Source organism: Monodon monoceros, unplaced genomic scaffold (genome assembly GCF_005190385.1).
Source record: "Monodon monoceros isolate NGI ecotype Baffin Bay Population unplaced genomic scaffold, NGI_Narwhal_1 Super_Scaffold_18, whole genome shotgun sequence".
Classification (NCBI taxonomy): Eukaryota; Metazoa; Chordata; class Mammalia; order Artiodactyla; family Monodontidae; genus Monodon; species Monodon monoceros.
Genome location: NW_021703774.1, coordinates 10059491 through 10131579, shown reverse-complemented (window position 1 = coordinate 10131579; position 72089 = coordinate 10059491).

Genomic DNA, 72089 nt, shown 5'->3' with positions numbered 1-72089 from the left:
GTAAAATGACAAATATGCCTTTATGTATTATATGCAGATAAGATTTAATATTAAGATAAAGATTACATTTTTCCATGTTACATATTGAGTAATTTTATTTTAACTATATTTTGGTTACTCATTACGTTTCTCTCTTGATCTTGGACTGCTCTGGTATGATAAATCAAGAATTGATTATACTTGTTTTAACATAAGTAAACTGAATTACATTGAGCCCCAGAGAGCCTTCCCTCTGATCTTAGATCATGAAGGGATAGAGTCACATAAACAGAACAGAGTATATAAATCTAAGAGCATAGACATGATATGTTTAGACGTGCTAAAGCAAAGATTATTAATTTAATTTAAGTTTGTTTTCCCAAGACTATATTATCCAGACTTCTCAGTATACAAAGATGCTAATACTGAGGCCAAAGCACCAATATGGGTATTTGGATATTTATTTTATATTCAGAATTCAATAGAAAATTAGGGAAATAAATTTTTAGCACACTTGAAACACAATTTTTAAACAAAATTCATGGAAAACAATCATTTTAAAATAAATGTTAGATGCACAGTGGGGAAGACAGTCATCCTTGCATGGCTGCGTGAGAGTGCGCTTTGGGTCAGGCACATTTCCCTATATGGGGATAAAGAGCTCTCACAGCCTGTGCTGAGTAGCTCAGCTTCCTTGGGAATATCTTTCCCTGCCTAGACGATGTGCTCCTCTTTGTTTTGCTTCACTCCTGTATATCGTATGGCACAACCACACAACTACATCTGTTCCCGGTGAGGAGGGAACTGGGTCCTTCTCTTGCAGCTCCAGAAGGTGCTGCCCACCTCCCTGCCTTGGCTGCCGGCAAGACCCTATGGTTCTGAGCTGATTTTGCTCTGTCTTCTCTATGAAGATAAAGTGTTGTACCATCCAGTGCCTGTGTGAGTCATGTCTTTCTTGTTGACCCCTCACACCTACAAACCATGCAGTGGGGCAACTTCCTGGGACTGCGGCTCCTGGTGGCAGGCACTGTTTTGTTCTTTGTTATCCTCCATGCATGGGACTCTTCCCCCGGAAGTTGGAAACGGGTGTCACTTGCTCAAAAATGAATATATTTCATCTACTATAGATCATTAGCAAAAATTATTAAAAAGTGTTGCAAATAATTGAAATATTTCATTAAAACAAACTAAACATGATTATGAAATTTGAGAGTGGAATCATATTATCTGATCTATTAAAATTTTTAAAACATAAAGAAAAATTCCTATACTCTGATAGTAATACATATTTATTATAGTCTTAAAAATAACACATAGCCTAAGAAGTTGTTCCTAGCCATTTCTGATGGCTGTGTTGGTGAACAACTGATACAATCCAGCTCAATATAATTTTTCCCCTTAAAATATTTAGAATCAGGGTATAGGATTAAAAGCAGTTGAGTAAGTTGGTAGAGATGCCTGGAGAACTAGAACATGAAAACCTGGGGAATGAGATCTCTCTCTTGCAGCATCTATGATGGCAGAATGTGGGAACAAATCAACAGCCAGAAAAAGGACAAGCATGATACAAATATACAGAAGAGATGACAGACTGTGTGGCATCAGAGAAGGAAATGGCAATGGCTTCTGCCTTTGTTCTAACCGCTTTCCAGTAACTATTTTCAACAACTGCTGAGGTCAGGCTGAACTTTCTGTCCCTGTGCCCCATGTGATGTCTTGTTATTCCTAATAGTAACAGTAATAATAATAATAATTATTACTATTATTATTGTAATAATAGAATTGTTTGGGGGTAAAATTTAGTAAGTCTACAGCAAAATCTTCCCAGGGCCTTCCGGTGTTCACCCAAGTTTGGAAACTATCCACACAGAGATGCTTTATTAACAGTTTCTCAATACAAATTTCTTATAAGAAAGCAGATTTTATATTAGAAAACAATTTATTAGGAATGAAATCTAAAAAAGAGTGGATATATGTATACATATGACTGATTCACTTCGCTGTACAGCAGAAACTAACACAACATTGCAAAGCAACTATACTCCAATATAAATTAATTGAAAAAAAAAGGAAGAAAACTTATCCTCAAAAAGATAAGGTGTTAGTTATCCAGATTTAACCGTATTAAAGTAGGTTTCCAGAGGGCTGACATAAGCCTTAAATAATCCCCACTCATGTCTGGAGCCCTTTTGGGACCAATCTACCAGGGCTCATTTTTACCGTGTCTGAAGATCTGTAACAGGAAAGAATGTACACTACAGGAAAAGAGAGGAGAAATGAACAGTTGAGAGCCAGAAGTAATTGGTCAATCATAGAGTAAAAGGATTATTTTAGATACAGGAAGATAAAGGCTGCTAAATTTTTTTCTCTCACACCTCTCCACAGGACAGTAGTATTAAAAATTAACAACTAAAATTGCTATAACATATTAGGAGCACCAAACAACACTCTTTTGTTTATCTGCACAATGGGAAACAACACAAATAGATGTGAAAAGTTAGAGGCTTTATTTGCACATTGGAAGACCAAATGGAGAGATGGGAAATGTATTGCATGTCAAAGCTTCCCACTATGGTGCATGAGGAGTGGCAGAGATACCACCAAAAAGCCCTAGAAAGGACAGGAGGGAAACCATCCATTTCATTGGTAGGCAAGCAGTCAGGAGCACACGTGAAACACTTTTTTAGAAAATTTACATACCGATAATGAGCAATTAGAAAGGAAATGGATTATTTAAAATTCCTTCCATGGTAATAGAGCCAGATGAAGTGTTTCTCACTGGTACCACCAGCATGAACTACTTGAGAGAATTCACTTTAAAGTTCATTAACTGAGTTGTACTTCCAGCTTCATAATGTCTACGTGAAATCAGAGGCACTAATGGAATTATGGCTTTTGATGGAGTTATGACAGAAGTGCAAAATTATTATGGCACATATAGTATTCTGAGGAGGGCTAGAAATGTGACTCTCACGAGAGAATTCTCATGAGAGAATTCAGTGGATGCCCATGGGTTTAGAGAGTGTAACAGGAAGCTGGTAAAGTAGGCAGAGTTCTTGTCCTATGAAATTTACATCAAAACGAGTCAATTAGGGCTTCCCTGGTGGCGCAGTGGTTGAGAGTCCGCCTGCCGATTCAGGGGACACAGGTTCGTGCCCCGGTCTGGGAAAATCCCACATGACGCAGAGCGGCTGGGCCTGTGAGCCATGGCCGCTGAGCCTGCGCGTCCGGAGCCTGTGCTCCGCAATGGGAGAGGCCACAACAGTGAGAGGCCCGCGTACCGCAAAAAAAAAAACAACAAAAAACAAACAAACAAAAAACTAGTCAATTAAAAAATAACTAGTTTAATTTTTTATATTTTCAGTAAGTCCCACATTTAGTTTCACCTGCAAAGTGGATCTTTCCCTCTTTCTGGAAAACACATATGTGTATATATATATGTATATGCATATTTTCAAATACATATATTTCCATGCTTAAAAACCAATAATTTTCATATATTATGATGAAGTAATTCATATTTCCTCATCATTTGCCTAGACCTTAATTTAAATAAAATTATATATCAGAAGCACCCCCTCGTAATAAATACTGATGTGTTTTGTGTTTATGTTTAAACGATTCTACAATGTGTAGAAATGTATTATTATTAAGGGAAGATTAAGAAATATCCAAGTTATTCATTATTATTTAATAAAATGTTATTTAAATAGACTTTCAGAGGATGGTTATAAATATATATTAGTTATTTACAGAGCTATCGCAATCTAAATTCTTTTATACAGAATTATAAGAAAAAAATATGAAAGTTGCAGTCTGAGCAAACTTCTCTCTTAAAAAAGAATTCTTTTTGTCTCACTGGTGGTTCCAAAAGCACAGTACAAATAGAATAGCTACTCAGTTTCTAGTGAAAGTAAGCCATAGGTGTAATTTCAATTCCACTCTGAATTCAGTTAGATAGTAGCTTTTAAATGTTGCTATCTAAGGAAAGTTATAAAGAAGTTTAAAAATACTTCTGTGATTTAAGTTAGCTTTCAGCTCTAGCTTAAAGTAGAAAGACAAAAGAATTTGTGATATCCTCTAATCTTCAAATTCTACTTTATATTACCCAAACAAGTCATTTGTCAAAAGAACATTTAAGCTTTGTAGCACTAATGCTACTTAAGTGAGTCAACATGAGGAGCCCATCTTACTCTAGAAATCCAGGGATGTGGTTCAGCTCAAGTCCAAAGGCCTGAGAAGCAGGGTAGCTGATGGTATAAGTCCCAGCCCTAGAGCAGAAGACTGATGTCCCAGCTCTGTAGTCAGGCAGAGAGGGCAAGTTTTCCCTTCTTCTGCCTTTTTGTTCTGTTTGGGCATTCAACTGACTGGATGATGCTTCTCCACTCTGGGGAGAATCATCTGTTTCACTATGTCCAGTTCATTGATTCAAATACTAATCTCTTCCAGGTAACACTCAGAGACACACCCGGGAATAATGTTTAACCAGCTAATTGGATATCCTGTGGTTCAGTCAAGTTGACACATAAAATTAACCATCTTAGCCATGGTAACATTTCCCCAAATCATTCTTCCTATTGTTTAACTTTTCCCATGCCCAGGAAATTGTATACACAAATTGTTTATATCACAACTTAAGCCCATGCTTTCTCTTGTTATCTTCTTACTGAATTGAGGAACACCAACTTTCCATCTCATGTGTAATTAATCTTCATACACTCAAAGACCAGTATATCTCTTGGAATCTTTCTTGTTATGTATCAGAAGAGAGTTTGGCAAAGCTGTCACTTGTAGTAATGTGGAAAACAGGAAATATATCTAAGGAACTCAGTGATCTAGCTAAAAATATTTCCTTAGAGAAAATGAAAAAAACATCTGGCCTCTTCTCAATGAGAAGAATCTGAGAAGAGACAAAAGCTAATGATAAATCTGAGATGAGAAAGAGCAGCTAAAGAACAAACTGTTAAATATAAAGGAATTAGGGCGTGGTTAGTTTAAAATAAAACTGTTTCCCGGGCTTCCCTGGTGGCGCAGTGGTTGGGAGTCTGCCTGCCGATGCAGGGGACACGGGTTCATGCCCCGGTCCGGGAGGATCCCACATGCCACGGAGCGGCTGGGCCTGTGAGCCATGGCCGCTGAGCCTGTGCGTCCGGAGCCTGTTGCTCCACAGCGGGAGAGCCTGCAGCAGTGAGAAGACCGCGTACCGCAAAAAAACAAACAAACAAACTGATGTCTATGGTCAACTGCCAAAAATGTACAGGCAGACTTCAGAGATATTGTGGGTTCTGTCCCAGACCACCCCAATAAAATGAATATTGCAATAAATGAGTCACAAATTTTTTGGTTTCCCAGTGCACATAAAATTATGCTTATGCTATACTGTAATCTTTTAAGTGTGCAACAGGATTATGTCTTAAAAAATAATGTATATACCTTAAATAAAAATACTCCATTGCTAAAACTGCTAACCATCATCTGAGCCTTCAGCGAATCATAATTTTTTTACGTTAGTAGCAGCAAAGATCACTGATCACAGAGCACCATAACATAACGAAAATGTTTGAAATGTTGTGAGAATTACCAAAATGTGACACAGAGAAACAAAGTGAACAAATGCTGTTGAAAAAAATGAGGCCAATAGACTTGCTTGAGGCAGGGTTGCCACAAATCTCAATTTGTAAAAAATGTAGTATCTGCAAAGTGCAATAAAGAGAGGTGCAATAAAATGAGATGTGCCTGTAATTAAAGACAACTTCAGAAGATTTTGCCCCGCATCAAGTCTTTCCAGAGGTGTCATCAGATGTTGTGGAACTGACAAAAAACATTCTTCCTCTACCATTTTGTAATTGCTGTTCCAGAGAATCTAAATTATGGGGTAAAATTTTAATTAAAATTTTTTAAAGAAAAAAATTTAATGAAAACATCAGTGCTTCTCAAAATTGTGTATACATGTAAACCCCCTGTTAATCTTATTAAAATCCAGATTCTGACTTAGTACATGTGGACTAGGGTCTAAGAATCCAATTTCTTATCATCCTCTGGTGATGGACATGTTGCTGGTTCAATCCTGATACACAATGTGTAACAGAGTTACAAATTTCTCATCCAGATTTGTGCAAAAGCTTTAAACCCTGAAGAAGAGGATATGTGTGGCTCTCTTCTCAAGTCTCCCAAAGAAGGAAACACAGCACCATCTTAGATGCAAGGGAAACACGATTCAACTTATATGTATCTGATGAAGAAACAGAGGATAATAAAATTGATTATGCTCCATGAGGTCAGATTAAGTGAAAGTTGGAGTTGAAATGCTATGTTCATTCTGGAACAGTCAGCTACCCGACAAAAATAATACATTCTTATGAATGTATTCTAGAGTGTCGCCTCTAGGTGGTGTTAGTGCCAATTTTGGCATATCTCCAAAACAAAGAAATGAACTTTCTTTGAGATTCTATAATTCTTCAGGGGATCCCTGGTGGCCAAACAACATAAAATTTGTCAGTCCTTCTTTTGCAACTACCAGTTAAACAATTCTTCTCAATTTCTTTTCAACTTCTTTTAGAACATCATTCTGCCTCTCTTAAACAAAAAGTTGAAACCTATTCTATTCTAATAGCATATAGGAGCTAAAGCAGATTCTCCAGAGATAAACTAGTCCTAACTTGTACTTAGAGTGCTGTTTAGAAACATGGAATTTGCAGTTAAAAATTTTCAGTATCTACATAAGATTTCTGAATAACAAAAGAAACAAAAAAGAGCTAGCTAACACATAGCTGGCACAGGGTCACAAGATTTTCCAGTTATCTCTGGAAAAGATTTTGAAAAGCAGGCAACCAGCAGTGCTGATTAATTTAATTTGGTTATAATGTTAGGACATTTTCTTTAAAGAGTTACCCTGATGAAACACTTTGCACTTCTTTTCACTGCCCTGCTTTTCCTAAAGATTTGATATGAAGAACAGTACATAAAACATAAATGTGTTCTTGCAGTCACATCTGCTAAAATTCATTTTTAAAATATGCCAATTAAATATATCATAGATCTAAAGGAATCATTGTGCTTTTTCATCCCGTCACACTATGACCCCACAAGGAATAAGAAAAAGTTACATTTTTGGGTTATTCTGGTAATGCATATTTTGCAATCTGATAAATTTTATGGATCAAAAGGAAAGTAATATTGTGCATAGCTAATGCTCTAAGTAGCCAATGAAAAAGTTTACACATTTTGAAATTCCAATTAACAGACACCCTATACCTTCCCCATTAAAATACTGTTGCAATTCACTTATTTCATTTTATAACAATTGGATTTAAATATAATCTTTGAGAGGAAAGGGTAGAAGAGAATGATCATCATTAACTATGTAGTATTTCTAATAAAACACTGCAGGATACTTGCCTTGTTTTTAGTATAACTCTTTAGTGAACCTAACAATCCAAATGATCTAATTTTTACTTTTCACTTTTGAAATAAATGGATATTTCAAGCTGTCTAGAAAGAAAATAGAAGAATAAAATATGTAATCCCTCATGAATCAACAAATACATATAAATATCTTCATAAAAATGCATTGTATCTTTCTATTTACCATATTGATTTTTATTCATTAATGTATTTATTTATTCATGGGACAAATATTTATTGAGAAGCTATTATTTGTCAACCACTTCACTGTCTATGTCCACCAAGGAACAAACCATATATGATATATGCCTCTGTGGAATAAAGTAAACAAAACACAAATACATAATAAATCATGATCAGTGATATAATGAAAAAGAACTGAGAGCAACTGGGGAGAAGTCATCTTTAGTTTGGTTAATGAGGGAAAATCTTTCTGAACAGGTCATACTACCACTGAGACCTAAAGGATGAGAAGGATCCAGCCATTTGGAGGGAGATATATAAGCAGAGACAATTATACAACAAAGAACTAAAGAACTGTGTGGTTGTGAAAATAGTAGCCAAAGGTCAAACCATACTGGGTCTCTGTCTATATCAAAGCATAGGATTTCATTCTGGTGAATTTTGGATTCTGCTAAGCAGAGGAGTATAATAGTCTGACATACATAATTTTATATATGACTCAGACTTCTTTGTGTCGTGTTCTGAAGCAGGAAATAAAGTGAAGAGACCAGGGAGAGACAAACCTAATAGCCAACTAAGACTGGAGGGTTGTTTAGACAGGATCCTAGCAGTGGGCAAAAAGTGCAGATGAACATATTTAGCCTGGATAAGCTTTTAATCAAGGATTTTTTATTATAAAAGTTAGGACACATTACTTATGCTACATGAAGATGTTATTAGAAAGTGAAAGGGGGGTACCTTCAAGATGGCAGAGGAGTATAACATGAAGATAACCTTCCTCCCCGCAAATACATCAGAAATACATCTACACGTGGAACAACTACAGAACACCTACTGAACGCGGGCGGAAGACCTCAGACCTCCCAAAAGGCAAGAAACTCCCCACGTACCTGAGGAAGGCAAAAGAACAAAGGAAAAACAGAGACAAAAAAATAGGGACGGGACACGCACCAGTAGGAGCCGTGAAGGAGGAAAGGTTTCCACACACTAGGAAGCCCCTTCATGGGTGGAGACTGTGGGTGGCGGATGGGGGGAGCTCCGGAGACGCGGAGGACAGCGCAGCAACAGGGTTGCGGAGGGCAAAGCGGAGAGATTGCCGCACGGAGGATCGGTGCCGACTGGCACTCACCAGCCCGAGAGGCTTGTTTGCTCCCCCGCCGGGGCGGGTGGGGCTGGGAGCTGAGGCTCGGCTTCGGGCGGAGTGCCGGGAGAGAACTGGGGTTGGCAGCATGAACACAGCCTGCAGGGGGTTAGTGCACCACGGCTAGCCGGGAAGGAGTCCGGGGAAAAGTCTGGACCTGCCGAAGAGGCAAGAGACTTTTTCTTCCCTCTTTGTTTCCTGGTGCGTGAGGAGAGGGGATTAAGAGCACTGCTTAAAGGAGCTCCAAGATGGGTGCGAGCTGTGGCTAAAAGCGCAGAGCCCAGAGACAGGCATGAGATGCTAAGGCTGCTGCTGCCGCCACCAAGAAGCCTGCGTGCAAGCACAGGTCACTGTCCACACCTCCTCTCCTGGAGCGTGTGCATCCCGCCACCGCCAAGGTCCCGTGATCCAGGGACAACTTCCCCGGGAGAACGCATCGCGTGCCTCAGGCTGGTGCAACGTCACACTGGCCTCTGCCACAGCAGGCTCGCCCCGCATCCCGTACCCCTCCCTCCCCCCAGTCTGAGTGAGCCAGAGCCCCCTAATCAGCTGCTCCTTTAACACTGTTCTGTTAAAGAACACTGAAGGCAACCTACACGGGGCGGGCGGGGCGGTGGGGGGGGGCAAAACGAAAGCTGGACCCCAGAAGCTGTGCAAACAAAGAAAGGGAAATGTCTCTGTGCAGCCTCAGAAGCAGTGGATTAAATCCTGACAATCAACTTGAGGTACCCTGCATCTGTGGAATATCTGAATAGACAATTAACCCAAAATTGAGGTGGTGGACTTTGGGAGCAACTGTAGACTTGGGGTTTGCTTTCTGCAACTGACTTATTTCTGATATTTATGTGTATCTTGGTATAGTTTTTAGTGCTTCTTATCATTAGTGGATTTGTTTATTGGTTTGGTGACTCTTTTATTATTACATTTTTATTTTAATAGTTAAAAAATTTTTTTTAATTTAATATTTTATTTTATTTTTTTAATTGTTTTTTTTCTTTCTTTTTTTCTCTCTTTTATTCTGAGCCATGTGGCTGACAGGGTCTTGGTGCTCTGGCCTGGTGTCAGGCCAGAGGCTCTGAGGTGGGAAAACCAAGTTGAGGACAGTGGACAAGCAGAGATCTCCTGACCCCATGCAGTATCAATGGCGAGGCTCTCTCAGAGATCTCCATGTCAACGCTAAGAGGCAGCTCCAGTCAACGACCAGCAAGCTCCAGTGCTGGACGCCCCATGTCAAACAACTAGCAAGACAGGAACACAACCCCACCCATCAGCAGAGAGGCTGCCTAAAATCATACTAACTTCACAGACACCCCAAAACACACCACCTGACGGGGCCCTGCCCAACAGAAAGACAAGATCCAACTCCACCCACTAGAACACAGCAACCAGTCCCCTCAACCAGGAAGCCTACACAAGCCACAGAACCAACCTTACCCACTGGGGGTAGACATCTAAAACAATGGGAACTATGAAGTTAAGCAAAATGAGAAGACAGAGAAATCTTCAGGAGATGAAGGAGCAAGGTAAAAACCCACAAGACCAAACAAATGAAGAGGAAATAGGCAGTATACATGAAAAAGAATTCAGAGTAATGACAGTGAAGATGATCCAAAATCTTGGAAATAGAATAGAGAAAATACAAGAAACATTTAACAGGGAGCTAGAAAAACTAAAGAGCAAACAAACAATGATGAACAACACAATAAATGAAATTGAAAATTCTCTACAAGGAATCAATAGCAGAATAACTGAGGTAGAAGAACGGATAAGTGACTTGGAAGATAAAATAGTGGAAATGACTACCACAGAGCAAAATAAAGAAAAAAGAATGAAAAGAATTGAGGACAGTCTCAGAGACCTCTGAGACAATATTAAATGCACCAACATTCTAATTATAGGGGTCCAAAAAGAAGAGGAGAAAAAGAAAGTGTCTGAGAAAATATTTGAAAAGACTATAGTCAAATACTTCCCTAACATGGGAAAGGAAATAATCAAGTCCAGGAAGCACAGTGAGTCCCATACAGAATAAATCTAGGGAGAAACATGCCAAGACACATATTAACCAAACTATCAAAAATTAAATACAAAACAAAATGTTAGAAGCAGCAAAGGAAAAGCAATAAGTAACATACAAGGGAATACCCATAAGGTTAACACCTGATCTTTCAGCAAAAACTCTGCAAGCCAGAAGGGAGTGACAGAACATATTTAAAGTGATGAAAGGGAAGAACCTACAACCAAGATTACAATACCCAGCAAGGATCTCATTCAGATTTGACGGAGAAATTAAAACCTTTACAGACAAGCAAAAGTGAAGAGAATTCAGCACCACCAAAACCAGCTTTACAACAAATGCTAAAGGAAATTTTCTAGGCAGGAAACACAAGAGAAGGAAAATATCTACAAAAACAAACCCGAAACAATTAAGAAAATGGCAACAGGAACATACATATTGATAATCACCTTAAATGTAAATGAATTAAATGCTCCAACCAAAAGACATAGACTGGCTGGATGGATACAAAAACAAGACCAATATACATGCTGTCAATAAGAGACCCACTTCAGACCTGGGACACATACAGACTGAAAGTGAAGGGATGGGAAAAGATATTTCATGCAAATGGAAATCAAAGGAAATCTGGAGTATGAAATCTCATATCAGGCAAAACAGACTTTAAAATAAAGACTATTACAAGAGACAAGAACACTACACAATGATCAAGGGATCAATCCAAGAAGATATAACAATTGTAAATATTTATGCACCCACCAAAGGAGCACCTCAATACATAAGGCAAATGCAAATAGCCATAAAAGGGGAAATCGACAGTAACACAATCATAGTAGAGGACTTTAACACCTTACTTTCACCAATGGACAGATCATCCAAAATGAAAAGAAATAAGGAAACACAAGCTTTAAAAGACACATTAAACAAGATGGACTTAATTGATATTTATAGGACATTCCATCCAAAAACAACAGAATGCACTCTCTTCTCAAGTGCTCACGGAACATTTTCCAGGATAGATCATATCTTGGGTGAAAAATCAAGCCTTTGTAAATTAAGGAAAGTTGAAATTGTATCAAGTATCTTTTCCAAGCACAGTGCTATGAGACTAGATGTCAATTACAGGAAAAAATCTGTAAAAATTACAAACACATGGAGGCTAAACAATACGCTACCAAATAATCAAGAGACCACTGAAGAAATCAAAGAGGAAATCAAAAATTACCTAGAAACAAATGACAATGAAAACATGACAACCCCAAACCTATGGGATGCAGCAAAAGCAGTTCTAAGAGGGAAGTTTATAGCAATACAATCCTACCTCAAGAAACAAGAAACACCTCAAATAAACAACCTAATCTTACACCTAAAGCAGTTAGACAAAGAACAAAAAACCCCAAAGGTAGCAGAAGAAAAGAAATCATAAAGATCATATAAGAAATAAATGATAAAGAAATGAAGGAAACAATAGCAAAGATCAATAAAACTAAAAGCTGGGTCTTTGAGAAGATAAACAAAATAGATAAACCACTAGCCAGACTCACCAAAAAAAAAAGGGAGATGACTCAGATCAACAGAATTAGAAATGAAAAAGGAGAAGTAACAACTGACATTGCAGAAATACAAAGGATCATGAGGGATTACTACAGGCAACTATATGCCAATAAAATGGACAATCTGGAAGAAATGGACAAATTCTTAGAAAAGCACAACCTTCAGAGACTGAACCAGGAAGAAAAAGAAAATATAAACAGACCAATCACAAGCAAAAAAATTGAAACTGTGATGAAAAATCTTCCAACAAACAAGAGTCCAGGACCCGATGGCTTCACAGGCTTCACATTTAGAGAAGAGCTAACACCTATCCTTCTCAGACTCTTCCAAAATACAGCAGAGGGAGGAACACTCCCAAACTCATTCTACAAGGCCACCATCACCCTGATAGCAAAACCAGACAGAGATGTCACAGTAAAAGAAAACAACAGGACAATATCACTGATGGACAGAGATGCAAAAATCGTCAGCAAAATACTAGCAAACAGAATCCAACAGCACATTAAAAGGATCATACACCATGATCATGTGGGGTTTATCCCAGGAATGTAAGAATTCTTCAATATATGGAAATCAATCCATCTGATAAACCATATTAACAAATTGAAAGAGAAAAACCATATGATCATCTCAATAGATGCAGAAAAAGCTTTCCAAAAAATTCAACAGCCATTTATGATAAAATCTCTCCAGAAAGTAGGCATAGAGGGAGCTTAACACATCATAATAAAAGACATATATGACAAACCCATAGCCAGCATCGTTCTCAATGGTGAAAAACTGAAACTATTTCCTCTAAAATCAGGAACAAGACAAGGATGCCCACTCTCACCACTATTATTCAATGTAGTTTTGGAAGTTTTAGCCACTGCAATCAGAGAAGAAAAAGAAATAAAAGGAATCCAAATTGGAAAAGAAGAAGTAAAGCTGTTAGTGTTGGCAAATGACATGATACAATACACAGAGAACCCTAAAGATGCTACCAGAAAACTACTAGAGCTAATCAATGAATTTGGTAAAGTTGCAGGATACAAAATTAATGCACAGAAATCTCTTGCATTCTTATACTCTAATGATGAAAAATCTGAAAGAGAAATTAAAGAAATACTCTCATTTACCACTGCAATAAAAGGAATAAAATATCTAGGAACAAACCTACCTAAGGAGACGAAAGACATGTATACCAAAAACTATAAGACACTGATGAAAGATGTATTAAACATGATACAAACAGATGGAGAGGTATACCATGTTCTTGGATTGGACGAATCAACATTGTGAAAATGACTATACTACCCAAGGCAATCTACAGATTCCATGCAATCCCTATCAAACTACCAAGGGAATTTTTCACAGAACTAGAACAAAAAATTTCACAATCTGTATGGAAACACAAAAGACTCTGAATAGCCAAAGCAATCTTGAGAAAAAAAAACGGAGCTGGAGGAATCAGGCTCCCTGACTTCAGACTATACTACAAAGCTACAGTAATCAAGACAGTATGGTACTGGCACAAAAACAGAAATATAGATTAATGGAACAGGAGAGGTAAACCCACACACATATCGTCACCTTATCTTTGATAAAGGAGACAAGAATATACAATGGAGACAAGACAGCCTCTTTAATAAGTGGTGCTGGGAAAACTAGACAGCTACATGTAAAAAAATGAAATCAGAATACTTCCTAACACCATACACAAAAATAAACTCAAAATGGGTTAAAGACCTAAATGTAAGGCCAGACACTATAGAACACTTAGAGGAAAACATCAGGAGAACACTCTATGACATAAATCACAGCAAGATCCTTTTTGACCCACCTCCTAGAGAAATGGAAATAAAAACAAATATAAACAAATGGGACCTAATGAAACTTAAAAGCTTTTGCACAGCAAAGGAAATCATAAATAAGATGAAAAGACAACCCTCAGAATGGGAGAAAATATTTGCAAAGGAAGCAACTGACAAAAGATTAATCTCCAAAATATACAAGGAGCTCATGCACCTCGATATCAAAAAAACAAACAACCCAGTCCAAATAGGGCAGAAGATCTAAATAGACATTACAGATTGCCAATAAACACATGAAAGGATGCTCAACATCACTAATCATCAGAGAAATGCAAATCAAAACTGCAATGAGGGATCACCTCACACCAGTCAGAATAGCCATCATCAAAATATCCAGAAACAATAAGTGCTGGAGAGGGTGTGGAGAAAAGGGAACCCTCCTGCACTGTTGGCGGGAATGTAAATTGATACAGCCACTATGGAGAACAGTATGGAGGTTCCTTAAAAAACTACAAATAGAACTACCATACGACCCAGCAATCCCACTACTGGGCATATACCCTGAGAAAACCATAATTCAAAAAGAGTCATGTACCACAGTGTTCATTGCAGCTCTATTTACAATAGCCAGATCATGGAAGTAACCTAAGTGTCCATCGACTGATGAATAGATAAAGAAGATGTGGCACATATATACAATGGAATATTACTCGGACATAAAAAGAAACGAAATTGAGTTATTTGTAGTGAGGTGGATGGACCTAGAGTCTGTCATACAGAGTGAAGTAAGTCAGAAAGAGAAAAACAAATACCATATGCTAACACATATATATTGAATTAAAAAAAAAAAAAGGTTCTGGGCTTCCCTGGTGGCGCAGTGGTTGAGAGTCCGCCTGCCGATTCAGGGGACACAGGTTCGTGCCCCGATCCGGGAAGATCCCACATGCCGCAGAGCGGCTGGGCCTGTGAGCCATGGCCGCTGAGCCTGCACGTCCGGAGCCTGTGCTCTGCAACGGGAGAGGCTGCAACAGTGAGAGGCCCGTGTACCAAAAAAATAAAAAATGGTTCTGAAGAACCTAGAGTCAGGACAGGAATAAAGACGGAGACGTAGAGAATGGACTTGAGTACACAGGGAGGGGGAAGGGTAAGCTGGGACGAAGTGAGAGAGTGGCATGGACATATATACACTACCAAATGTAAAATAGATGGCTAGTGGGAAGCAACTGTATAGCATGGGGAGATCAGCTCAGTGCTTTGTGTCCACCTAGAGGATTGGTATAGGGAGGGTGGGTGGGAGACGCAAGAGGGAGGGGATATGGGGATATATGTATACGTATATCTGATTCACTTTGTGATCCAGCAGAAACTAACACAACACTGTAAAGCAATTATACTCCAATAAAGATGCTAACAAAAAAATAAGAAAGTGAAAGAATGAGAGAAATTTGTTTCAAGCTTATTCTTTGTAGCAGGAAAAAATTATTCTCTCTGGGATACTACATCCTGCAAAATATAGTAACTGTTATGAAGCCTGTTTTAGAGAATAATTGTTTCCCAAAGAAGGGACAATATCAAGTAACATTATCCTAAAATTTGAAATATAAATTTGTAAACTAATTAAAGTTGCCACTTGTATGCATAATTTGTTAGAGTAATTTTTGAAAGGCCATGCCTCTCTAATTTTTCTAAATAGTAATATCAGAATATCAACAATTATAGAGAATTTTAGTAGTTTTGAAACAATGTCACATACATGATAGTTCAATTTTGTCACAACATTGATATATATTTGGGGAAAATGAGACTCAGTTTGATTTTCTTGACCTCATGGCAAGGAGTCTAAACTCTATATATTATATTGGTAAATCAATGTAAAGCTTACATATAATGTAATAGTAGACATTAAATGCAATTCTAAGGATCAAATGATAAAAAATGTAAAAGAAATTAGAATCATGCCTAATTCATAGGAGGCAATACATAAGCATTAGTTATTATTTGAATGTTTATTATACAGTAAGTCATGAATATATTTCCCTTACAAAAATAGGCAAAATTAAACTCAAATCTAGAAATGTAGTATTGTTTATTTAAATTTCATAGGAATAACCCAAAAAGCTTGTCCAAATGTAGATTCCCAGTTCCCCAGTGACATTACAGTAGTTCCGTAAGGAATGTTTTTTTATTGAATTTATTTATTTTATTTATTTATTTGGGGCTATGTTGGGTCTTCATTGCTGCACTAGGGCTTTCTTAGTTGCAGCGAGCGGGGGTTACTTTCATCGCGGTGGCTTCTCTTGTTGTGGAGCACGGGCTCTAGGCACACAGGTTTCAGTAGTTGTGGCACAAGGGCTCAGTATTTGTGGCTCATGGGCTCTAGAGCACAGGCTCAGTAGTTGTGGCACACGGGCATAGCTGCTCCACGGCAGGTGGGATCTTCCCAGTCTAGGGATTGAACCCGTGTCCCCTGCATTGGCAGGCGGATTCTTAACCACTGAGCCACCAGGGAAGTCCAGGAATTTTTATAAGAACTCTTTAGGATAGATATTCTGATTCAAGTGACTTTTGAGAAAATTTTTAAAAATCAAATTCTGTTTGCATATGCAACATGTGCAACCCAACTTTAAGTCACTTTATGCATGATGATCATTTAATACTTAACTGTCAAGTGATGAGTAGAAAGAGTAATTACTAGATTTTAGGCAGTGTGCCAGATCCTTTCATATATCACCTTATTTAATCCTCACTACCTCCGAGTTAGTTATTGTAACAATACCTGCTGGTATGTGATGGCGGCTAGTCCCATGTTTGCCTCACTTTAAAATGTATTCTATTTCCAATTCAACACAAGTAGGCTACTCAGCATCATGCCCTCTTTTGAGAGGGGGCCTTCCAATATTTATGGAGTATTCAAAGCTTCTAAGGTTTATGAGAGATGGAGAGAAGCTAAGTAGATATCTTTCCAAACTCTTGCTTTCAAGCAAGACCATGACTGAAGGTGAGATGGTCATAAACCTGAACGTTGTATGAATACATTATATTATACAAATAGAATAGCCCTACACTTTAACCCTCAAAATACTGGTAATATTAAAATAAGGGTATTTTAACAGTAAAGAATGGAATCATACATGACCATATGCCTAATAAGGACAGGCTAAGATTTAGGTGAGTACAATTTTATCTATTTTCCAATATTTAGGACAGAAAAAGTCCCCCAATTGAATAGCACTTTAAAATTCAGAACCATACTCACTACCAGGTTATCTATACTTATATCTTAAAAAATAAATGAATAAATATATTCGTACATGTATTCTGAATATGCATAAATATATCTTAACATATATATTAAGGATCTGAATTATTCAGAAAAATGTTATATACATTTAATATATTAAATAAAAATATATATATATTTAAATGGAAACTTTGATTTTTGTGATCTTATGTGATTCTTTAGCCAGAAATATCAAACTTAAAGTTATATATGTAAGAATTCCCCTGCATAAGGAAAAGTACTAGAAAAGGAAAATATATTCTGCTTTATTTTCATTCATTCAATTATTCATACAATTAACAGTTTTAAATTGAACTTAACATATGCCAAAATGCAAGAATATAATGACAAAATATAAGGAGTCACTGTTCTTAAGAAACTTGCAGTCCAGTGGAGAGAACTTACAATATAAAAGAAAGTATGATATAATGTAATTAGTGCTAGAACAATTATGAGTATATTTAAAGAAACAAGAAAACACTTAGAAAAATGAGCTAATCAGTCCTGAGGGGCTTCCCTGAGGGGAAGCCCGACACATGTATATTTTTAATTAATTTCTTTTAAGGTTAATTTTATGCTATGAAATTTCAAAACCAATCAATTTTACAAAATGAATCATGAGTTATATAAAAGCATATTAATGGATCCATACAGCCAGATTGTTTTTAAATTTGAAGGAAAATTAAATGGGAATAATATTAAGTTTGTATTAAACACAATTAGCCAAAACCCCTCCATATATATCTTACAAATATATTAATTAGGTCCAAAGTAACTTTTTTTCTGGATAGACAATGGGTTTTCTTATAGATGAAGTTGCTGTATGATTTTAGTTAAAAACATAATATTGGGCTTCCCTGGTGGCGCAGCGGTTGAGAGTCCGCCTGCCGATGCAGGGGACACGGGTTCGTGCCCTGGTCCGGGAGGATCCCACATGCCGCAGAGCGGCTGGGCCCATAAGCCATGGCCGCTGAGCCTGCACGTCCAGAGCCTGTGCTCTGCAACGGGAGAGGCCACAACAGTGAGAAGCCCACGTACCGCAAAAAAAAAAAAAAAAAAAAAAAAAAACCCTGTAATATTGTTTCAGTCCTTTGCTAGGCAACAATCATTATCCACTGCTTTCATTTCTCTAGATTTTAATTTCTCTAATTTCATTTCTCTAATTTTAATATGAACGCTCTGCTCCTTAACTCAGTGTTTTATATCTTTTATCTAGAGTAAGGTTGCCTAAATTAGTAATCAAAAAACCCAGAAAATAAAATTCCTGGACTTGATAAAATTCCTGGACTTGATGGCTTCACAGGGGAATTCTATCAAACATATAAAGGAAAGCTAATATCTATTTTTCTCAGAATATTCCAAAAATTGAGGACAATAGAACACTCCAAACTTTTTCTATGAGGCTAACATTACACTGATACCAAAACCAGAAAAAGAAACTAGAAAAATAAAATCACAAGACAATATCTCTGATGAATACAAATGAAAAAACCCTCAGCAAAATATTAGCAAACCTAATTTAATAATATATAAAAAGGATCATACATCATGACAGAGTGGGATTTATTCTAGGCATGCAAACGTGGTTCAATGTACACAAATCAATCTATGTGACAATATTCAACATCCACTCATGATTAAAAACTCTCATAAAGTTGGCACACAGTGAACATATCTTAACATAATAATGGCATTTATGACAAACCCATGGCTAACATCATACTCAAAGGTGAAAAAATGAAAGCTTTTCCTCTAAGATCAGGAACAAGAAAAGGATACCTCTGTTGCTACCTCTATTTAACATTGTATTGGAAGTCCTAGGAACAGTAATCACACAGTAAAAAGGAATAAAAGGCATCTTAATTGGAAGGGAAGAAGTAAAACTATCACTATTTGCAGATGATATGATACTACGTATAGGAACCCAAAAGTCTCTCCCTCCCACAAAGTTATTAGAACTAATAAATAAATTCAGTATAGTTACAGGATATAAGACTAATATATAGAAATCTGTTGCTTTTCCATACACTAGTAATGAATGATCAGAAAGAGGAAGCAAGAAAATAATCCCATTTACAATCACATCAAAAAGAATGAAATACCTAAGAATAAACTTAACCAAGGAGATGAAAGACCTATATTGTGAAAACTATAAAACACTGACAAAGGAAATTGAAGAAGATACAAAAAATGGAAAGCTATCCCAAGTGCATGGATTGGAAGAATAGTTAAAATGCCCATAATACCCAAAGCAATTTAAAGATTTAATGCAACCCCTATCTAAATACCCATGCTATTTTTCATGGAATTAAAATAAGCAATCCTAAAATTTATGCAGAGCCTCAAAAGACCGTGAATTGACAAAGCAATCTTGAGAAAAAAGAACAAAGCTAGAGGTAACACGTATGTTGACTTTGGACTATATTACAAAGCTATAGTAATCAAAACAGTATTGTACTGGCACAGAAACAAGACACATAGATCAACGGAACAGAACAAAGAGCCCAGAATAAACTCACACACCTACAGTCAATTAATCTATGACAAAGGAGGTAAAAATAAACAATGGGGAGAAAAGACTCTCTTCAATAGTGATGCTTATTCCACTGGACAGCTGCACGTAAAAGAATAAAATTAGAACATTTTCTCACACCACATATAAAAATAAACTCAAAATGGATTAAAGACCTAAATGTAAAGCCTAAAACCATAAAACTCCTAAAAGAGAATGTAGGCAAAACACTCTTTGGCATAAATTGTAGCAATAAATTGTTGAATCTGTCTCCTAAGGCAAAGGAAACAAAACCAAAAATAAACAAATACAGCCTTATTAAACTTAAAATATATGCACAGCAAAGGAAACCATCAAAAAAAAGAAAAGGCAACTTACCAAATGGGAGAAAATACTGACAAATCATATGAGATTTGGGGTTAATATTCAAAATATGTAAACAGTTAATACAACTCAATTTAAAAAATCCAATTAAAAATAGGCCAAAGATCTGTACATTTTTTTTTCAAAGAAGACATATAGATGTACAGCAGGCACACAAAAAGGTGCTCAGCATTACTAATCATTAGAGAAATGCAAATCAAAATCACAATGAGATATCAACTCACATCTGTCAGAATGGCTATCATCAAAAAGACCACAAATACAAACGTTGGCAAGGATATGGAGAAAAGCAACCCTTGTACACTGTTGATGGGAATGTAAATGGTACAGCTTCTATGGAAAACTGTATGGAGGTGCCTCAAGACACTAAAAACAGAAGTACCATAAGATCCATCAGTTCCACTCCTGGGTATACACCCAAAGAAAACAAAAGCCCTAATTCCTTTCTTTACTTTTTTGTTTTTCCCCTTTTGGGAGCCAGACATTAAAGACTAGGACATTCCAAAAAACCTCACATATGGGGAAATTAGAAAGTCACCACAAACACAGAGAGAAAGGCACAGACTCAGAAAAATATGTGAGAAGACCTGGAGTTTACAGGTCAGGCTGATCCTCAGCATGGAAATATCTGACAACATTATTTTTTTTAAAAAAGCAAAACAAAACAAAAACAAAAACAGCATATCTTAGGGAAAGAAGAAGAAGCAGATATCAATTTTCCAACAACAAAAAAACACATGGCATACAAAGAAACTAAAAGTATGGCCAATTCAAAGCAAAAAACAACAACAAAAGCAAAAAAATTATCTCAGAAAAAAGGCCAGATGCTGGACCTACTAGAGAAAGCCTTTAAAACAACTGGGTTAAAAATGTTTCAACAAACTAAAAGAAGACATGAGGAAGGTCAAGAAAATCATGTGTGAATAAAATGGAGAAATTCAAAGACAAAGAAAGAATCCTGAAAGCAGTAAAAGAGAAGCAATTCATCACATAAAGGGGATCCTCCTAAATATTTTTGCAGATTTCTCATCAAAAATTTTGGATGTCAGAAGGCAGTGGGCTGGTACAAGACTGTGGTTGCCATGGGTTCAGGGTGGTTCATAGGATTGGATCTCCTGAAGAACAGGAGATTTTTATGGTGGATAAATTACTCTGAATGGTAGTGTAATGATGGATACATAGTACTGTGCATTTGTAAAATCCCCCTGGAACTTTACAGCACAATGAGAAAACCTTAATGTACACAATTAAAAAAAATTCATTTAGGAGGTCAGGGAATCCCAGGAAGGAATGCAGACTGTGAGAAAGGAATCAAACTGTATTGAAAATGAAACAATATCACTGAAGGGGGTGCTGACCTGAGTAAATTTGGAAATGATACGATTGTGTAAGACTAGAGGCAAAATCACATGCACAGAAATACTTCACTTTTCCAGATAAAGTTGTATCCCACAAGGGTATGAGTTAACAATTCTGATATTACTATACATGTACACTGAAATTTAAAAATTAAGTAAATTGATACCATACTGTTAGGAACCAAGTTTCTTACTTTTGAAGGGAAAAATTACAGGTAACCAAGGCAATAAGGCTAGAAGGATCATACAGCAATGAATTAGAGCTGGGGAGGTCAGTATGAACTTATTTTTAGCTCAGTATAGACACAGATGGTTACATATAGAAATATTTATAGACATGTGTAAGGTTAGTATACATTCATATATTTCCTGCCCTGTCAGGTTAGAGCCCTACAAGAAACAACACTTCAGTAGTAACAGTGTACATGTTGCACCCAGATCTTTGTTTTGTAAAGCATTTTTAATAAAATGAAACAAGTTACCTTGGAGAAGTAGCTGATTCTAGGACTGGGCAGGAAACTTCTAAGATGGGCATGAAGCATCTTGTAGTGACAGAAATTAAGGAATTCTAAAAATATAAACAAACACAAAACACAAATAAATAATAAAAGGAACCATAATCATGGAGTATGTCAAATGGACACAGGATACAAATGAGAGTTCCCAATAGCCAAAGCTGTAACAATTTGAGCAACAAAATAAATAAAGTAGTATTGGATTATAAATGTAAGTATAAAATACATGTCCAAGTGTCCACACTGATGCAAATAAATTATTAAATAAATAAATGAACAAAGGAGAAGAGACGAAACTTCTGTGTGGAATTCCAGATAATTCATGTAGATGTTCTTCCCTCAGAGTCATACATGTTAAATCACCATCTTCTGGAAAGCCTTATTAAAATTATTAACATTAGATTTACATGCTTTGTTAGTATTTTTGAGTCACCTGACTTTAGTGTAATCAATGACGTTACTACAACCCTCCCTGCACATTAATGCTGGAAAACATTTACAATTTTTACTACTTCCCATTCATCATCAACATTCTTTAAAATTGAAAATTCAGTATTTGATTTGCTCATTAAATATATAGTTCTGTTTCATTGTTTTTAACAACAAAACCCAGGTGGCTTATTGAAAATGAAGAAACAAATTACCAAACAATAACATAAATAAATAGATTTAAATGTGCAGTGTACAATAAATGATGCTACCATTGACATAAGAGAGTTCATGTTATGTTCAGTACATTCAATGATAGGTTGCTTATCCTCTATTTCAGGCACATGTCATTTCCCACAGATCTAGCCAACTTGGCACAATTTGCTGTTTCACCCAAAGGCTAGTAGACACAACAGTATCAAATACCTCTTCCACCACTATCTGAAAATAGAATAAATTGTCTCTCCCTGGCCACTTACACCCCAAGAACTCTTCAATATTTTAGTGAATGCCCTCCTTTCATTGAAACGAAAGTGTAATTATATTGAGTCTGGAAAGACCAAGTGAAGACAAATACAGTTGTCTACCAGATTTAGTCAAATATTATTCTGAATATATACCGGTCACTGCAAATGCATTTCATTTACAGTTAGAAGAGACAATAGAAAAAGGAATAGGTAAAAAATGACAGTCTCCCCAAACTACCATGGGTTATTTTAGTACAACAATTCATTATAAGATAAATAAGAGTCTACTAAGAATGAACTTTCAAGGACAAATACTAAAGCAGAAAGCACGCCAGGAGAACAGATGTAAGTCATCACGATTCTGGGAAAAACAAAATGTATTTTTCACCCTATGTATATGCTTTCTTTTATTATTTTAACTTTCATTCTTAACTTCTTTTTTGAGATATTTTAATATAACATTATATTTCACCTGTTCTATTAGTAGAATAATAATTCAGTATAGTTACAGGATATAATGCATTTTGTTTGTGTGATTTTATTTTTAAGTATATAGGTTTAAATATTCTTACCAAATTCTTATTAAAGTACACTGAATTTTCTTTCAATAAATATAATTCTCTTTATTTATGAATATTCTAAAAATCACAATTTTTAAAGTTTTAAAACAATAATCCTCAAACATGATTTTATGGAGGACACCAATATCTACATATAAAATAAACAAATAATGTTGAGATAGTTTCTAAATCCAAATAGAAAAATGATATTAAACATTACCTCAAAGGATATACAACAGTCTAATCTAGAGTAATCATTTTTCCTAAAATCCATTTTGTCTCTTTGGTTAGCTGTCTAAAATATTTGCCACCTTTCTCCCAGTAAGTAATATAATTTGTCCAATTTTCTCAGCTTTATTGCAAAAAAAAAAAAAAAAGTAAAAATACTGTCTTACTTAGGTTTACTTGCTGCATTGGGAGCAACTCTGTAAAGGAAGGTCTTCCTGTCCGTCACATCTGAGCCCCTATCACTTGCCAGATTTATGGAAACGTTCTATAGTCAATTAAGCTGATGGTGTTTTTCAGTGACATCCAATTGAACTTAGGTTCCAAATATATAATCAACACTGAGAGGACTCACTATCATCAGAAAAGGGTAACAGAAAATATGCCTTTTTTTTTCTCCCCTTCTTATGAAACCAGGAAGAATTGGTAGTAAGTAGTTCATTGCCTGTCACTAGATGTGAATGAATATTTGACAGATTCCTTCAGTTCCCTTAAATTCTAGAACTGCTAGAATAGAAAATAAAGTACAAAATTTCAAGACAGTAGTGAAAGAAATTGGTGATTTGTCTTAAAATGGGAAATGAGTTCATTGATAACTATTACTTACTGCAAGTAAAAAACTGAAGTACAGAACAAATATTACTTAAATATTCTGAATAAAAAGTTTGATAACTAGAGAAGGAAAAGAACCAGTCATGTAAAATTTCAAATAAACATAATATTGTTAAAGTAAATTACTGAGATTATAAAAATATATTTTTAAAAGACTATTTTATAATGTGACAAATTGATGTACTTTTTTACATCCTCACAATGAAAAACATCAGATGCTTGCTTTATGCTTCCTGCATTATCCTTCTCTCTCCATAAAATGTCCACTTAGTGGTCTAACTGAATTTTGGACACTGGCAATTTAGGGTTGAAATAAGGACTCCATCATTCACTAGCTGAAAAATGCCTAACTAAGTTATATCTAAGCCTCAGTTTTATGTGTAAAATAAGAAAACAATACCTACCACATAGAAGTGATGGGTAGATGACATGGAATTTTACATGAAAATGCTTAAACTATTAAAATTATGGATAGAGTTAGAAAAGATGTGATATGATAGAAATATTAGTAGTACATAATTTTCTTATCAGATTAAAAAAAAGCAGTCAACTGTAAAATGTCTTGCCTGTTAGTTTGTGTGAGTGCGTCCTATGGGTTGATTTGTGTCCTGCCCAAGATTCGTATGTTAAGTGCTCTCGCCCAGTACCTACCTCAGAATGTGATCTTCTTTGGGAATAGGGTTGTCGCAGCTCTATTTAGTTAAGATTTCATTATACTGGAGTAGGGTAGGCCCTCCTCCAATCAATCTGACATGACTGATGTCCTTATGAAGAGGGGAAATTTGGACAGACACACATTCAGGAAGAACTCACTAGAAAATGAATACAGGTTCTGTTGCCAGTGCATGGTTTTCTATAGAGTTGGACTGTCCTTATTTGAAATCTCCATACATTGCTTAGGTTTACCTAATCCATCCTCTACCAATTTAATTTACTGCTGTATTATTTTTTAACCTTATTTTTACCTTATATCTAAAATATTTGGGTATAAATAACCCTCACTGACCCCTACTACAAAGTTATCTTTCTTATTATAACTTAATTATTAGGATTTATCCTAATAATTTATCTTTAGCACATAATTAGCACATAATTTACTAACATGTAACTTCTGTCTCGAAAATCTTCTTCAATTATCCACTCCTTTGGGATTTTTTCCTAACAAATTTCTCTAAGTTTACCATTTTAAGTAATCATAATTATGCGTTTCATTCAGCAACTACAATAATTCTTTTAAAAACATTTCTCCAAGTGGTCCTTTATTGAAAACCATACTTAAAATAGAATCTCAGTCACATAATGACCCACCAGGCTTTATTTCTTCTATATAGGATTGATATTTCATATTTATATGATCAATTTTTAATCTCGTTTCAATAAAATGAAGCTTTAAGAGAACAAGGATTTTTGTTTGTTCAGTTTGATCAACAGCACCTAGAGAAATGATCATGTGTGTTTTCCTTCAACATTATATCCTTAGCCCATATGCATCTGTAACCACAAAAGTATTTAGTAAATTATTTAATAATAAGTGCATGAATGATTGACAATATTCACTGAATACCAGGCATCACGCAGATGCAGTGCCTATTGCAAGGAAACAAACATGGTCATGATTTATAGGAGCTTACAGTCTGGAGAGGAAGATACACTTTAGCCAGATAATTTCAAAATAAATACACGAAACTGTAATTCAGAATAATACCACACAGGAGACTTAAAATGTTTTATAGGAGAGGATGAAACAGATGATTTGATCTCATCAGAGAGGCTAGGAAAGGATTTTCTGAGGAAAAGAATTTTAAGCTGAACTGCATCTGAGCCATCTAAATAAAGAAAAGAGGTAACTGTGCTTCAAGATGCAGGAAAATCAGATGCAAGCCTCCATGACAGGGTACTGAAAAAGTTCAGAATGGCTAAAATAGAAAGATTAAAAGTATATTGCAAGATGAAGCGAATATTTCAATGGGAAATTTGTAAGACATGTTATGGGAGATTTATTTTTATTCTAAGAACAATGAGAATCTTCTGAGATGGTTAAAGTTTTGGGAGAGCTTATACAATCAGATATATGATGGAGAGGATAAAAACAAGATCACTGTGTCCGTAATGTCAAGAGCAGATGGCAGGGTGAGTGCAGGTGAACCACTTGGAAGGATATTGTAAAAGCCCCAATGGGAGGTGTTGTGAGTTTGAACTGGTGACAGAGGGAGAGAAGTGGACTGGATCTTAGAAATGCTGAGGATGAAAAAACAGGGGCCTTAGTGATAAATTAACTATTGTGAGTGAGGCAGCTGGACATACGGTTTATTGCTAGTTCTGTGATCTGCAAAAAAATCGATTGAACCTTGCCACTTACAGAAATAAATGAAATTTTACAAATTAAAAAAAATTTTTTTAATGTACCAGTTAAGGTGTTAAGGAAGGGGAATGATTGAAGTTCCTTTCACATATGTACAATTTCAATTAGGATTTTAGGTAAATGGTTAGCATTCAAAGGAAAAATTACAAGTTAGAGTTATAAAAGTAATGACACATTTGAGTATAGGTGATAATTGCATTTTTGTGAATGGATACAATTATTTAAGGATAGACTATAGTTTAAGAAACAATTAAATAGACAAGATATCAACTTAAAAGTAGCATGGAATTCAAGACAAGGGATTTTTTTTTCAATAAGAACATTCTTAGTAGGCTTGAAGTTGCTACAAGTTTAAATAAATTAGGCACTACCAAGGTCTGCTTTATTTTTCCCATACAGGGAAATGGTGATATTGACTCTGTGTGTGTGTGTGTGTGTGTGTGTGTGTGTGTGTGTGTGTGTAGCTTAGGGAATTACTACTTTAAAAAGTAATTATACAAACCAGATATAACCCAAGCACTGTATCTGATCTCCACATGGTAGCTATAAATCTCTCATTTTGTATTCACTTCTCTTAAAAATTAGATGTTAAACTCTATGATAAACACACTATTTTGTGAGAAAAAAATTAACATTTTGTTTTAGTTTTCTAATCACGCATGCTTTATCCACATTATGAATTCTGAGGGAAGATAATGTTATTTTAAATAAGACAGTTCTTGTAGAAAACTATAGGAAACACTGTATATATTTCTATATGTATTTTTTAATAAATAAAAGTATCCATTAAAACATTGAAAATTTGGGACAGAAGCATCTGTGCAGTACTTATGATTTAATCATAAATACATAGTTTCAAGTACAAAGATTCTCAATCGTTTAGGATTTCTTCTTATTTCTAATATTTCAGGCATTACTTTTAATAAATATATTATTAGAATCCAAACTATAAAATTCCTTATTTTTTCCACAGTCAAGAATTACAGAGAAATCAATTATTCCTAAGTTTACGGTAGCACTTTTTTCCTAATAAGTGTTTCAAGAAAAATTATTTTTTTTGTTGTTGGTGGTGGTGTTCTTTAGAGAAATTCACTTTCAGTCAAACTCTTGGTTAAAATTTATAATTTTCCTTCTGAATAGTATAATGACTCATGAAGTAGTAGATTCAAAGCAGTAGTTGTGAGTATTCAATTATGTACTCCTTGTAGTAAGATTGAATAAACACATTATTAGTGTATTGGATTCTTGGGACTGCCCAAAGTATCATAAACTGGGTGGCTTAAAACATCAGGAATTTATTTTCTCGTAGTCCTAGAGGCTAAAACTACAAAATCAAACTATCAGCAAGACCATGCTCCCACTGAAACCTGCAGAGGAATCCTTCTTGCTTCTTACTGGATTCGGGCGTTTCTATGGCAATTTTTGGTATTCCCTGGCTTGCAAATACATAACTCTAATCTCTCATTCATCATCACATGGTGTTCTTCTCATGTGTCTGGGCTTCATGTGGCCTCCTTCTTATAAGAACATAAGTCATGTTAGAGTCGGGGTTCACCCTACTCCACTATGATCTCACATTAACTAATTATATCTGCAATATATAATATATCTCAGCCCAAATCAGGTCACATTCTGAGGTACTGGGAGTTAGGACTTCGATGTATCTTTCTGCAAGACAAAATTCAATGCATAACAAGTAGCGACCATATAAAACCACCAATAATATAAGAGTATCTTTGTCTTAAGTCCAGGAGAGATTATTTTTGTCACTTCATCTATTCATGCACATTGATGTCACTCATTTACTTATTAATATTTATCAAGGGCATATAGTAGACACATAAATGCAGTGGTTAAAGAATGAGCGCTCTGGAGGCATACTCATAGGTTCATATCCAGGATCCCCTAAGTTCTAGCTCTTGGATGTTGTAAAAATTACATACTCTGTTTGTGGCTCAGCTTCCTTATTTTTGAAATAAGTATGATAATAGTATTGGATTTATCAGGTAAAATGAATTCATCCTTAAAGAGCTTATAAGAGGGCTTGACATACAGTAAGAATTCCATAAGTATCAGTTATTATAGTATTATAATATAGTATGTGATTATAATATAGTATGTGAAAGACGCTCAAAATAGTCATAAAAGAAAAATTATATTATAGTATAGTATGTGATTATAATATTATATGTGTATGTGAAATTATATAGTATGTGAAAGACGCTCAAAATACAGTCATAAAAGAAAAATACTGAAAGGCTACCAAGGACTTTTGGTGCTGCCCACAATAGAAATAGCTTCTAGCAAATAAGCCTCTTATTAGAAAGTCTTGGAGTGCTATCATTTCAGCCAGCACTTTAGCCTCCATTTTGCTATAGAATGGAGGATATATTTGAGGTAATTATTAGGTTCAACATGTTTTTATTTTTCCCCAGAGGTTAATTTCTAATACTCAGATATATTAACAGCTCTTTAGGGGTGAAGAGAATAAGCTTTGAGTTCAAAATCCAGCTAAGGTAGAAGAACTTTGATCAATTCCTTTCATTTTAGAGTCTGCAAAAAATGGGATTAAGGTACATACTCAAGGTATTAGTGCACACACTAGGATTAAGAACTATGTCCTAGGAATTAGGGCAAAACTGAAATAAATAAGACCTAACCAAATCAAAACACAACTTTCAGAAAATTAAGTTCATTCAATTATTCTGTGCATCTTCCAAAAGGAAATGTGATCTGAACAATATGACTTACCAACATGACATTTTCCAACAAATGCTGAATATAAAATATTCTTCTCAAGTGCACATGGAACTTTTCCATAATAGGTTATAAGCAGAGTCATAAAGCAAGTCCTAATATTTCAAAAATTGTAATGATACAGAATACAGTAAATGCTGACAAATTACCAGGAAGTATAAAAACATAGATAAAAATACTTCTAGATAATCCATAGGTGTGAAAAATAAATTAGAAAATACTTTGAAGAAAATAAAAATGCAGCATATCAAATTCTGTGATGCAGCTAAACCAGAAATGGAAATAAAATTGTATATTTTAATGAGTATATTAGGAAAGAAGACAGATTAAAGATCATTAATGTAAATTTCTAACTCCAGAAGTTAGAAAAGTAACGACAAATCAAAACCCACCCAATTGTGAGGTAAGTTTCTAGAGAGCAGAGTAGAAAGACAAAATGAAAGCTAGAAATATGAGGTAGGAGAAAGGTAAGGAACATAGACATTTACTACAGCACGTTCATTATCTAAGTCATACAGGAATTTCAAAACGAATTTTACAGATCAATATATCGAATAAATTAAAACGAAGAATTAAAATCTTTGGAAGGGAGTCCATTTCTAGCAGGTCTGACCCAATGACCAAAAATTGAACTGAATGAACTGCCAAAAATATCTTCAAAAATATCAAAGACAGTAGGAAAATATCAAGTTAAAATTTCAGTGAAACAGGAACTTAGAGAAGCAGATCTTGTTTTGATGATATTTTCCAAGTCTTATAAAAATTGAACTTTAGTTTTCTTGGCTTTGTCTAAAATGGGAGAAATAGACAAACTCCAGGACTACAAGGTGGATGATCCTTCCAAACAAAGCAGAAACATCAAAAGGAAACACCTTCAATGCTTGATGAAACTAAAATATATTTTCTTGAGCCTTTACCCAAAGAGAACTGATATAAAAGTTACTGTGGCAGTAAACAAAGTTAGAAGGCAAAATGAGTATCTGAGAAGTTAAAGCCAAAAGCTCATCTTCACATGCATTTGCAGATCAAATTTACATAACCTAGGTGTTAAAAATACAAATTCTGAGTTAAGTATAAAATACCTGATAGGTAATACTCCCTGGTGCCTGGCATATCAAAGGGTAATCCTTTATGGTGGAAATTATCTTAAAACTAAAACTTTAAGACTCTCCAAAACAATTGCTCAAGAGAGTGTGCACAGCTTAAAATTAAAACAAAAAAAATTACAAGGCAATGAAGTAGTATATGCAATAATCGATAGGGAAACAGATCCATGAATATTCATAAAGTGGAATAATCAGACGACATAGAAGGAAAACAAAATCTATGCTTACTATACTTAAACAGACACACACACACCCCCAAACATACACACTTACAAACACACACACCTTACAATAAAGATTAAAAAGATTTTCAGGAAGTTACCAGTTTTGCACACAAGGAGCTTGGAAGTTGCCATTCCTCTGAACAACAAGTAAAAAGCCGCACAGTCTGATAAATCAACAACTCTTCTTGGATCTGTATAGAGTTGAGGACTCAAAGGAAACCACAGCCCCCTAGATTGGAGACAGACAGGTGAATACAGGGAGTGACAGCTTACCTGAGTAGACACTTATGAACAGAAACTGCCATGGGAACCAGTTCCAGGAGAACTGTAATTGATGAATTACTGGAGGCTCAGTGTGGATAAGTGTGAGTAACCTACTATATGGGGAGCCAATAATCAGTGGTCCCCACACTTTTGTGAGTTTTGCCTTCAGAAGCTTGACAAGGTTCTCACAGTAAATATTGGAGAAAAATCCCCTCGTGCTTCACACCAGGGAAGGGGGAAAGGAACCATTTTGAAATACACCACAGCATTCTGTTCTTCTCAACAAGGCCACCCTCAAGGAAAACTATTTAACCAGAACCTAACCTGGGGTTTTATCAGTCTAATTGACTTGGGGGCCAGCGCTAGCTTTCTGCATAGAAGGAGGGAAATACCTAACTCCAAACCACTCTAGCCTCTCTGTCCCACCTAAGGCAAGCGGGAGCGGAAAGAAACCAGGAAGCACTTGTGAAATTCACAGTTCAGAGGCGTAGGCTCACAAAAAGACTAATCGTAAGACTAGAGAAAGCTTCACCTCCACCATCACATTACTGAAGACCTGTTTACTGCAGTACCTTTTGCTTCATGTACAGCTATCAAGAAAACATTAGTAGGCATACCAAAAGGCAAAATCACAGCTTGGAGATACAGAGCATAGACATGGCACTGTCAGACTGGAAATTTAAACATCAAAGGTTATAATTCTAAGGGCCTTAATGGATAAAGCAGACATATAAGAACAGATGTGCAATGTAAGCAGAAAGATGGAAATCCTAAAAGCCAAGAGGAAATGCTAGAGATCAAAAACACTAACAAAAATGAATGGGCTTTTTTAATGGCCTCTTTGATGGGCTTATTAGTGAACTGGAAACAGCTGAAGAAAGTGTCTATGAGCTTGAGGATACATCAAAAGAAACCTCCAAAACTGAAAAGCAGAGGAAAAAAAATTTAAAAAGATGGAAAAAACAGAACATCCAAGGAGTGTGGGACAACTACAAAAGTTGTAACATACACATAATGGGAATACCAGGAGAAGAAAGAGAGAAAAGTACAGAAGAAATATTTGAAACAATAGTAACTGAGAATTTCCCCCAATTAATGTCAGACAACAAATCACAGCTCTAGTGAGCTTATAGAATGCCAAGCAGGATGAATGTAAAAACTAAAGCAAAAAAAAAAAAAATCACTTTATCTGTAAAGGAACAAAGATAATAATTACAGTGACTTCTCAGAAATCATGCAGGTAAGAAAAGAGTATCCCGAAACATTTAAAGTATCAAGAGGAAGAAACCCCATCATCTTACAATTCTGTACTCTATAAAATTATCCTTCAAAAGTGAAGAAGAAATAAAAACTTTTTCAAACAAACAAAAATTGAGTAAATTTGTTGCCAGTAGACCTGTCTTGCAAGAAATGTTAAATGAATCTCTAGGGAGAAGGAAAATACAGATCCCATGGACATCAAAAAGATACTAAAGGAATGCTATGAATAACTCAATGCCCCTAAGTTTGACAGACTAGATGAAATGGACCAATTACTTGAAAGACACAGCCTACCGAAATTCACACAAGAAAAAACAGTCGGTATGAATAAGGCTTTATCTTTTAAAGAAATTGAATCAATAATTAATTACCTTCCAAAACAGAAAGCACCAGGCCCAGGTGAGTTCACTGGTAAATTCTACCAAATATCTAAGGAAGAAATTATATCAATCCTCTACAATCTCTTTCAGAGGACAGAAGCAGAGGGAATACTTTTTCATTCTATGAGGCCAAGATTACCTTAATGTCAAAGCCAAGAAAAAAAAAATTACAAGAAAAGAAAATATATACCAATATCTGTCATGAACATAGATGCAAAAATACTCAACAAAATATTAGCAATCCAACCTAATATATAATGTATAAAAACAATTATACACCATGACCAAGTGGGCTTTACTCAGAAGTATGTTAAACATATCCAGCAATTTCACTTCTAGGTATTTACTCAAGTGATAGGAAAACACATACTTATGTGAAGACTTGTACATGAATGTTTATAGAAATTTTATTTGCAAATGCCCAGAACTGGAAACAATTCAAATGTCCTTTACCTAGGTAATTAATAAACAAACTGAGGTACATCCACACAAGAGAATAATACCCAGCAATTTAACAGAGGTATTTATCGATAAATGCCAGAACATAGATGAATCTCAAATAAATAATGCTAAGTGAAGACAGTCAGACTGAAAAAGCTATGTACCTTAGGATTCCATTTATTTGACATTCTAGAAAAGGAAAATCCATAGAGAAAGAAAAGAGATCTATGATTGGGGCCGTGGAGGAGATAGCTGACAAAAATATGGGATGGACAATTTTTCTTTTATGGTGTTGGAGCTCTTCTATATCTTGATTGTGATTGCGTTCGTATGATTGTATAATTTTGTCAAAACCCTCAGTAATGCAAACCAAAAAAGGAGAATTTTACTAAATGTAAATTATCTTAATTTATAAAAATGAAAAGAAAATACCAGTATTTTCTTCTTGCTTTGTTAACCTGAGTATTCATATATGGTTAAAATTCTGTATTAAAAAATGCCAAAATCCTGTACTACTTCATTTACATAATGTTTTCATTAATTTAAAAAAGACTGAAAACAAAAGCTGTCTTATGTGAACAATGTAAAATAAGGCATGAGTTCATTCATATTGCTGATTATGGAGAACAAATCAACTTGACTCATTTTTTAAAGTGTCCTTTGGCCTAGGCTTCCAGTCTAATCAAACTATAGTAGATCCTCATTATTCAATGATTCACCTGCTCCCTAAAATTTGTTACCTCAAGACAAATACTGGCAGGCTTTTGTGATCATTTGTAGACATGTGCAGAGTAGCAAAATATCTGTCATGTGATTCACAGCTTCCCAGCTGAGGTCCAAAAAAGCAACACTATGTCTTATTGTTTCAGCTTCATATTGTAAAGAAGTGCCCTATTTTCAGGCTATTTACTGCCATGCTTCTCACACTTTTGTGGGGTTTATTGGATGCTTTCTATGTTTAAAATAGCCCCTAAATGTAGTAATGAAGTGCTGTCTAGAGTGGCAAAGAACAAGATGGCTGTGATGTGCCTTAGGGAAAAAAATGTGAGTTAGGTAAGTTTCCTTCAGGCATGAGGTATAGTACTGTTGGCTGTTAGTTCAGTGTTAATGAATCAACAATACTGTACTTTCCAAAAACGGAGGAGGAAATTTGCTGGTCTCTGCATGAGATGGCTCTGGAAGGTGCTAACATAACATCTAAAGTGTTTGATAAAGCTATGGAAAAGATGAAAAAGTGTCTGCGTCTGTGGATATGGGTGATGGCAACTAATAAAAAAGCATAATAGACAGCATTGTTGTGAGGCTGAAAGCCAAAGAAATTTATGGTCACATGACCCCGAGTCAGGAAAATGTTAAGCCCTTCTTGGCGAGTGCTGGCATGTTCCAAAATGTGATATGGCCTTTTCTTTCTTTCTTTTGAGTGTTACAATTAATTATGCCGTATAACACCCTTACATATGTGCCAACATAGCTGACCGTAGAATAAATCAACAGTTTGAGTAAACTTTGTAAGTTGAGAATAAACTGAAAAATAAAAACCAAATGCAAAGTGTGTTAACAGCTTGAAGAAAAAAAACATGCCCTACCTCTACAAATTTATCAGCTCTAAACATTTGATTATGTTGGATGTCAGGTATAGTTTGAGGAAAAATAAATAAATAAAGTAGACTCAAATATCATTTTAACCAGTAGGGAAAAAAGTTCTAAAATTTTATCATGAGCATTAAAGGTAAACAATAATAATTATAATAATTAACACCTAAAGGAGGAAGGGCTTAGTACACTGTGAATTCTTATCATTTATTTTAATCAACATATAATGATACTGCAGTATAAGTACCCTTAATGCACTTGACCCATTCATATACTTCATCTGTCATAAGGAGCAATGCTAATGAACTTACAATATTTAAACTGCACAGATATTCTTAAGAAATTAAACCTGTACACAACTCTGGTTTTAGGTTACTGGGAAGATTAACCATTATTTCTTCCTCGGCATATTTACTAAAATCTAGTACCTACATTATTTCAATACAAAACAACAGTATTATAACGATGACCCTGCCAGATCATTATCTTTAGACCAGGATGTCTTTTTCCGTTTTTCTGTTTTACTTGCTTTTATCTCTTTCCTATTTTAATTTTATACTGTGCTTAAATTGTTGCTACATGTATGTATAGCTATATATCTAATAACTTTGATTATAATCTGCATTTCAAAGAGTCATATAAAGTTTTAAAGTTTTGAATTAGAAAATTAAAATTATTCAACAAAAGAAAGCAGAAAAATTAGAAAAGCAGTGCTTTAACAACCATTTAATTACATCTCTGCATAGTTTCTCAGTATTTTTTTAAGAATTCTACTGTGTCATAAGAAACCACCTCTGCATTGGAACTGACCTCTGAGAGGATATTTACCCTTAAAAAGAAATGTACAATAATAATACATATAAATGTACAAAATACATATAAATGTACAATAATACATATAAATGTACAAAATACATATAAATGTACAATATACAAAATAATAAATGTACAATAATAATAATAATAATAATAAAGATATCAGATATCCATTTAGATACTGAGGTCAGGACTGGGCTGGGATAACGATAATGATGGTAGGAAGTGAGGGCTAGAGAGGAATAGAAAATATACAAAGCATTGCTATCCCTACTGTGATAAGTCCATTCGTCGATTTTAGTCAGAAACTCTTTGCCACACTATTCTGACACATATTATCATCTTTGCCTAATATCGGGGAACTTAGTTAACTCTTTGTGGTACAGTTCTTTTCTCCAAATGTTTCATATAATTTATTTTTTTACATAATAATACATGCTATTTGCTTTTTTATATATATAAAGGATGAGTTTGGTAATCCCTCATCATTTGTATAATCATTTTTACCTTGGCCATTAATATAGCTAAGTGCCACAGAATTATCCATATAGATTTTATGTGAGAAGAAAAAAAATGTGGTATCAGCTAAATTCAGTTAATGAGATTTTTATTTAATGAAATAAATTTGAAATCCTTTCGGAAAAAATTCATGAGGAAATCCTAATTCCTCACTGTATTAATAATGTAAGAATTATTTTAGCAAAGCATCTTCTTTCCAGGTAATCCAATCATTTCTCATCAAATATATTTCTATGAAATGTAAACGCTCTACTGCCTTTGATTACTGTTAGGCAATTTGCAAAGTGCAACCTTCAGATTTCTTTTGCAGAGTCCTGTATTTTGTTTTTTTTGTTTTGTTTGTTTGTTTGTTTTTGTGGTACACGGGCCTCTCACTGTTGTGGCCTCTCCCGTTGTGGAGCACAGGCTCCGGACGCGCAGGCTCAGCGGCCATGGCTCACGGGCCCAGCCGCCCCGCGGCCTGTGGGATCTTCCCGGACCGGGGCATGAACCCATGTCCCCTGCATCGGCAGGCGGACTCTCAACCACTGCGCCACCAGGGAAGCCCTGTATTTTGTTTTTAACATCAGTTAATGCTCTATATGCTTCTCTAAATACCTGTCATTAACAAAGTAACATGTTTTAGTTATACTCCAAGCTAATTTCATGGATATAAAAACCTCAAGATTAGTTAACACTCTATAACGTTTAGCTTCTTTCTCATTGCATCTGTGTGAAATTTTTCCTTCCTTCCAACAAATAGCAACCACTCTTTTATCCGCCAGTGATTTCCATCTACTGAATCTTCTTTATTGAAGAAAAATGTTTATTTTGTTTTGATTATTTAAGTAAGAAAGCAAAACAAGACATTGACAAAAGGCTGGGGTACAGAGCAGCTGCCTACCATTCACACTAATTAATGGGGAGGGGGTAGGACTCAACAGGGATCGAAAGCCAAGGGTAAGAGTGAACCTTGCAGTTTACCTGGCTCCCCTGTTGATCTATTTTGAAGAGCGACTGTCACCCATTATTCCCAATCTCAGGAGTTAAGCAGAAATAAACATTTCAAAATTGTATTATATGTTGGGTATAAGCTTACTAATATTCCATCTCACTCTTCTCTCATTAGTTCCAGGAAAAGGGCTGGGCAGCCTGAAGGTTATTAGGTGCTCATTAAGAAAAGCTTTAATGTGATAGACAAGGGGTAGAAAATAATAGTACTCAAATCCCATGACACAATATTTAATGATCTTAGTCTACAAGTGCATGTTAAGCAAGAGTTTTTAAACTATCATGTTTCATCAGGGCTTCAAAGAGTAATTAAAAGGCAGTTACCGTGCTGACATTTTTCATTTCTCAGGAGATATATAGAGAAATTTAAAAACTGAGTTATAAAAGATTTTTTTAGTCTTATTTAAGTTTAAACTACATAAATCAAAGACTAAATTAGCCATTCCTAAGCTTTCTCACTAGCACTTGATACTCTTTCTCTAAAATATCTATATGTCACTGATGTCCTAAAGGGTCAAAATTTATTTGCTCCTGATTTTAGACCAAAACTTAATTGTACTAGTGCAACAAAAAATCATAGTATCAATCATTATCTTAACATAGCTTGTGAAAAACATATGGGGAAAAAGGTAACTATCCCTCAAGTCTTTACCTTCTACCTGTTGGGAAAAAGAAAGAAAGAAAGTTGCATGTGAAAGGAAATATATCACAACGTGGAGGAAAATTCTCAAGTTTGGGAGGAATGTTCTTGTCTGGAAGAATAGAAGAACCGTGTCATATGTAAAGGACACTGCTAGTTAATCTCAAAGTAATGTCCACATTAATGCCTTCACCTCCTCCCCTTCACCACAGACCAAACCCACTACCCATGAACCCATGTATTCTTCAAAACACAATCAGCACAAAATTGGTCCTCTGCTGTCTGATTTATTCTGAGTGCACAATAAATGTTGCTTTATTTCAGTTTCTGGTTTACTATCTGACTTGCAGTTTAGATACAGGCTCTGTTAATGACATACTTCCTGAATTAACCTTTTTGAGATATTATTCTTATTACAATTATTAGGATATTTTCTATTCAAAAAACAAAACTGAAGACAACAGTTTAAAATCCCCAAAAACAACCTAGATGAATAAGTAATACATAAAGACTCTACGAGTTGGAGAATTTCTGAAGGAATAGAGCTCTAAAATCTAATTGCTTAGTGTTCTATAAAGTGTTGATAAAATGACTAAGGATAAAACATAATATTTTAGTCCCAAGTAACTATTTAAACATGTGACATCTGGCTTCTGAGAATGAACTATGATTAGATCATCAGTTCTCTTAGTTAAAACAAAATTAATTTAAGGTGTTTATGATACATGCCATTAGCGGTACTAAGGACGAATCTTAAAATAATTTGACTTCTGGGCTTCCCTGGTGGCGCAGTGGTTGAGAGTCTGCCTGCCGATGCAGGGGACACGGGTTCGTGCCCCAGCCCGGGAGGATCCCACATGCCGTGGAGCGGCTGGACTCGTGAGCCAGGGCCGCTGAGCCTGCGTGTCTGGAGCCGGTGCTCCGCGACGGGAGAGGCCATAACAGTGAGAGGCCCACATACAGCAAAAAATAATAATAATAATTTGACTTCTTTGTCGTTTGTTTAAAGCACCTTCTTTCTGTAACTGTTCTTATATCATATATCTATATGCTCTGAGTAAAATGCAATGATATTATCTTTACTTTCTGGGATTGATAAGCTAAAATTAGACCATCTAGGGTGGAAAGAAAATCAGTATTCTGGTAATAGGCTGTGGAAACTTTGTTTATAAAATTACTATCAAGTGAATTTTAAAGATTATTTTTAATGCTTTAAATGGTGTACCTTTTAAACATGAGTTGTTTTTCTAAATTTTTATAAAATATTTTCTGAAATTAATTTCATCAGGTTATTGCAAGCAAATCACAGAAACAAACTGAACCAAGTGCACAGGCTCTGCTTCTGCTTCATGAAAATGAGTCACAAGTCAGGTATTTTTCCTTCAGTAAAGGTGCTTAATATCCATCATATGAGAGAACCCCCCCTAAAATTGAAGCTCCCATTGAAATGTAAAACATAGGGGTTCCTTGTGTCAACACAGTAATAATAGTTGAATAGTGTCTATGGGTTGACTAGTGTTCCCCCAAATTCATTCACAAAGAAACCCAGAATGTGACCGTATTTGGAAAGAGAACGTTTGTAGACTTAATTAAGGTAAGAATCAAGGCAAAAATCATAATGGATTAAAAGGGGCTCTAAATGCAATGAGAGTGCCCTTATAAGGGTACAGAAAAAGACACACAAATGCACAAGCAGAGGAAAGCAATGTGAAGACAGAGTCAGAGATTGGAGTTATGCTGCCACAAGGGAAGACACACCTGGGGCCCCCAGAAGTTGAAAGAAGCAAGTAATGACTTTCCCACAGAGTTTCCTGAGGGAGCATGGCCTGCTGACAACTTGGTTTTAGATGTCTAGCCTCCTCAACTATGAGAGAATAAACTTCTGTTGTTTTAAGCCACTGGGGTTGCAATAATTTGTTATGGCGTCCCTAGAAAACGAATACAAGTAATAACAAAATGATGTCTCCTCTCTCTCCAAACTAACAGGAGTGTTTTTTAGATAAGAGAAGTTTCAGAGGAACGGTTTTGAAAAAAGTTGACTCAAAATAAATCCATGAGTACAAGGTCAATTTAGACTATAAGCAAAAGTCTGAGTCACAAATTAGACATTTATAAGACATGAAAAGTTATGTAAGGAATATGAAAAATATAAAGAGTATGATAAATATAAATGCTACTGAGCACAGGAGAAAAGAGAACAGATATAGTTTTTCTGAAGAACAGTTTATTTGCTAGTTTGTTTTCACAAAGTCAGGCAATCTTTTGATTGAAAGGAATCTTAAAGGTTATATAGTTTTCTATTTGAATATCTCATCAGATATTTGAATCTCCTCTTAAAATTCTGTCTGAAGTCACTTCAGCTTCTTTTTGAACAGCTCTAGTGGCAGAACAATAATTATATTTTTAGACAACCTTGTCAGTATCTTATTCATTATAATAAGCCCAAACCCCTGTTCTGCATAGCAAATCTTCAAATACTTATCTCTTATTCAGGCAAAAATTCACACTTCCTCTAAAATTCCATATAGGGTATGATTCATTTTCTAGCTTTCTCTTCATCCAAATGAAACTCCTATGTAAACAGTATGACTCATCTATGGATTTCTTAAAATAAGAATTCCAAAATTAAGCACAATTCTTTTGGTGTTTCTAATCAATGCAGTAGAATTAGACTGGCTCCACTACTTACTCTCTTTATATTATTTCAGCTTAGGTTATGTAAGCTTGTTGACAGTCAAGTTACTCATTAGAGATGCAGAACACCACTGGTGTATATTATTTATATGGCTGTTTCTGAATTATTTTTCTGTTACATATTGTTTTCTGTGCTTAAAGACAACACATGTTACTCTCATTTCTTATTGTTAGAGTCTAGTGATCCTCCATCTTTATTCTCAAGGTTTCATCTACCAATTTCGTAAGGCAAAGGGTAAGATGTTCCCATGACCTGTTTAATTTGCAAAAATGAGGAAGTGCGTCTTCTATTTTAAAATATGGTTATATTTATAATGTTATTAATTTGTCGACTAAGCTAGATCTTGAACTAACACCTTCCTTCTCTTTGACAGTGATTCCCTTTACCCTAACTACAGTGTTAGGTAAACCCCTATCCAAATAACTAATTAACATTATTCCTGACTGTGTAGAGTGGGTCCTCTATACCATTCAATGGGGATTTTATCAGCAGTAATTTTGATCATGTGATATATGAAAGAAATATATTTAAGAAAGAAGTTACTATATAAGTTTTCTCAAATAAATGTGAAATTAACCTCTTATACACCTGTTGATGACTGAAAAGTTATAAGGGGATAAAGTATTTCTTAGGAAGGCTAGCTGCCTGACAATGAAAAAGCCTCCAGAGCATGGATATTTTCTTCAAAGAGTCACCATATACTAAAGTCTGGTTATTAGAGTGGCGAAGAAGAAAACTTAGCTATTTTTTGTGTATCTCAGCTGATTGAAACCAAGAGAAGCCAAGAAAATGCTCTCGCCATCATCCAGCCTATGAGAAATTGATATATATGCTAGAATGCACTAACTGAAGTCTATATAAAAAATAAACTGGTTTAACAAGTCTTTTGCTCAACATTCTCTCTTCCGTTAGGAGTCAATTTGTGAATTTAAGTTACAGTCACTGAAATGTTGATGAGATTTGAATAACAGTAAGTACAGTTAGCTGAATTATTTAAACAGCTAAAAACTAGTTATGAAAATATAAAATATTGTCGACATAAAATCATTTTGGCCTTCCAAATCTGACAATGATACTCTAGGCAATTTGGGCTGAAATTTCTGATAAGGACATACAAATGAAAAAAAAAGTGCAAGGTAATAAAAAAAGAAATTCTATAAATAAAAACATAAAATTAAAAATTCAATGGGATTTTTAACAACATATAAGACAAATTAAGATACAATTGAAAAAATGAAACACAGTTCAGGAAAAAATCCAGAATGAGCAGACAAGTACAAGAAGGTGGACAAAACAGAAAGAAGTATAAGATTAATAAAGGACAATTAGTTGGAATCAAAGAAAATTAGACAATGGAACAGAGCAACAATTTAATATATAATAGCTAAGACGTGTTCAAAAGTTATGAAAGTTCCTTCTACAGATTCAAAAGGCACCATGAACCCCAAGTGGAACAAATCAAGATAAAACTATGCCTGGTAAGTTGATAATAACAACTATGAAAAAATGAAAAGATAAATCTGAAAATTAGTCAGTGATCAAGGCAGGTGATGTTCAAAGTAGAAAAACCCAATTGATACATGATTTCTCAAAGAAAATTGCAAGTCAGAGGAAAGTAGAATGGAATTTTCAATATCAGGAATAAGTAAAGGTCATTAATAGAGATTCCAAGGACACCCAAGGGATAATAAAGTTAACATTTTGCACAACTATGCCAATCTATTTGCAAACTTAGAAAAAATTGACAAAAATTACCAAAACTGATATAAAAAGAAATAGAAAACTCTGATCAACCTATGTCTACCGATGACATTCTTATCATAATGTGAAACTTTCCCACAAACACAACTCAGGTAAAGTCACTGACTTATGCTATCACATTTATGGAAGAAATGACACAAAGTCTATATAAAATTAACCAGGAAGTACAAAAGGGAGCACCTTTTTCAGCTTATTTTATGAGGCTAATACGTTCTTAAAACCAATACCAAGTAGTGCCTTAAAAAGAAAAACTAATCTATAAATCAATATCACTCATGAACATAGATATTTAAAAGCCTTAACAATATGAAAGTAAATGGAGTCCATTAATTATAAGGAGAATAGGAGTTTATCAATGGAATGCAACATTTTATTTTTATTCAAAATACATCTATTTACCATATTAATGGGACAAGGAGAAATATGAAGTGATACTTTTAATAGATGCATAAATGGCATTTGAAAATTCATCATCTATATATTTATGATAAAAACTTTCAGCAAACAGCTGGTAAAAGGAAACACCTCAACTGATAAAGGCATCCATGAAATACTACAGGTATCACCAACAAACAGTGAAAGACCAATTTCTCTCCAACTAAAGATTTGGCCCAAGGCAAGAATGGCCAGTTTCACCACTCTATATGACACTCTAATGGAGGTCCTAGTCATTTCAAATTCAAAAAATAAAATTCACACTGATTAGGAAAAAGTTAAAACTGTCATTATTTGAACAGCCTGGTTCTGTTAACAGACAGTTTTACGATATCTACAAAAAGCTTTCTGAAATGAGCATTAGCAGTTTTTAAAATATAGTTAATTTTATTTCTATATAGTTAAAATAAATAATTGAAAAATAAAAATAATTCCATTTACAATGACATCAAAATACATAAAATGTTCAAGGATGTAACAAAATATGTGCAAGATTTCTGCACTGAAAACTTCAGAGCATCACAGAGAAATTTAGGATCTAAATAATTCCTGAGATACACCATGTTCATGTGTTGAAAGACAAAGTGTGATGTTAATTTTCTTTGAATTTATTGGAAAGTTCAACAGAATATCATTCAAAATTTCATCAGGTTTTTGGCAGATTTTGATAAGCTGACTCTAAAATTTAAATGGAAGTACACAGGATCAGAATAGACAAAATAATCCAAAAACAATTCTAAATTTACCCTACCAATTTCAAAACTTGAAATAAAGAGGCTAGAGTCCTAGATTCCCCTTGTCACAGGAGGCTTTTAGATCTTTGTGTAAAATTGTTAATTTCCTTCCTCAAGGACCAGGTACAAATAACAGAAAACCTTTACTGATCACTTACTATATGCCAGCCCTTGTTTTAAGCCTGTTCTATAGATTATCTTGTTTGATTGTCAAAGAAACTCTAAGCCATAGGTTGAATTATTATCCTGTTTCACTAAACCACAGAAAGGTTAAATAATTTTCCCAAGGTCACACAGCACATATTCAACCATACACTAAATTTCTCTTCTACCAAGGAGAAGAAAATCCATCCTTAAACCACAAAAATGTTCTTTTGTTGTTGTTGTTATAACTTTCTCCCAAGAGAAAGTTTACTTCTTTTGGTAGAGTATTCAACTTTCCTTGGGTCCATGCCCTTCTACTCTGCTTTTATAGCTCCTCCCTTCAAAAGACAGAGAATATTTTCATGGCCCTCAAGTTTGTTCGCCAGTGTGACATGCTCTGGCCAATATGATGCTAGCATGTGTGAAATAAGCAGAGATTTGAAAATGCGTCTGTGTTATTTGATATACTCTTTTGCATTCCTGCCACTGCCAGGAGAAGGACATGCTTGTGCTGGCCAGCTGGTCCCAGAAAAAGATGAGACACGTGAGAGCACAGCTTTCCTAGCAAAGGCACCCTAGGCAAGCAGAACACCGAGTCCCACATGAGTGAGCCCCTCTGAAAACTGCCCTTCTTACCCTGGGGAAGCCTCCCAGCGCACCTGGCTGCCCACCCAGCTGCCTACAGAGTCATGAGATGTGGGAAGTGGTTGCTGATGTATTCTACTCAATTACACAGCCAAAGATAACTGATGGACTTGTTTTTTATGGAACTTGGAAGGACCATTCCATGGATTTAAAAAATAAATCCACATTCCTATGGTTACCTAGATTCTGATAGCAAGTTATTAGCAACTATTTATTTGTAGTTTTTCTCATTAAAATTTTATCTAATCCGGGCATTCAATTTATATAGAAATGGAAAAAATTATTATTAACATTATTTTTATCTTTATCAATGTTATTATAATGTATATTATAACATTATAATAAATTTTAAAAATTATATTTTATTGTCTACTATATATGCCAAGCAGTTTACATGTGTTATCCATTATTTACCTCTCAAATTCTCACAATAAAACTTTAAGGCAAGTTTTATCATCTCTGATATACAAGCGAGGAATTGAGACATTGAAGGGTTAAGTTTCAGTTCCACAGTCAATAACTAGTAAGTGATAAAGCCAGGATTTAAAGCTAGGACAATTGGACTCAAAGATTAGATTAGATTGCTATAAAGAAAGCACCGGATTTTAAAGTCATAGGATCTGAGTTTAGAATTCTAGATCTTGGACTTAAATAGCCGAAAAAGCTATTTTCCCTCATAAAGCCTCATTTTCCTCCCTGTAACATGGACATGTTGAAGATGAGGTGATAGGGCAGGGAGATGGTTATGCAAGTGTCCATTTCTAAGAATCGGAAAGAGGTCCTGACAACTACTGAGAGTACCCAGTTATATTTTCTTAAGTACTTCGATTGTTATATGAGCACGTTTTTATCTTCTACACCAGTTAGCTACTTTGATGGAGCTGTACTAATTTCTAAGTCGTTCCATATTTTCTAGAGAATAGTCCAAAATAAAAGCAGCTTGTTGATGACTGTGGAGAGTGCTGGGTCAGGGACAGAGCCTCAGTATCCAGGTATCTGTTCAAACCACCCTCCTCCTCAAACAGTCCTACTATATTCTATGCTATTTTCTTCAAGACACTTAATTATGTCTGGACTTCGTCTGTTTATTAATTCCCTCTACTAGAATAAACGTTCCTTGAGATCATGGGCTATGCTAGGGTTCATGTTGTTTCTAGCTTAGAGAGTAGACACCAACTCAATATTTAATGATCGATTGATGACAAGCTTTGTGAGGAATGCATATATATATATGTATGTAATACATTTCTTTATTTATGTATGTATTCATTTAAACACACACATTTTCCTTTCTCCTTCTCTTTCCCTTTTCCTGTAATTCATCCAGGTATAATATAAGCAAAGAACATGAGATGCAATTGGGTGGAAAACTTATTTTCCCCTTGGAGTTTGAAGAAGCATTTTGTTCAGCACATATGAAGCCAAGATCAGTAGAACTACTAATTTTGAGTGTGGTGTACACAGTACTGTGTTCGATTATTAGATTGCACTGAGACACAATGGCTCACTGTTTTATCTCCTCTACCACTAGAATAAGGCTCTTTTATCACTGCAATAATGGAAATTGCTAGAAGATTTACAGAACAAGCCCTATGTGAGTCTCAGAACACCTCCAGTATAGAACCAAACAATAAAGTCATATTATCCAAGTCTCTGAGACTATGTCCATTATCCCTGGCATCTCATCAGTATCGAAGCTAATATTGCTTAGTGCATAGTATCAGTTCCCGGTCTTCTATTTGTTTCTTCTGTCATGTTGGCTTGAATAGCCCGAGGTTAAAACTGAATGTTATGATAAACATTCCAGATTTCAGCTGCCTTTGTGACTGAAGACTCCTGACACTTCTCTATAATCAACTTAATTGGTCACAGTTCTTTGAACAAAAGCAATCATATTGGTTAATTAAAAAATAGAAATAGCTTAATGGATTGACGTCATTACACAAATGTTCACTTTTATCTAACAAAACTGAAATTATGTTGTTATAATTTAGGCCATTTTTGCAACATTCACAAACCAAATCAGAACATAGAATACTAAGAAAGCCAGATTAAGAAAAAATGAAACAAAAAAATGTTTTTTTATAAAAGCATTCACTGAATTTAATTTGCTCTGAAATTGTGTTTAACATCACATTTCTTGTGCCAATAAGAAGGGGCATGATATCTATGTTTTAACTAGTAACTCATACTATTTTTTGAATTACAAGATACAAATATGAAATTATAGATTTTAAAGTAGTCATTCTGATAGTTTTAACTGTATAAAGACTCTACGTTAAAAGTGCTCAATTTATAGTCACAGTTCAAATGGTAAATTCTATGTGGCAGAGACTGGCCAGCTGTTCACCAAGTCCATTTTCTCATCTTCATGGACAGCTGGACTTCATTTTTCAACCTCATGACCGTTAGTTGTGGTCAAGTCACTAAGTCCTTGAGAATGGGAATTAAGTAGATGTTATGTGAACTGAAACCAGATCTGAGAAATTCCACCCCCCACAAAACAGACTCTCTGCCAGGTCTTCTTCCTCTCCTACTGACTAATGGCTCAACAAGATTCTTTCTCTCTCTCTCTCCCTCTCCCTCTCTCTCCCGCTCTCTCTTTAGGGTTATTATGAGGAACTGGATTACACAGCTGTGGAGGCTGGGGTGACCCATGATCTGCATCTGCAAGCCAGAGGCCTAGGAAAGCCAATGGTGCAATGCAGTTCAAGTCTGAAGGCCTGAGAACCAGGGGAGCTGATGATGTAAAGTCTGAGAGCAGGAGAAGTGAATATGAGATGTCCAGCTCAACCAGTGAGGCAGAATGGGATAAAAAAAAAAAAAAAAAAAAATGTGGTGAATTCCTCCCTCCTCCACATTTTGCTTTATTCAGGCTCTCAACAGACTAAATAATGCCCACCCAACTGTACTAAGGAGGGCAATCTACTTACTGTGTCCACCAATTCAAATGCTAATCTCATCTGGAAAAACCTTCCTAGACAACTCTAGAAACAATGTTTAATCTGGGAACCTTGTGGCCCATTCAAGTTGACGCATAAAATTAACCATCACAAGGAACCATTAAAATCATATATTAAAGACAACAAATCCCTAAGATGAAAAGACCCAGGGCCTATGAATTACTGTAGTCCCTGCCAATTAGAAACACCATTATTTTTACTTTATTTGAGTCAGAATTAAACTTCTTTTCTGTAGAACCATTACACAATGTATATTTTCCTTAAGTGTTAAATTTAACATGATTCCTTAATTTCTACATTAGTTATCATTAAACGCTATGTGATTTTCTTTAAAACTTTAAAAAATATATTAAAAATAGAACAAATTAAAATAAATTTGCTTTTTTAACAATGGATTTTAATATTCATTCTCTTTCCACATCCAAGAGCTGCAAATTACAATCATTTCTAGCTCTACAATGTCTCCTTTTTGACAGGTAGAGAATGAGGGAAGTACGTTGGATTTTATAGACACAGGTATTAAAACAACTTAATAATTCACATAAAGTGCTCTATATAAAATATTTCAAGGTTGCTAACTTTGTAAACTAAGTCACTTTGTATTATTACATAAGCAATCCTTGTTTGATAGTGAAAACAAGGATTATAGTAAATGTTCTTTCCTGTTTTCTAAAGAAATATATCAAAAACTGAGTGTTGGCTCAGAAAAGAGAGCTGCATAGGGCAGTGTATAAACTTTACATTTCTTCCAAAGACTAATTGTGATTTTCTCTCTCTTTCAAAGCCTTAGACAAGACTCAAAATTCTAGCTCCCAAATAAATACCTCTTATAATAGAGGCAGAGATCAGTGACTCTCCAAGATGACGACTTGCCAAATAAATAAAAACAGCCTCACTGATGATAGGAAAATACCATCTTATAACAATGTTAATTATAAAGCATTCCAGTGAGTACATATTTTACTTTACTACTGATATTTATTATTTTTTGCTATTTATAAAATAATATTCTTTTTTATTTTATTGCCTTCAGAAATATTTTTGTGGCAAATATTTATTTGATTTTTATATCAAGATAAAGGTTTGATGAACTGAAAATTTAATCTCAAAACACAATTAAGATTCTTTTCATTGCCATCGCTCTGGCTGGACTGATCAATGAACTGCACAACCAACTCATTGCATGCATTTGGTAAATGCTTGTGTATGTAAATGTGTATTTTGAATCAGAAAATATTAGTAGTTTATATAGCCTTGAAAAAGAACTTCAGCCTACAGATTTTGGGAAAAATAACTTTGTAAGGGAAAAAATAAGGATATAAACCCATTTCCATATCATTTGGTTGGTTTGTTACACATTCATTTTAACGTTACATCCCACGTATCTCAGTTTTTTTTTTTTAATTAGAATTTTTTTAACATGTTTATTGGAGTATAATTGCTTTACAGTGTTGTGTTAGTTGCTGCTAACAAAGTGAATCAGCTATTCGTATGCATATGTCCCCATATCCCCTCCCTCTTGAGCCTCCCTACCACCCTCCCTATCTACCCCTCTAGGTGGTCACAAAGCACCGAGCTGATCTCCCTGTGCTATGCGGCTGCTTCCCACTAGCTATCGATTTTACATTTTGGCATATCTCAGTTTAAAATGACATGTTTTAACAAAGTTTCCACGCTTATTAGGAATTACTTAGGATCATCTTTCTCTTTCTCCCTCCAATACCAATTCCTCATATATTTATTATTTCTCAATGTATGATGTTCAGTATAAAAAGATTATGACAATTTATTTAGCTAAAACAGAAAAATACTTTAAATAGCCTGGGTTCATACCAAGGAGCCTCTTCAAAGTGTTTATTTTATAATTCTAACAGATATAAAGGAGAAAAATTACTTACTATATAGCAACTAGAACCTCCACAAGCTATTGATCCCAGTATTTGGCATTCAATTTAGGCAAAAATAACACATATTAAATCTTATTTTTAAATAATAAGATTTATAAAATTCACATAAACTTGTGGGAAAAGAAACAAACAAAAAAATGACCTCAAAAACTAAAAGTCACTGAATTACTTAAAAAAAATAAAGGCAAAATAAAACCTGTAACCCCACAAACTTAAGGAATTTTTCTGAGCACTGGGTGAACATCATTTCAGGCATATATAGGCACACCTTGCTCTATCACGCGCTTCCCAGATACTGTCAATTTTTATAACAGTAGGTTTGTGACACCCCTGCATCCAGCAGGTCTCTCGGCACCATTTTTCCAACAGCATTTGTTCACTTTGCGTCTCTGTGTCCCGTTTTGTTAATACTTGCAATATTTCAAACTTTTTCATTATTATTGTTTTGTTATGATGATCTGTGATCAGTGATCTTTGATGTTACAGTTGCAAAAAGATGACAACTTGCTGAAGTCTCAGATGATGGTTAGCAATTTTTAGGAATAAGTGTCTTTTAATTAATTTATATTGCTCTTTTAGACATAATGCTATCTCACATTTAATAGACTATACATAGTGTAAACACAACTTTTATATGCACTGGGAAATCAAAAAATTCATGTAACTCACTTTATTGCGATATTCACTTTATTGCGATATTCACTTTATTGCAGTGATCTGGAACTGAAATTGCAATACCTGAGGTATGCCTGTAACCATTACATGTACTATTGATCTCTATGTATCAATTTCACTTATAAAAGTATGTTAATTGAAATGGAGAGTGTTTTCCCTTCAATTTAGTAAAACTGCCTGCTGTAGAGCCCATAGGATTTCTCCTCCCTAGTTTGCTTGAAGCTCTACTTCAGAGGTCAGAAAACTATGGTCCATGGACCAAACACTGACAGCCACCTACTTTTGTAAATTAAGTATTATTGGAACAAAGTCACATGTATTCATTTGCCTATTACCTGTTGTTGTTTCCTCACTACAAGGAAAAATTTCAGTAGTTGTGACCAGAGACCATTTGTCCAACAAAACATAATACATTTACCACCCAGCTCTTCACAGAAAAATTTTGGTGATGCTGCTGTACTCCATACTGTACAAAAAAAATAGTTATTTTCATCTTTCTAATTGCTTTTCCTTTTCCTTATATGTTAATAATGTAGCGAACTGCATAGTAGAGGTAATGTACTTTTTATACATTTACTTGAAAACTATATATAAAATGTATATATTACATTCAAAATCTAATTATTATTCTATCAATGTTTCGTAAATCTTTCCATTATAGAATCAATCTGAGTTGCCACATAGTAAGTAGTCCATAGTATGGTGTATCAAGATTTATTTAATGATCCCCTATTGGAGATCACTTAATTGTTTTCTCTCTAATTTTCTTTCTTTTAAAAAAATTATTTTGTTCTATTATGATTAATGCAGCAATGACTATCTAACAGAGTTTGGTTCATATTAGGGGCATTTTTTTAGGGTTCATATCAAGGAGTATAACTGCAGATAGAGTAGATATCCATCAGTACATTTAGCTATCCAATTTAAGCCTGTGTCTGAGCAACCCTCTACCTTTTAAGATAGATCCCACCACCCAATATAAAAATTGTAAAGGTCAAATACATACTTTTTTTTTTTTTTTTTACCATCTTTGAATTTGTGACTTGGGCAATCAAAAGTGGTTGCTTAGACTTGGAATTAGAAGTTATTAATGAAAAAATAAAATATAAAAAGGAAGAGGAGGAAGAAGAAAATATAAAAAGGCCCCACCCCCTCCATAAAAGAGGGACCACATGGAATATTTTTCAGTGCAATTGAGGAAACAACATATACTTTCCATAGTCACACTTTAGGTGCACAGACTTCGGCATTGATAATTTTATTGCAGCAAGGTACCTTGTTCTAGTCTGGTAGTGGCATAGTGAGAACCTCTGAGAGTTCTGAGGCAGGTTGCGAAAATTTTTTCCTGCCTGTCCAGTCTCCAAATCTAGTTTTCTGGAGCTGGCAGGGATTCATAAAGGCATTCAGTCTCTTTTTATTAAATCTGCAGTGTTCTTAAATTAGCCAGATGTGATTTTTGTTTCTTGAAATTAGGAACTGTGGATGATACAGACGTTTTTACCAGAAATGACTGTGGGCAACTGACCCTCCGGGTAATGGGTAGAATTTTGAATTCCTTATCTGTCTTCAAAAAGCTAATGGTACTGAGTACAGTTAAGGGCCTGGAGACTGCCAGCTCATAATATGCACTGTCCAAAAAATTAAATTATTGCCTGGGTCTACTGTGATAACTCATGGGATCACTAAAGCCAAGTGCCTTCTCACTATAAGCAAACTGATTGAGTTTGGCAGAACTAGTATGCCTTCACTATTTTTCCAACTACAATATACTCAGTTCTAAAAGATACTGTATAAATTTATCCATGAAGAAGAACAGAGAGCCTTTTTAAGAATCTGAGATCCCCTCTCAGCCATTCTGTGAATAAGCGTCCTATCTTATACCATTTACTTACACGTGCTGCTTGTGATTATGGGGCCACTTTGGAATGTGTTGCTGAGATTTTTCCAGTGGCTGGATGTCTGAATTATCTCCATTCTTCTGGGCTCTGGTCAGCCATCCATGTCACTTTCTGTCTCCCTAACCCAAACATACCCATTCTCATATCTCAGTTGGGAACAAACATCTCTGTTGACTAGGTTTTCTCTTAAGAGGCACAGAAAATAACAAATCTACCTGCTTTTCCTTATCTGGTGATTTCAAACATTCAACTGAAAGTGGCCCCCGGAGTTATCCTATTCTGTGAACATTTATAGCATTTCTTTCTTACCTTACCTCAGGCTACAAATTACTTATTAAATTGACTAAATTTGCCCTATTCTTTCTGTGATTTCTCTTAATTTCTACACATTCTTCTGATATTTCAGAGCTGTTCATTAATTTGTTCTGTATTCTCCGATTTAGGGTAGAAGAGAGACCCAAAGCCAGGGGCAGCCTCTAAATCTTGATACAGTATCTGAAGTTAGGTTATGAGATGTCTTGACATATATCAATGTGTAATATTGGGGTTTTTTCTTCCTTTTAGTCTTTATAAATACAGAGCTTTAACCACTTCTGTTTCTGCCAGATAGATTATTTGTTGTTGTTGGTGTTGGTGTTAATTCCAGAGAAAATACTATTCTTGTTTTTGTCTATAAAGAATTCAATAATATTTTTCTCATATACATTCTGTGGTTTTAACCATGCAAATGCTCTTTTTAACTTCCATATGGTAGAATTCATACACGCCATATGTTTTAACTGGTTCTGCCTCAAATTTTTATTTTACCAAAAAATACTAGACCTATTTTCTTCAGTAAATACTTGTTTTAATTATGATCATATTATTAATCAACACAGTAAAACTTCAGTTTACTATAAATATTCACTGCAACTTTTGGCTTGCCTGACTGTGTAAAAAGTTAAAATGTTGTTTTATACAATGTATTCTAAACCAAATTTATTAAAAAAAAAAGACCTCCAGAAAATATAAAATGTTAGTAAAACATTAGAGGGCCAAGATACTTAATCAGAGAAATTGAGGAATGATATTTAATTGAGGCTTTATTATTATAGCTTCTGGGCAAACACTGGCTAGTTAGAATGAGCTATATACCCTCTGTAAAACAAAATTACATTTATGTAACTTGCCAGAATTGTTTGAAAAACATTAGTATAATAAATATAATTTTCTTGCCTTTTGAAAGTTCTTTTTTAAGTTATCATAGAAATCATTTTTGCTTTCTGCACTTGAACAAAAGTTAAAAGAATTGTAAGTATAACTGAATTGGCCTAGAAATAAAGAACACTATCATTAATTTTCCACGTAGTACAGTCCCTATGTGTTATATAGATGCTATGTAATGTTAAATTATAGTGGGTGTGCTCTAGATCAGAAAATAATCATAAGTTCTATGACTTAAATAACTAAAATAACACTCACTATAACTGATTTATTACATCTCTGTTTTTAAATGATTTGTTCACATAATAATATATATACTTTCAAAGAATGTTTCTGATGTAAAAATGTGTTTACCATTCGTTATCAAACTTGAAATAGAGTGCTAGATACTTTTCATAGTCAGACTTTGTCTGTCTTATACGTCAGCATTCTTTTCCCCTACTTACAATATATTTGTTCTATTTATACTGACTATATTTTCTAATCCTTTTATCTCCAACTCCTAAAAGAATTACTGTGCGCTATATAAGCAAGGTATTAAATAAATATACATTATCAAAAAACTAATTTTATTAACATACAGAAATCAAGACCAGGGTCTACCAAACTGAACTAAGAAAGCTGTGGATCCTCTAAAGATAAAAAACACTTTAAATACGCATCCACACTTTGTAAAACCAATGTGAGAGGGCTCCTTGCTCCCAACTGTCACTTTTCCTGAAGAGATGGTCCAAGGAAATTCCATGTTAAAAACATCTACTCTTGTACATTCCTCAAAATTCACTCTTCATTTTCTTACAAATAAAAACAGAGACTTCAACTCCTGACCAAGATATTCTATCGAACTTTCCCTCCCTACAAAAAACACAGCAAAACAAACAAAAACAACAAAAAACCTATGGAAGTTGGATATGTTTAAAAACACGAAAACCTCTGACAGCATGGAACAGCAACTACAACAGGCAGGGCTTGAATGGTTATACTCTATGGGAGACTGAGATACTATAATTATGCACTTTCTCCACCATTGGCTTTTCCTAGAGAACACTGACAAAGTCTTTGAACAGAATTCAAAGAGAAATGACATTCACATTGGCTGAGGAGGCAGAGTTTATATTTAGGGATGCCACAGCAGATGGGGCTAGAGGACTAAAATCCCAGAAAAGAGGAGACCCCAGTAAATGAGCCCATATTCTGGGCACACTTTTACGTTTTTTGAGGCTGTAAAATTCTACAAATTTCAAAGAAAGTGTCTTGCATCCAAACAAAAATTTTAAAATGCTATGACGTAGAACCAAATTCCCAAAGACAACAATAAAACAGACAACTGAAAGAGATCCATGGGCATGGACTATAAAGCAATTAGTGCAAATGTGTATCAGAAAATTTTGGAAAAAGTAGAGAATTTCCAAAAAAAACAAAAAAAAACAAAAAAAACCCAAGTAGATAAAAAAAATCCTCATTTTAGAACTAAAAACATTTTTTAAATGACAGTTGACCCTTGAACAATACAGGTTTGCACGGGCCCACCTATTTGCAGATTTTCTTCAATAATATATTGGAAGAATGTTTTGAGATTTGCAACAATTTGAAAAAACTCATAGACAAACCACATAACTTAGATATGTTGAAAAATGTAAGAAAAAGTTAGCTATGTAATGAATGCATAAAATATATGTGTGTGTATACACATATATATATTATATAACATACAAAATATGTGTTAATCAACTGTGTATGTTATCAGTAAGGCTTCTGGTCAGTGGTAGGCTATTAGTAGTTCAGTTTGGAGGGGGTCAAATTTACACACAGGTTTTGGACTGTGTGGGGAATCAGCATCCCTAATCCCCACGTTGTTTGAGGGTCAATTGTACAAATTAAATAAAATGTTAAGTACAGAAGTACAGAATAGTAAATTGATACTAGTGTAAGTAAAATTACTCAGATTGAAACACAAAGAGAAAAAAAGGGAAAATATAAACAAGAGTATGAGAGCTACATGGGACATTGTAAAAAGCTCTAACATATATATAATTGGAGTCCTAAAAAGGGAATGGGGAAGTAAAACTATTTGAAGGAATTAAACAACTAATAATTTCCCAAAACTGATGAAAGAAATAAAAATACATATCTAAGAATGATCCACAAATCTATGAGGATGCAGCAAAACCAGTTCTAGGAGGAATGTTTATAGCAATACAAGCATACCACAGGAAACAAGAAAATTTTCAAGAAAATTCAAAAACTTAAAAAAAATAGTAGAAAAAATCAATGAAACTAAGAGCTGGTTTTTAAAAAACATAAACAAAGTCGATAAATCTGTAGCCAGGCTCATCAAGAAACAAAGAGAGAAGGCTCAAATAAATAAAATCAGAAATGAAAAAGGAAAAGTTAGAATCAATACCACAGAAATACAAAGTATCATAAGAGATTACTACAAACAATTATATCCCAATAAAAAGGACAACCAAGAAGAAATGGACAAATTCACAGAAATATAGATTTTCCCAAGACTGAATTGGGAAGAAACAGAAGATATGAACAAACCAATTACTAGTAATTAAATTGAATCAGTAATTTATAAACTTACAATAAACAAATGTTCAGGAGCAGATGGCTTCACAGGTGAATTCTACCAAACATTTAAAAAAGGGTTGTTACTTATCCTACTCAAAGTATTCCAAAAAATTGAAGAGGAAGGAAAGCTTCTGAACTCATTCTATGAGGTCAGCATCACCCTGATACCAAAACCAAGGACACCACGCACACACAAAAAAATTACAGATCAATATCACTGATGAACATAGATGCAAAAATCCTCAACAAAAATACCACTTTTGAGTATTTTTAAGAAGAAAACATAAACACTAATTCAAAAAGATATATGCAGCCCTGTGTTCATTGCAGCATTGTTTACAATAGCCAAAATATGGAATCAGCTTAAGTGTCCATCAATAGATGAGTGTATAAAGATGTGGGGTGTGTGCATATAAATACACATATACACACAGAGGAATATTACTCAGGCATAAGAAAGAATTAAATTTTGCCATTTGTGACAATATGGATGGAGGATATTATGCTAAGCGAAATAAGTCTGACAGAAAAAACAAATATTGTATGATTTCATGTATATGTGGAATCTAAAAAAAAACAAACTCATAGATACAAAGAACAGTCTGGTGGTTTCTGTAGGTGAGGGAGTTAGAGGATGAGTGAGAAAGGTAAGGGAGATTAAGTTACAAACATCCAGTTACAAAATAAATGAGTCACTTGGAATGAAATACACAGCATACAGAATATGGTCACTTATATTGTGTTATCTTTGTATGGTGGCAGATGGCAACTAGACATATCATGGTGATTATTTTGTAATGAATAGGGAAATATTCAATCACTATGTTGTGTACTTGAAACTACATAGTGCTGTAGGTCAATTATACTTCAATTAAAAAAATGTAAACACTGGGAGGAAATGCATCAAAGTGTGAATAGAGTGGAAGAGAAGCTATTGGTTTCTGGATAGAGAAATAAGCAAACATTTTTGAAGATACTGTTTGGGGGGAGGCTTTAGTTAATTACAAAAGCTTGTGATTTACCCCAAAGCTTTAATTTATAATGGACAAGTATAATGTTTTCTATCTTCCTAGGATAGTATACTGCAAGATTTCCAGAATTCAAGTTAAAAAGAAAATGTTATGTTACAAACTACTGAAATAAAGAATAAAAGATAATATGTTCATGTAGATAGAAATTTTGATTGGGCTAGAGCCAGAGTATACATTTTATATATTAAGGTATTATAATGCTAGGAAATTAGAGTTAGGTACATTGCATTGTGTTGAAAATTTGGAAATACATATTTTGGAGTTATATGATTTTTGACTTTTTGCAAAGGGGAAAATGCTGACGTTCTCTCTTTCAGATGTGATTGAAATGGAGATTGACTTTTTTTTCCAAGTATGAATCCCCATATAAAAGATCTAATGAAATAGTTAAGGCTTCTTCTAAACAGTGAGCATCTCTTTAGAGCAGAGACAATGCAGTGGACTCATATGATCTGTGTTGGGTCAATTTGAACTGAACGACTTAGAGGTGATGCAGGCAAACCACTGGGTCTGTATTTCTGAACGCTACTAAATGGTCAAGGAAATGATCTGCAAGATGTTTTATGTACTATTTGCTGTACTTTCTGAAAACAGTGCTATAAATATTTCTTTCAGAGGTAAATATAAAGTCATGAATATTAAGTGATGTTCCAGCTCTATGAATCTCACATTGCAGAGTAGCTTGCTTGCAGAAAATATTTTCTTTATTAAGTATAACTTTAACTTATTTGTGTTTACATTAGTTCAGATTATTACTTAAAATTTTCTGCTTGTTATACATGACCCTCAAAATTTAGGATTTTTTCCAAGGTACAATCATTGTATTACAATTATCTGTAATACAGTTTTTACAAAATTCTGTCAACCCAGTATTTTAGACCCTGGCTAGAGGCCTGTCAGTTAGTTCCCCTTTTTTGAGCAACTGATTAAGTCCACAAAGCCAACCACTTCCCTTGTAGAGCTCTCACTCTCTGGGTCGCTAGGCATCCACCCTAATAGCCAGGAACCAGACAACCAGGGACTGTCCCTGTGTCCCTAAACCAGTGAAATTACTCAAATTAGTCAATCCACAGAGAGCAAAGTCTAGCTACCCACCTGTCCCTGTATGCCATACAGGAGCTGCCCCCTAAAGCTCCAACTTGTTACCCTGTCCTCAAGAGCAACCCCTCCTGTGGCCATGCTAACAGTCTTCTCTCCCTTGGAACTATAAGTAACAAAGAATTCTGCCTTTCATTTACCCAAGTGTCAGTCTGTTGTATATCCTACTATCAAAGAATCGTTAAATCTTGTAAAACATTATTCAACAAATATATAACAGTGTGTGACAGAATCATAAGAGGCAAAGATCACTGACTTTCTGAAGCATACATTTTATGTATCATCTATCTGTCTTTCTATCATCCATCATCAATCATCTATCATCTAATATATATATAAACCATTACATATAAAAATATATACTTTTTATATAAATTTCATGTTTTTTGGTATCTTATCTAAGAGACATTTGCCTGCCTCAAAGTTGTAAAATATTTCTTCTATGTTTTTCTACGTATCTTAAAGTTTTACTGTTTATAGTTCAGTCTGTGATTCATTTCAAGTTAACTTTTGTATATCAAGAGGTAAGGGTCAGGTTTATTTATATACAGTTTTGTTTACCATTCGTTACCATTTGTTACCATTACCATTTGTTCTGTTTACCATTTGTCAAAAAGATATTCATTTCTCTCATTGAACTGCCATCATAACTTTGGCAAAGATCAATTTACTATATCTATTTGGGCCTATTTGTGTACATTCAATTTTCTTTCCTGATCTTTATGTCTGTCCTTTTTTTTTTTTTTTTTTTTGCTGTACATGGGCCCCTCACCGCTGTGGCCTCTCCCGCCGCGGAGTACAGGCTCCGGACACGCAGGCCCAACGGCCATGGCCCACGGGCCCAGCCGCTCCGTGGCACGTGGGATCCCCCGGACCGGGGCACGAACCTGCATGCCCCGCATCGGCAGGCAGACTCTCAACCACTGCGCCACCAGGGAAGCCCTATGTCTGTCCTTTTAATGGATACCAAACTGTCTTAATCAACATTGGCTTAAATTGGGTCTTAGCATCTACCATGTAATCCTTCATTTTTTCTCTTCCTTTTTTTAAAACCTCTTTGGCTATTCTAGGTCACTAGCTTTTCTATATGAATTATAGAATCAACTTATTAATTTCTACAACAAACCTTGCTGGGATTTTTATTTAGATGGCATTAAATCTAGAGATCAATTTGGAGATAACAGATGTTTTAAGAACAATGAAGTCTCCATTGGGTAGACAAGATATAGCTATTGATGTGATTCCATCTCATTTAATTTTTCTCACCAGTGATTTGTAATTTTCAATAAACAAGATTTACACATTTAAAAAAATCTATTCCTAAGTATTTTTAGTTTGGGATGCTATCTACATATCTTTTTCTTTTGGTGAGAACATTTAGTTCCACTCTTTTAACAAATTTCAATTATACAATACAGTGTTATCAGTTATAGTCACCATGATTTACATTAGAGTCTCAGGATTTATTCATCTTGTAACTGAAATTTTGTACACTTTTACCAACCTCTCCCTATTTCTCCCACTCCCCACCCACTGGCAACTACTTTTCTAGTAGTTTCTAGAAACTCTGTTTCTATGAGTTTGACTTTTTTTTTTTTAGATGTCACACGTAAGTGATACCATAGGTGATACCATGTGGTATTTGTCTTTTACTCTCTGGCTTACTTCACTTAGCATAATCTCTCAATGTTCATCCATGTTGTTGCAAATGTCAGCATTTCCTTATTTCTCATGGCTGAGCTGTAGTCCACTGCATATTCATACACACCACATTTTCTTTATCCATTCATTCATTGAAAGACACTTAGGTGGTTTCTGTATCTTGGCTATTGTGAATAACGCTGTAGTAAACATGGGAGTGCATATATCTCTTTGATACCCTGTTTTCATTTTCACTGAATATGTATCCAGAAGTAAAATTGCTGGATCATATGGTAGTTCTATTTTTAATTTTTTGAGAAACTTCCATACTGTTTTCCATAGTGGCTGCACCAATTTGCATTCCCACCAACAGTGCACAAAAGTTTGTTTTCCTGCACATCCTCATCGACACTTGTTATCTCTTGTCATTTGGATGATGGCCATTCTAACAGGTGTGAGGCAATATCTGGTTATGGTTTTGATTTGCATTTCCCTGATGATTAGTGAGGCTGAGCACCTTTCCATGTACCTTTCCATGGTTATTTTTATGTCTTTTTGGCAGGGGAACTGTCTATTCCATTCCTCTGTTATTTCTTAATCAGATTTTCTATGAAATTGTAAAAGCTCTTTAAACATTTTGGTCTTTAATTCCTTATCAGATATATGATTTGCAAATATTTTCTTCCATTCCATGTGTTACCTATTCACTTTGTTGATGGTTTCCTTTGCTGAATGGAAGATTTTTAGTTTGATATGTTCTCACATTTTATTTTTGTTTTTGTTGCCTTTGTTTTGGGCATCAAATCCAAGAAATCATTGTCAAGAAGCTTACTGATTTTGTTTTCTTCTAGGAATTTTGTGGTTTCAGGGCTTCTGTTCAAGTCTTCAATCCATTTTGATTTTTGTGTATTTTGTAACATAGGGCTCAGTTGTTCATTCACTGCTAACACATTTTTGTTTAAAGTTTTATATGAATGTATAATAGCTGATTTAAAACGTTTGTCCAATTCACCATCTCTGCCCATTTGGACTTATATTTTGACTAGGTCACAAATCCCTATGTTTGCAAACCTTTTTCCTTTTTCTTTTCTTTTTTTTTTTGCATGTCTGCTTATTTTTGGTTGAAAATTGGGTCGGCACTGTTGAGATTAGACTCCAGCCATTCCCATATTCTGTTGTATTCCTTTCAAGGTACTTTCTTGCTGATGTTGCTGTAGTTGTAGTATGCAGTTAACTTGCCTGGACTCAAACTGCAAATGTCGTCTCTCTTGTAGTATGCAACAGCTGTTCTCTCTCCTCTATTACTATGATTTCCTCTGCTGCCTTTCAATCAGGCCCCCTGGGGCTCTCCATCATTTATGCATAATTTGGCTTTCAACCCAAGATTTTTTCAGAGAAGTAGCTCACTGTCTCTGTGATTTTCTTGAATCTACAGATTCTGCCCCAACTTATAGCTGCTTTATTGGCCTCAAATATTCTTTCCTCCGATGCATCAATCCTAGAAATTGTTAACTTTCACCACTTGAACTGCTCATGGCTAAGGAATAAACTCAGCTGAAAATATCAAAAACGATAACAAAAAAGCAAAGAAACATATCTAGCCTTACTGAGATCTAATATTCAAGAACATATCCTCTCTTGCCTCTGCTTACATTAACACTGGATCCTCTTGCATACATACCTTGTGTGTGTGTGTATAAATTTCTATTAAAATAAAATAAGTAAATAAAATTTTATTTTATTTTCTAATGATATCTATATTTAAATGAATATATATTTTAAAATATTTGTCCCTATTTATTTTATCTACATACTATAGGATTTTAAAAAATATATAAATATGGCAAAGATGGATGTTTAGCTAGCAGGGGTGATGGTGATGTCCACTCCTCAGTGAGGATGCTGGGTGGCAAGGACAGGTTTGGACATTGTATTTTTAAGATACCTACAGTGAATCCAAGAGGCACTGTCAGCTAAGCAGTTAAATACATAGCCTTGGAGCTCAGAGGTGAGATTTGTGTTAGAAAATAAGTCTGTGACTGGTGCAGGCTGGTAGGCAGCTCACCTCTACCAGGGCAGCCTTACTGGCTGTTCATCTGCTGTCTGCTCCGCTTGGCAGCACCCAAACCGTTATAGGTGAGTTTCCTTTTCTCTCTCACTATTTCCCTTTCCCTTCCGCTCCCTCTGACTCTCCTCTAGCATCTCCCGCCGCAGCCCCAAACTCTACCTCCCTCATTTCGCTTCAGGCTGTCCTTCCCACCTTTCCTCCTCAACCTCTCTGTACCTTCTTTTCTCTCCTTTTTACTCTTCCTCTTTTTTTGAAATCTACGTTGAGCCAGCATTTTCTGCTTCTCTCTATTGAGTTTGCTTAAGTTCTTATGTCCAGCTCTCTTCTTATTCTTTTATCTGTCACGTACCTCTTTTTTCTCCCCTTTTATTTCTACATGTATCTGTTTTTTTCTTCCTTTTCCCATAGCTGACTGTATCTCCTTTCCTCTTTAAAGAAAAAAAATCTTTTAATTTTCTTTAATCTATAAAAAAACTATATTTTAGTTTTCTGATCCTAATTTTAAAAAGCAGGTGAGTTGAATATTTACAGTTTCTCCAAGGAAACAGTTAACACAATTAATTCTGCCTTGGAAGTTTTCCTATGGTCCGTGATTGCTGATTAAAGCCATTAGGAGAAGACTTCCGCTGGTATCATTGGGTGTTAATTTCATTATTGCTCATTTTATTCCAATCTGTTGTCCCACACATTTTCCAATTGGTTGTCACTTGTCCCCTTTTTACCTCCTGTGGAAGTTCACAGATTATGTGTGAAGTCAGGTCCAAAGCATTTCACAGTGTTGCTCTGATTAAAATGTGAAAACCTGGGGGCTTCCCTGGTGGCACAGTCGTTGAGAATCTGGCTGCTAATGCAGGGGACACGGGCTCGAGCCCTGGTCTGGGAGGATCCCACGTGCCACGGAGCAACTAGGCCTGTAAGCCACAACTACTGAGCCTGCGCGTCTGGAGCCTGTGCTCCGCAACAAGACAGGCCGCGACAGTGAGAGGCCCGCGCACCGCGATGAAGAGTGACCCTCGCTCGCCACAGCTAGAGAAACCCTCGCACAGAAACGAAGACCCAACACAGCCAAAACTAAATAAATTAATTAATGAACTCCTACCCCCAACATCTTCTTTAAAAAAAAAAAAATGTGAAAACCCAAGAGAGACAAAGTGATTGATTGCTAAGTTCCTAAGTCACTGACACAGTTGAGGGTTACTTCCTTAAACTAAATCTTCCTCTGGGTTCTGTAACAACAAATGTAAATAGCCATCTTCTGTCTTGTAATTTTTTAAAAGGTAAATAACAGGAAGTTTCCATTTAGTAGACATACACCGAATGAATGTGCTGTGCAAGACACCCAGTTTGTTGCTAGTACAAAGATAAATAAATCATGGTCCTGTCCTTGAAATGCACCTAGTCTTTTAAGAATCCAGTAATAGGAGTACAGACGGGGTCTATATAGACAACAGTTGCAACACATCCTGTCTTAAATAAAATCTTGGTTATATTTTAAGAAATATGAGCTGTATCCTAGAGCTCAGGGGAATAATCTTGATTACCATCTCTTTGCAAACAATAGCATTCATATCCTTATTCACAGACTCATTTATAGACCATTCAGTGAAGCAATACCATACAGAGTTATGATATTACCATTATTTATTTGACAGTATATATGTTATTTTACTCTATATCTGAAATTACACCAAAGAGCAAACTATTTCTCAAAGAAATCTATGAGTTTAAAGTAAATAGTAAATAATGCCTGAGCATTTTGGGGATGAGTTCCTATATATGTTTTTGTTTGTGTTGTTATTTTGTAAAGAGTGCTTCTATAGGCCATGATGTCTGGTAATTATTACTACATCATTTAGGTTTGATAAAAATAATTCTAGAAAGCCAAGAATTTGGGGTTTATATATAGCTTTAAAATGAAAGAAATACCCTGTCTTCTAAGAGAAAAAACAAACCAAACAAAAATCTCAGGATACACAGAGAATATTGTTAGACTTCTAATTAAGCTTTTTCTCAATGTGTTTAAGTTCTATGTGGACAGTTCCATTCAATAGGGAAAAAAGATATGTATTTTTTCCCCAAATAGTTGTTTTTCCTTTTGTTTGTTTGTGCCTACCAGGATGCTTATTGATGTAATTCATAAGTGCTTGCCTAAAGGTCTCATATGTATCCAAGATTCAGTTAGGGACTGAAATAAAGACTATGTTAATTTTGATGCTAGGAAACACAGCTTTTGTCAGGGATGATGGATTAAATTTCATATTAAATAGTACATATGGCACATGACTGCAAAGGATTTTAAAATAGTATAACTCAGTTATCCTCGAAACAACCCAAAGAAGTAAGTTCAGAATAATCAGAAAGAGCTCCTAGATCTTTTGTTTCCAGTTCTAGTGTTCTGTCTTTATGGACTCTTCATATTAAAATCCATGTCTGTGCTGTTAATATTTGAGACTGGTTTGGATATGACATAGGCACACATATACAGATATCTTTATCAACTAAAGAATAGATGAAAGCTAATAAAACTCTTTAAAGTTAGTTTATAGACATGGGAGATAGGAATAGGTAAATTTGAATAGTGTAAGTGATAAAGACATTAAATAAAGATAGTATTGTACTTATTTTAAAACTGTCTAAATAGCAGCATTAACTATATACCCATAAAGTAATTCAGTAAATTACGATGAAGCCAAACCTCTGAGATTCTGGAGTTGACACATACTTATGGCAAAACAGAAAATTCAAAACATAACAAAAAAAGAATTTAAGAAATTCAAGTAATGCATTGTTTCTCAAACATACTTGTGACCAGTCTAAAAATAATTAAATCCGCAGGGAATAGGCAACCAGGTAAATGGAAGATTATTTAGAAAGCTGTATTCCAGAAGGGCTAAGGAGGAAAATAAAATAAATGGAAAAGGAAGTAATCAAGTCTCTAATAGCTGGGAAAACTAATAACCCAGGATGCTCTTGTGACTCATTAGAGTAAACAAGAGGAAATGAAAACCTGTATATAGATAGTCCAGTCAACATTTTTAATCCATGAAAATTAAAGCTGGAAAGAATATTGTAAAATAAATTCACAGAAAATCCTGACATGCCATTTTAGATTTTAATATCTTCAATTTTATTACACCTGTTTCCTCTGTTATCTCTCTTCTGTCATCTAACACTTATATACGAAAGCAAAGCGAGAAAGAAAAAAAATTATGAAATTAACATTTATAGACCAAATAATCTCTAAATATATATTGTGCTGGAAGCCTTAAATTTTTTCAATACTTCCAAACGTTTTATGCATTCACCGAACCATCACTATTCCTAAATCAAGACTCACCATCTTCAAGTCACCATGTATCATCACACCTGTTGTGATTGTGCTAATGACAAATATCTTCAGTGAAATATCCTTAATTTTAAATAAATGGTTATCTCACTTTCTTTCATTCCTATAATCAATTATTTATACATTTCTTTCAATTCCTTCTTAAAAATAGGTAATCTACCTATCATTCTCTGGTCTATTTTTTTCCTTTATCCTAGGTTTAAATATTCTATGTTTAGATTTTATTTTGTATCAGTTCCAAGTACATTTAGACATATTAAGGGTGCTCAAAATACGCTTGATTTAAGAGTGTACGAAGTGTATTATGAACCACACGATAGTTGATTTTATACGAATCAAAATCCTATTCTAATATATCTCTGTAACGTTTAGCATTACTTATCTTTTATAATCATTTAAGATTGAATGAATTAATATGGAAAATGCAATTTTACTGACTATATAAACGTACTGCATGTATTTAAATGTACTCAGTGACAAGAGTTTGTATATTTACAGATGTATGTCTGCCTGGGACGCATACATTTAGAAAAACATTAAAAAAAATATGAGGCACCAAGAAAGCAAATACACCCCAGAACCTGTAAAATTAGTCTAAAGCCTGAACAAATTCACTTTGCTGAAATTAACTAAATTAGGGCAACACTTTCCAATCCAGCCCCTTCTCCCACCTCCTCTCTCCTGTTGCTTCCTCTGCCCAAGTTCTGAGCTTTGATTCTTACTCACTTCTAGATAATTTCATTTGGATTTCTTATAACTGACCTTGTTTGTTTTCCTCTATTCTACCCTGTGTCACTGCTACCATATATCATGTTTCTCCCTCTAATTCCATTACTGATTTCATTTGGAAGTTTTTTGTTTGATTATTTATTATACTTTGCACCACTGTATGTGAGAAAAATAAGATCAAAAACAAATGAAATGAGAGATAGCTTGGAAATGTGTAAATAAACTTATTTACAGTGAAAATAGTTATATAACTGTGAATATATTTTCACACACAAACACGTCAATAGATGGAGTAATTAACACGTGTTTCATCAGCAACACAGCCAGCTCCCTGCAGCAACAGCAAAATCTTCTCTTTGACTCTGTTACTGGAGCACACAAGTCTTAGACAACAGAAAACGGTACCACAGATGGGATTGTTTCCCCTCACAGGATAGAAGTGATTGCAATGAGGCTCGAGAATTGTCACCTTCATAGATGAATGTATTTACAGTTTTTCTTATTTATTCACTTATATCTAACTCTGAATCAGATAATTCCTCTTGTCCTCTTGATACTTTTCTTGATGATACATTATGGTTACACGATTCTATATACTTATTTTAAAAATCCTTAATCTCTATTCATATTTGCTTTTCCTAACACACTGAAATAAATATTTTATGATATTGAACCATTATGATATTAAGCAACTTGCTAAAATAAAATCTTATATCTCCTAAGTCAGGAACAAAACTCAGATGCTCCCATTTTTGGTTCAATGAGCTTTAAAATACTTCACAGTTTTTCTCATTAAAATATTTCAGATTGCTCTTCTCCTATTGACTATTTTAACTTAAATTTCAAAATCTGCATGTTCCTTATTCTACTTCCTTGACTGAATTCCAGCTGGATTCTTCAAGTAATGTGCTTTGTTCAATAATTTTGACTGGGCCCAAAAGAGAGGGAAATTAATGTATATTGGAAGTATAAATGTTATCTTATTGCCATGGTGTGCTAATATGAAATATAATATTTTAAATGAGAGGATTATATTATTCAATAATTTGAGATTTTCATACCTTGCATATAGAACGTATTATATTTTGTCACCTTGATTGAGTCACTAACTGGCATGAATGTATATTTTATGCCCTTCTGTTTGCTTTCCTTCTAGAAGAGTTCCTGGCACATAGCTGGAACTCGATAAATATACATTAAAAAAAAGAGTAAATAAAAAATAACGTGCCTCTGTTCCTCTTGTAATAGAACTTAAATATAAATTAGTATTTCAGATTAACAGATTGGCATATTAAAACTAAAGAGAATATAAGTAGTACTTACAATGTACAATGTATAGGTTTAGAGAGGAAGATAACTGAACAAACTTGGTGAAGATTAAGCCATTTGATACAATGTTCTCTTGTCACAGACAGGTTTTCATTCAAAGACAATTCCCTCTTATGGTTTCAAGATAGGCGAAAGTATCATATCCACACACAACAATATCCAGAAGCACAGAAAGGACGCTTGGATGTCTTATGCTTCTTTTGTAGGGATAGACCACCCCTTATTGGATGTTCCCAGGAGACCTCTCCCAAGTCTACCTGGGCATGTGCTTCCATAATTTTTGTCAAAAATAGAATCCCTCCCACCATCCCAGGGCATATTTCACCAGAAATACTAGAAGTAAATATTAAACACTAAGTACTCAAGCCATCTGACTTAGAAATCCTTAGATGTTTGGTTTGTTTTTATGAGTTTTATTGCTAATCAGAAATGAGCAGCAAGATGATACTAATAAACACACTGTGAATTCAGTTAGGAATCAAGCTGATATTCCTCATATATACTTTGAAAAAGAAAAGTGGAAGATTATCAGCAGCTTATTAAACTTGTTCCAAACAAATGTTCCTTTTCAATGGATTTATATGAACAAAATACTTTTGTTTCAAAATCATAATATTACAACTTAGTGATCAAATTTCATTCTCTGTATTGGAGCTCACAAAGAATACAACCTTTTGGAATTTTTTTTTTTTAAAGAAAATAGCAAACTATCTTGTCAGAAAATATACACCATTCACAACTAACAGAAAATGTTCATTCTCACAGATTCACATTGCTTTGCAAGGATAAAGGAAAGAAGGTCAAAATGCTATTAATATTAAGTCACTTGAAATATATTTTACAGGCAACTTTATTTCCTAGTGTTCTTCACACTGTCCTAATTTACATAACATTCAGAGACTTTATAATCACACTTCGGAAAAATGTAACATATAGAAAAGATAATAATTTTCATCTCTACCGATCTCTTTGATTACAGAGAAAATAAACATTTCATAAGGAAAGTAGGTATACAATTCTTCAGATCCTTTAGTGGGGGAGGGAGCTTCTTCAAGTCACCAGATATGAGATTGACAGATTAATTGATAGATTAATTAGTACCTTTCTGGCTCACCCATGTTCAGTCTTGGTAAATCACAGTGAATTGGTCAAAAAAATCATTGTATCATGCTTATCAGTACAATTTCAGTAAAGTTAAATTAGTAATGGCCTCCCGAGCAAAATACACATTCTAAAGACCATAACATTTAAAAAGAATATTTATAAGCTCTCTGAGTACAGAGACTCTATCTTCTTCCCTGTGAATCTTGATTACCTACAACAGTACTTGGCAGATACAATTATAGTAAACTCTCAAAAATATTAAATGAAAGGATTTTAAATGAGTTTCCTATCATAAGGCAACACTCCATAGCAAATAATTATTTGGATAGTAAATGAGAGTTAATTGAATCGGATAATGCAGATTAATTTTAAAATACCTATGAAAGTTTTACCCTTATACAACTCTTTTTATTGTGAAATATAACACACATATAAAAGAATGTATAAAATAATTATACACTTTTATCTTTTACAGTGTGAACACTCATAAAACCCTCACCTTAATAAAGACATAAAACATCGTCAGGGCTCAATGACCCTCCATATGGATTTACATTGACTGTGTTTTGCATTTTCATTTTAGCGTCTAGTCATTTCAGTATACATTACTAGAGTTTAGTCTGGCCTGTTTTGAACTTAGTATAAATGGAATTAGGCAGCGTATGTCATATTTTATATCTTTCGCTTTGCATTGATTGCGCTTCATCCAGGTTATTGTATTTAGGTACATAGTCCATGTATTTTCAAGGATATATTGCATGTCACTCTATGAATTGATACAATTTACCTAATTCCCTGTTGTTATATCTTGTTTTACCAGTTTGTAGCTCTTTTTAATAATGCAGTTATGCATACTCTTGGACCTGTCTTCTGTATATATGTATGCAAGTATATATGCATGGATTTCAGTTGGATATATACTTAAGAGAATGAAATTACTGCATTATAGACATGTGTGTTTAACATGAGTGATGTTAATTGTTTTCTAAAATGGTTGAATCAATATTTATTCTCACTAGCAATGTACAAAACTTCCATGACTCTAAACTCTCACATTATACCATCAATCTTAAAATTTTAGTCACTCCAGTAACAGTACCTTTGTACTTCATATTTTTAAATTTATCTGATTACTAATGAAGTCAAACATGCTTTCACATGTTTATTTGCCATTTAGATTTCCTGTTTGGAAAATTAGCTATTTGATTCTCTTGTCCATTTTACTAGTCATCTGTTTTTATCTTATTGACATGGTAGTCTATTATATATTCTCAGCATGAGTCCTTTGCTGGTTATATATTTCACTAATATAGCCTTCCCATTTTGGGCTCACCTATTCGTTTTTCCTAATACTATTTGCTCATCAAGAGTAAGTTCTTTATTTTAATGTGGTCATTTTTTAAAAAAGTAAATTTATTTATTTTATTTTTGGGTGTTGGGTCTTTGTTGCTGCACACAGGCTTTCTCTAGTTGCGGCAAGCAGGGGCTACTCTTCATTGCGGTGCGTGGGCTTGTCATTGCGGTGGCTTCTCTTGTTGTGGAGTATGGGCTTTAGGCATGCGGGCTTCAGTAGTTGTGGCACATGGGCTCAGTAGTTGTGGCACGTGGGCTCTAGAGTGCAGGCTCAGTAGTTGTGGCACACGGGCTCAGTTGCTCCACAGCATTTGGGATTTTCCCGGACCAGTGCTTGAACCTGTGTCCCCTGCATTGGCAGGCGATTCTTAACCACTGCGCCACCAGGGAAGCCCAATGTGGTCATTTTTATCTGTTGTTTACTCACAGCTAGTGATATGTTTCCCTATTTAAGGGAAATTTATTTAAGAAATACTGTATTAATCGGAAATCAGCATGATATTATATATAATACAATATATTCTAAATAATTGTATTTGTTTTTAAACTATTTCTCCCCCTTAAGAATATTAAATCCATGAGGACAGTGGCATTACTATTTTGATGTCTGCTGTGTGAGTATAACATAGAATAGTGTACAACAGAAAGCAGACAGACAATATTTATAGATATATATATAGATATATACCTATCTATAGCTATATATCTCTATCTATACATCCACCTATTAACCACTGAAATATCCATCCACAGATATGTGCCAACATGGCAACTCCATACAGTAGGATATAATAATATTTTAACTATTTTTCTACTTAATTATTAGAAGTATCCCAATCGAAACCCAAATAAGATAAATACATTTGAAGTTTTCAACAAAATGGATACTTTTGTTGGAGCTCACTTCTGATGTACATAACCCTTTACATGAGATTTTTTATTTAAAACATTTTAACATTTCCTTTAATTTGAAGATATGAGTCATCCTGTTAGGACTCCAGCGCATAAAAACTGTCACTAGGGCTTCCCTGGTGGCGCAGTGGTTGAGAGTCCGCCTGCCGATGCAGGGGACATGGGTTCATGCCCCGATCCGGGAAGTTCCCACATGCTGCGGAGCAGCTGGGCCCGTGAGCCATGGCCACTGAGCCTGCGCGTCCGATGTCCGTTCTCCGCAACGGGAGAGGCCACAACAGTGAGAGGCCCGAGTACCGCAAAAAAAAAAAAAACAAAACTGTCACTAATATTTCTACCAACTACAGTGATATTTCTCATGTGTGCAGTCAGGCTCCTAGATTCCTAAGTGTTCAGACATTTGACTGCCATGAACCCTTAGAATCCTATTAGATGTATGCCCAGCATACTGTAGTTACACAAATGTTCTTTATTTCATCCAAATGCTTTAGTTCCAGTTATTATGTAAACTCCCTCTTTGGAAGATGTTTGGTTCTTTATGAGCCATGGGGACTAGTCCTCTGGCTTTAGTGGCTCTATTGTTCCCTTTAATTTAGAGAACTGGGTTAAATCTTGGCTGTTGAATTCTTTACATTCTAATGTTAGAAGTAAAGATTGCCCAGAAGAAAAAGTTTCTTCCAAGGGCAAGAGTAAACTGTTTTAACCTTTTGTGCCAAGTCCTGGAAATCAAGCTGACCCTTCTTGGCTTTCTAGGGTACTTGCAAGAGCTTCCCAAAGGCTAAGACATTCTCCCAAGTGATGCCTACACATAACTTTCTACAGTAGTTGCCTTGGTTTCTACTTTCTACAGTAGTTATATGCCTTGCATGTAGTTCCAAGAGGAAAAAAGAATAAAGCAACAAGAGCACTTCAACAGAGATCATAGGAGAGGAACAAATCCCAAATACTATATACTCCATATATAATAAACAATTTGTATCCATTTAGATCTTCTCATGAAAATTCTACTCATTGATACCACAGGCCCAAAGAACACATGACTGTGACCTTGACTGTAGGGCTTGATTAATTATAGAGAAGGAGATGTGCAGAAGAGAAAGCCTGAGTTTTCACAGAACATTTAATATATAATTTAAAACTAATGAAAACAATATCGAATATTAAATTTGAGTGCCCATAATCTCTGCTCCAGTAACACAGTTGATAAGGTTTTACATACAAATATATTCAGAATGGTATTATTTATGAAAATGAAAAGTTGAAAACTACTTGTGCCCAATATTAAGAAAATGGTTAGTAAATTAATGGTATATCCATAGGTATTATTGAGACAGTATGAATAACTTTACATGGAAAATTTTTTGCATTAATAAGCCAAATAAAAACAGGATTTTATATTTTTTTAGGACTGAAATAATATAAGTAATGGATAGATGTGATGGCTTTTTGATATGTCACTTTGGCTAGATTACTGTCCCCGGTTGCTTAGTAACACTAATCTACTGCTCCTGTGAAGGAGTTTTATAGATGTAATTAGATTCCCTAATTAGTGGACTTTTAGTGATATTTTTCTGTGTGCCTAACTTAATTAGTTAGAAAGTTTTAAAAGCAGAGCTAAAGAATTCCACCTGTGGACAACAGCTTTGGCCCTTGTTCATGGAATTCCAGCCTGCCCTACGTCTTCCCATCTTGACGGTCTGTGGACAACAGCTTTGGCCATCCTGTGAGGTTCCAATTTGCTTGTGATTTTTCCTTCCTAATGGTCTACTTTTCAGAATTTGGATTTGCTTAGCTGTCTCCACCACTGTATAAGCCCACTCCCTATGAAAAGTCCTTCAGTATGTTATCTTACTGTTATCTTATCTTGAACACTGACTGATACAACAGATAATATGTATGCAATTTGTGTACAAAATAAAATATCCCAAGGTTAATTGTAAATGTTTCCAGGTTGAATAGGTTTAAGGTTTTTTCTTTTCTATTGTGTCATTTCTATAGCTTATGTAGATAAATCAGACTATCATAGTTAAATGTCATTATATTTGAAACTTTTACATATAACTCTCTTGGTCTTTTTCT